This window comes from Capricornis sumatraensis, chromosome 4, assembly GCF_032405125.1.
Source record: "Capricornis sumatraensis isolate serow.1 chromosome 4, serow.2, whole genome shotgun sequence".
Lineage (NCBI taxonomy): Eukaryota > Metazoa > Chordata > Mammalia > Artiodactyla > Bovidae > Capricornis > Capricornis sumatraensis.
Window position 1 is genome coordinate 71,598,363 of NC_091072.1, and position 69,197 is coordinate 71,667,559.

General features: G+C 47.7%; 4 protein-coding genes across 8 annotated transcripts in view; 2 read left to right on the forward strand and 2 right to left on the reverse strand.

Annotated features, from left to right (window-relative positions):
- Positions 1-868: 868 nt before the first annotated feature.
- ITGB7 (integrin subunit beta 7) lies at positions 869-9,731 on the forward strand. 4 transcript variants are annotated; one of them, XM_068970979.1, is made up of 14 exons: positions 869-1,069; positions 2,806-3,007; positions 3,092-3,262; positions 4,386-4,627; positions 4,990-5,148; positions 5,400-5,495; positions 5,664-5,753; positions 6,769-6,918; positions 7,216-7,409; positions 7,738-7,961; positions 8,198-8,417; positions 8,541-8,749; positions 9,073-9,233; positions 9,511-9,731. In XM_068970979.1, exons 1-14 carry the CDS (start codon positions 869-871, stop codon positions 9,589-9,591), a joined length of 2,400 nt encoding a protein of 799 aa, XP_068827080.1. In that variant the 3' UTR covers positions 9,592-9,731. The 4 variants fall into 4 exon arrangements, with proteins under 4 accessions (XP_068827080.1, XP_068827081.1, XP_068827082.1 ...); XM_068970980.1 differs by having other exon boundaries at positions 9,411-9,528; XM_068970981.1 differs by lacking the exon at positions 5,400-5,495.
- A 2,480-nt stretch (positions 9,732-12,211) lies between these two features.
- ZNF740 (zinc finger protein 740) lies at positions 12,212-20,053 on the reverse strand. 2 transcript variants are annotated; one of them, XM_068971757.1, is made up of 7 exons: positions 19,899-20,053; positions 18,733-19,045; positions 16,221-16,370; positions 15,794-15,883; positions 14,898-15,021; positions 14,483-14,601; positions 12,212-13,502 (listed from the first exon to the last, which is right to left on the reverse strand). In XM_068971757.1, exons 2-7 carry the CDS (start codon positions 18,739-18,741, stop codon positions 13,413-13,415), a joined length of 582 nt encoding a protein of 193 aa, XP_068827858.1. In that variant the 5' UTR covers positions 18,742-19,045; positions 19,899-20,053; the 3' UTR covers positions 12,212-13,412. The 2 variants fall into 2 exon arrangements, with proteins under 2 accessions (XP_068827858.1, XP_068827859.1); XM_068971758.1 differs by lacking the exon at positions 12,212-13,502 and adding an exon at positions 13,887-14,000.
- Positions 19,604-44,840, forward strand: CSAD (cysteine sulfinic acid decarboxylase). Its single transcript, XM_068971756.1, has 15 exons — positions 19,604-19,666; positions 35,260-35,396; positions 35,683-35,809; positions 35,887-35,977; positions 36,305-36,411; positions 36,838-36,953; positions 37,621-37,700; positions 38,014-38,068; positions 41,341-41,457; positions 41,533-41,597; positions 41,885-41,966; positions 42,396-42,595; positions 42,727-42,778; positions 42,928-43,017; positions 44,090-44,840. Exons 2-15 carry the CDS (start codon positions 35,271-35,273, stop codon positions 44,261-44,263), a joined length of 1,482 nt encoding a protein of 493 aa, XP_068827857.1. The 5' UTR covers positions 19,604-19,666; positions 35,260-35,270; the 3' UTR covers positions 44,264-44,840.
- Positions 44,841-62,614: 17,774 nt separating this feature from the next.
- SOAT2 (sterol O-acyltransferase 2) overlaps positions 62,615-69,197 on the reverse strand; it is a 10,067-nt gene continuing 3,484 nt past the window's right edge. Inside the window, exons 6-15 of the mRNA XM_068970613.1 lie at positions 68,575-68,851; positions 68,091-68,160; positions 67,423-67,507; positions 66,889-66,934; positions 66,552-66,681; positions 65,857-65,954; positions 64,661-64,759; positions 64,011-64,146; positions 63,388-63,533; positions 62,615-63,171 (exon numbers count right to left, since the gene is read on the reverse strand). Of these exons, the coding sequence (XP_068826714.1) occupies positions 63,121-63,171; positions 63,388-63,533; positions 64,011-64,146; positions 64,661-64,759; positions 65,857-65,954; positions 66,552-66,681; positions 66,889-66,934; positions 67,423-67,507; positions 68,091-68,160; positions 68,575-68,851 (1,138 nt within the window). The 3' untranslated portion in view covers positions 62,615-63,120. The remainder of the gene's footprint in view (positions 63,172-63,387; positions 63,534-64,010; positions 64,147-64,660; positions 64,760-65,856; positions 65,955-66,551; positions 66,682-66,888; positions 66,935-67,422; positions 67,508-68,090; positions 68,161-68,574; positions 68,852-69,197) is intronic.

Below are 69,197 nucleotides of genomic sequence, written 5' to 3' on the forward strand. Positions count from 1 at the left end.
CCCAATTAATAAATTTTTAAAATTCTCAAATTTGCCTGGTCTTCCATACAGGTCATTCCAGGAATTACCCTGACTTCAAGCTCTTTCTCCAAAACTCTAGATCCCCTTTGTGCAATGTACAATAAAGAGAAAAATTTACCAACTCTGGCCTTCCTTTCTTCATTATCTCAGACTTTTAGACAGCTCTTCTTAAGGTCTAATTATGATTCCTCTTGCTGTCATGTTAGTTAATTACAGCTGATTTCCCTGCCTTTTTCACATACTCCCTCATCTGCTCCAGCATTCTTTCCTCTCATTCCTAATCCCTGACTTCCCACCCTCCCTTATTTACAGCCCCTGGCCCTCTTCCTTTAGAATCCATGGTTATGAAAGCTACAAGGAATGTCAGATTATTTTTTTTTCAGCTCACTTACTTTAAGTTATGGAAACTAAGGCTCAGAGAGAAAGTTTGACTTGACACCAGCCAGTGAGTGACTGAGACTGGACCAGACCTGGTCCATTTCCTCTCTGTTTTGTTCTCTTTCCACTATAGCTTGGAACTGGTGAAGAGCCCTGTGTGCAGACCTTCTTGCACCCATGTCCCCTCTCCAGACTCTTGCTTAGACCATTTTGCCCACTCTGGCCTCATAAAGTCTGCACACAGGAGGGACAGGTCTTTTCCAAGGCTCCTACCCCAGCCTGGAACGTGCCCTTTCCTGCCATTTTGAAGAAACTGCTGAATCCACAGGGGGAAGTGAAACTATGGGGGGAGATAAAGAGTTGGGGTAGAGTTTTGAGAGGGACAACCACAGGCTAAGTTTAGAGGACCAAGAGTTTGGGGGCCCTTCCTGAGGACCCACGTGACCCCCTTTATATCCTATTACAGACCATGGTGGCTTTGTCAATGGTCCTTGTTTTCCTGCTGGCCCTGAGCAGAGGTGAAAGTGAGTTGGACGCCAAGAGCTCATCCCCACAGGAGGCCACAGAGTGGAGGGATCCCAATCTGTTCCAGCCAGGGTCCTGCCAGCCAGCTCCCTCCTGCCAAAAGTGCATCCTCTCACACCCGAGCTGTGCCTGGTGCAAGCAACTGGTAAAGATGGGCCTTTGACCTCTGAACTGTGTGTGTGTGTGCAACCTGGATATACAAGTATGATTGTGTGGGTACACGTGTGGCTTTCTGGGTACGCTCTAGTCCTGTATATGACTGAGTTTGTGCACATATGACTTCTGTCTATGATTGTATGTGTGTGGGCACACACATGCATGCAAGAGTCCTCTGCATACATGTCTGTCTGCATCCGTGTATCTGTGTATATATGGAGAAGACTTGTGACTTAAACTTGGAGGAAGCATGTTCTCACCGAACTCTTGCTTGTGTATAGCGAGAGGGATCTTTTGTGGGTATATCCATGAGAAAGTGTATTTGTCAGCTTGGGGTTGTCAAAATACCATAGACTGGGGGGGCTTAAGTGACAGGAATTTATTTCACAAACAAATTGATTGAGGATGTGAAATCCCAGATCAAGGTGGTAGCTGATTCAGTTCCTAGTGAGAGCTCTCTTCCTGGCTTGCCGATGGGCTGCAGACAAGCTCTCTGGTGTTTCTTCTTATAGGGATCTAATCAATAGATCATGAGGGCTCTACTCGCATGACCTCATCTAACCTTAATTTATTCTCTAAGGCCCTAACTCCACATACTATCATGTTGGGGGTCAGTCCACTGCAAAAAGTGTGTGATTGGGTTTCTGGATCTGGGTTGGGGGTGGAGGTGTGTTCCTGGGTATGCAGCAGCCTATGACTGGGAGGGTAGGCTGGAAGGAGCTGGAAGCCTATGGGCTTTGGGGCAAAGGCTTGAACTACCTAAGTGGCAAGAAGGATGTGGGGGGTGGGGGAGAGGGTGTCTCCCTGGCTGGTCAAACAAAGCTGTTCTTTGTTCATGCCTTAAAGAGACAGGGCTCTGGTGTAGCAGAGCACAAAGGGTGCCTGAGCTGGGGGGATGGGGCAGAACTGTCTCACAGAAAATGGAGAGTTAGATGAGATAAGAAATGCGGGCACACTCATGGGAAGACAGAGCTCCAGAGCTGAGTGGGTCCAGGAGAAAAGCACGTAGTGAATCTGGGAGGCCTGGAAGGGGAAGACAGAGTCAGCAGGAGGCAGAGAGGAGAGGTGCCAGGCCAGAGGAGCCAGGCAGGGACGCTTGGGCCAGCTGGGTACGTGTCAGTCTCCTCCAGTCCCCAGACCAGACCCTGGCTGGCACCTGGGCCAGCTGAGAAGCTGCTCTAACCATTTCCTTCCCCTGTGGCTCCCCAGCCAGTCCCAGGGTACCAGACACGCTGAGGGGAAGCGGGTATTCTCTTCTGTCGCTATCGTTTCCCTTCCCAGGGACTGTCTTAATCTGACCCCCTTCCCATTTTGGCCTGAGTTTGCCGGGGGATGGGGGGGGACTCCGGTGGGGGTGGGGTGGGGGGCGGTGGGGGGTGGACTAGGAAGACAGATTCTTCCTTTTTTAATGGTAGTGAGGTCCCTAAGATCTCTGTCCTGCTGGGGGAGGTGAGAGGTAGGTATCTGGCGGAAAGGGGGTGTCGAGATAAGGGTAGGAAAAGGGGGATGCTGTAGGAAGTGGGCTCTGGACAAGGAAGTAAGTACGAGGTTCGAGGGTAGCTGTGGAAGGAAGGGAGGGGAGGGAATTGGGGGTGGGTGCAGGGCTCAGGGAGTTGCCTGACAGGGGAGGGCTTGGAAGTGGCCAGGATGGCAGGGTGGTTCTGGGATCCGGGCTGAGGGTTTCGGGGGATCAGGGTTCCACACGCGCCTCCCCTTACCGCGCAGAACTTCACGGCGTCCGGGGAGGCGGAGGCACGGCGCTGTGCTCGGCGAGAAGAGCTGCTGGCCCGGGGCTGCCTCCCGGGGGAGCTGGAGGAGCCCCGCGGCCGGCAGGAGATGCTGCAGGACGACCCGCTCAGCCAGGGCACCCGCGGCGAGGGGGCCACCCAGCTGGCGCCGCAGCGGGTCCGGGTCACGCTGCGGCCGGGTGAGTTAGGGGGTGGGGGGCAGTCAGGCCGGGGGCTGGGATTCCACCGCGCCCGGCTGACCTCCCCCCCACCTCCACCCGCAGGAGAGCCCCAGCAGCTCCGGGTACGCTTCCTTCGAGCGGAGGGATACCCCGTGGACCTGTACTACCTTATGGACCTGAGCTACTCCATGAAGGACGACCTGGAGCGCGTGCGACAGCTCGGGCACGCGCTGCTGGTGCGGTTGCAGGAGGTCACTGACTCCGTGCGCATCGGTAAGCCCCGCGGAGCCCTGCCCGCTCCTGCCTGCCCTCTGCCTCTAACCAGCCGCACCCCAGCCTCTGCCAATGCCTAGGAAACACAAGGGCCTCACCTGCCCTCTCCTGCCCCCCCCCCCCAAGAAAGTAATCGAGAAGATTCCCTGGAGATGGGATAGGCTACCCACTCCAGTAGTCCTGGGCTTCCGTATGGCTCAGACAAAAAGAATCCACCTGCAATGAGGAAGACCTGGGTTCGATCCCTGGATTGGGAAGATTCCCTGGAGGAGGGCATGGCCACCCACTTGTTATTCTTGCCTGGAGAATCCCATGGACAGAGGAGCCTGGCAGGCTCCAGTCTATAGGGTCGCAAGGAGTCGGACACCACTGAGTGACTAAACATAGGACAAGAAAGTAAAGCGAGGGTTTATTTACGTGAAAGCGTGCTCTCAAGGGGAGAGAGAGCAGGCAGACTCAGGTGAGAGGCTGCCCTGAGTTGCTTTTTTCCTGCAAGCCGGTTCCCCGGGGCATAGAAATGAAGCCTCGGAACACTCGTGGCCTCTCCTGGTTTCTAACAGACCTGGCCAGGCCACGGGTTCCTGATATCTATCCCCAGAGACATCTTCTAGGTCAGAGCTAGGGGAGCTTTAAGAGTCGGTCCTGTAGGACTTCTCATTTTACTGGAAGGGTAACTGAAGCCCCAAATCTGGAGAGACTGTGTTCCGACAGCTCCCAGCATCAGATGTACCACCTGGACACTCCTGATGCCTCGTCTCCTGGCCAAGGTCTAAATGCACCATCCCTGCTACACCCACTGCTCACATCCCTCTGTTCACCATCCCCTGGGTCGTCTTCTGCTGCTGCTGCCGTTACTACACTGCACACTCGAGCCTTCTTTAGCTTCCACCAAACCCCTGCCACCATCATGTCCTCCTCCTCATATCCATTCCCCACTTCCCTGAGCCTGTGCACTCGCCCCTTTGCCCCTGCTGGGTCCTGGGTCCCTGGCCCTTTAGGAGCACCCTCTCCCATGAGCTCCTCTGTGACTGCCCCCACCCCAGTTCTTGGGGACTCCCTTCCTGAGTCCTCAGCAGCAGCCCCCATCCAGTGATGTCTGCCACTGCCTTCATGACTCTCCCAGGCTTTGGCTCCTTCGTGGACAAAACGGTGCTGCCCTTCGTGAGCACAGTGCCCTCCAAGCTTCGCCACCCCTGCCCCTCCCGGCTGGAGAGCTGCCAGTCACCCTTCAGTTTTCACCATGTGCTGTCCCTCACTGGGGATGCAAAGGCCTTCGAGCGGGAGGTGGGACGCCAGAACGTGTCCGGCAACCTGGACTCGCCCGAAGGTGGCTTTGATGCCATTCTGCAGGCTGCCCTCTGCCAGGTGAGGGGGTGGGGAGGGTCTTTGAGTCGGATGAGCTGGTTGGAGCCAAGATGGGCACCTGTGGTTAGTCAGTGCACAGTTCTAGGGGGTGCCCTTTGTACTATAGTCCCTATAGTTTGCACATTTGACAATTTCCTGGTGGATTGGAGTGAAATGTCTAGAGGAAGAGGCATGCTTTTCTAATTTACAAGGCCTCCACTAGCAGCAACCCTATTTGGGGAGAAGCAAGGAGCTGGAGACAGGAGGATGGACAAACTGAGTCAGAATGAGGCCGGCCAAATCCTTGGCTAGTAGAGCTGGTGGGTGTAGCTCAAGGGCCCTCCATGGCTCAGGTGCACAGCCTACCACCCACCCCACTCCAGAAGCAGATTGGCTGGAGAAATGTGTCCCGTCTGCTGGTGTTCACGTCAGATGACACATTCCACACAGCTGGGGATGGCAAGCTGGGCGGCATCTTCATGCCCAGCGACGGGCACTGCCACTTGGACAGCAATGGCCTCTACAGCCGCAGCCCAGAGTTTGTGAGTCACTACCCTTCCCCGCCCTCCCTGTGGGACCCACACCTCTGCTCCTCCCAGGACCTCTCCCTGTAGCCTCACTGTCCTTACGATGGCCACCCCGCCATCCTCCCCAGCAGCTCCTCCTCTCCACGTCCCTCCACTCCCCAGCCCCTCCCCTCCTTCTAGCTGGTGGAACTCTGGAGTTTCAGGGCACCCCCTGCATTCTGTGAGGGGGCCTGGGGTACTCACCTTGTCCCTACTCCTTGCTCCAGGACTACCCCTCCGTGGGTCAAGTAGCCCAGGCCCTCTCTGCAGCAAACATTCAGCCCATTTTTGCTGTCACCAGCGCCACACTGCCTGTCTACCGGGTAAGAGCTGTGTGAATGCCAAACCCTCCCATGCCCAGCCTTTCTCAGCTCCCTCAAAGGCCCATTTTCCTCTCCCGATATGCCCTTCTTCCAGAGTCCCTCCTCCATCCGCAAGCTTATTTCCTGAGAGTTGTGACCCACCATTTCCTTCAACTCCCCCCATCACAGGAGCTGAGTAAGCTGATTCCCAAGTCTGCAGTAGGGGAGCTGAGTGAGGACTCCAGCAATGTGGTGCAGCTCATCATGGATGCTTATAATGTGAGGGGCTGGGTGGGTGGGGGGCACTGGGGAAAATGGAAAGGGACCCCCAGGTAGGATGGCAGAACCAAGAGGACAATCACCTGTTGGTATCACACCCCACAGCTCCTGCCTACAGTCTGTGTGTGTGGCCGTCATTAACAGCTCAGTCACTCAGTCTTGCACTCATTCATAAACCTTAAGTGCCTGATTTGTACAGAGCATGAAGCACAGCTCTGGGCAAGAAAGGGAATTAATATTGATTGAGTTTTTATTTCATGCCAAGCACCATCCCAAGTATACACTGTTTGATGTCTCTTTTACTCCACTAAAACCCCTCCCTGCTTGGAAACTATTTTTCTAGTTTTATCCATGGGGATACAGACGCAGGGAGGAGGCTAAGTGACTTGCCCAAGATCACATAGATAACAGACGCAAGGGCTGGCACTTGTCTATACATAAAGAATGTCATATCTGGAGATTGCCTTCACTATAAGCTTATCAATAATTCAGAGATATTCTTCACAGGAACCATAGAATTTTACAGGTAGACAGAACCATAAAAATTCATGTTTCTTGGGGTTAGGTCTTATCTCTGCAACTCGACTGTAGGCTTCTTGATAACAGAGACTGTGTTCTAAACCCATGGTGAAAAAAATGGGAGACAAGATCAAATTTCCCAGGACAAACTCAATTGAAAGAATCTGCTCTTTAGACCTTGTATGCTCACAGATTACATGTCCAGACATGAGGTTTGAAAAAGCTAGCTACTACGTTTACAGTGCTGGCTAGCCCCTGAGCCCCACCAGGTCTTTGCCACAGCGGCACTGAGATGCCGTGTTGGAAACTTCTGGACCCTGTGTTCTCGCTCAAGGTCATCCCAGGTCCTTCCTGCAGAAACTCCTCCTGACTGGGCAGAGCAGAAAGAGCCCCCAGGTGGGCTGAGGGCGGGGTTCCGGCAGGATGCGGAACAGCTGGAGAGGGCCTGAGCTGTAACCGGCCTTCACATGGTCACTCTCTCTCGCTCTTTCCCCAGAGCCTGTCATCCACTGTGACCCTCGAACACGACTCTCTTCTCCCTCCGGGGGTCCACATCTCTTATGAATCTCAGTGTGGGGATTCTGAGAAGAGACACGGTGAAGCTGCCGACTGGGGCCAGTGCAACCACGTCCGAATCAACCAGACGGTGAGAAGGAAGGGTGTGGGGTGGGATGGGGGGGGAAATTGAGCAGGCAGGAGGGGATGGGGGGACAGGCCTGGGAAACAATGTAAAAAGCCTGGGGTATCCTCCACCCATCCTTTCTGAGACACTTTAATGAGCAGCTTCCTCAAATGGTTCTAGGAGATGGGTGTTAGCATGACCCTGTCCCTTCATTCGCTAAGCAAGGTTCTGGATGACCAATGGGTTTGCGGTGTGTGTACACGCACAGGAGTGTGTATGCACACAGGATCTTAGTATGAATCCCCCCTGCCCTGTCCTCAGGTGAATTTTTGGGTTACTTTCCAAGCTACCCGCTGCCTCCCAGAGCCTCATCTGCTGAGGTTCCGAGCCCGTGGCTTCTCTGAGGAGCTGACTGTGGAGTTGCACACACTGTGTGACTGTAACTGCAGTGACGCCCAGCTCCAGGCTCCTCACTGCAGTGATGGCCAGGGGCACCTCCAGTGTGGGGTGTGCAGGTGAGAGCCCTCTTCCCTCACCCATATGGCTCCCGCGTACTCCTCCCACCTCACCCTCCATCCCTCCACCCGCGGCTGTCTCTAGGTATCTTTTTCGTAGACCTTCCAAGCCTCCACCCTGACTTTCACCTCCTGAAGCTTCTTCCCTCCACTCCAGCTCCCCCTGCTCTTCTGCTCCTCAGAACTCCGTTATAGTCCATGCTCCTCTCAGCCTCTGCTCTCTCTCCAGCTATCTTGAGATCTTAGGTTTAGAGTTTGGGGAAAGGCAGGTCAAGACATGGTCAAATTCTCTGATCCCTCCTTTCCCTCTCTTCCCTTCCCCTCCCAGCTGTGTCCCCGGCCGCCTGGGTCAACTCTGTGAGTGTTCGGAGGCTGAGCTATCCTCCCCAGATCTGGAGTCTGGGTGCCGGGCCCCCAATGGCACAGGACCCCTGTGCAGCGGGAGGGGACAGTGCCAGTGTGGACGCTGCACCTGCAGCGGGCAGAGCTCCGGACATCTGTGCGAGTGTGACGATGCCAGCTGTGAGCGACACGAGGGCATCCTCTGCGGAGGTACCTGGAGACTTGGGGAGAGGGCTGGGGTCAGAGTGGCCCCCCAAGGGCATTGAGGCTCTGGGAACTTCTTAAGGGCAGGAATCAGGCTGTGATGTAGGGGTTGGAGGTGGTCTGACACACTCGAGGGAAATGGATGCACAGGAGCAGATCAGCTCTAGGCAGCCTGTGATGGCATGTGGTGCTCAGTGGCTGTGGGGAGGATGGTTGTCACCCTCCGTGTGGCCCTACCTCAGGCTTTGGCCGTTGCCAATGTGGAGTGTGCCACTGTCACGCCAACCGCACGGGCAGAGCATGTGAATGCAGCGGCGACATGGACAAGTGTGTCAGTCCTGACGGAGGGCTCTGCAGTGGGCACGGACACTGCAATTGCAACCGCTGCCAGTGCAACGACGGCTACTATGGTGCCCTCTGTGATCAGTGCTCAGGCTGCAAGACACCATGCGAGACACACAGGTGAGCCCTCAGGCCTTGACCTTGGGAACTGGGCTCACTGAGCCCCTCCCGCCCACCTGCTCTTTCTGTGGGTCATCTGGTGACAGCTGTCCAGCTGGTAACTTACTGGCACCCACTGGACAGGGACTGCGCAGAGTGCAAAGCCTTTGGGACTGGTCCCCTGGCCATGAACTGCAGCACAGCGTGTGCCCATGCCAACATGACTCTGGTATTGACCCCTACCCTGGATGACAGCTGGTGTAAAGAGAGGACCCAGGACAACCAGCTCTTCTTCTTTCTGGCAGAGGATGTAGCTGGAGGCAGAGTTGTGCTCACAGTGAGACCTCCAGAGGGTAAGTGGGGAGGGATACTGTGGACATGCCACATGAAGCTCTGCAAGTTTAATGGGTAGGGGGCCAGAACTCTGGAGGTGAAGACGCCAGGCAATCAGGCTGGGGACTGAAGCAGAGCTGTGAAGCAAGCGGAGTACAGATGCTGGATCAAGTGGACCTGGCTGAGGCCCTGAGTGCTGGGATAAGCCTGATCCTGTGGAAGTTCCCTTTGTTTTCAATGACAGGCAGGACGAGGGAGGTTGATGGGGCTGGACACATTGTGGGTGACGGGTGATCAATTCCTAGGCCCTGGCCCCCAGAAGTCCACTGTTTCTTCCCCATAGAGGGAGCAGACCACACCCAAATCATTGTGCTGGGCTGCGTGGGGGGCATCGTGGCAGTGGGACTGGGACTGGTCCTCGCTTACCGGCTCTCGGTGGAGATCTACGACCGCCGAGAATTCCACCGTTTTGAAAAGGAGCGGCAGCATCTCAACTGGAAGCAGGTGAGGAGGCTGCCTCCTCCCCGACTGGGTGGGGTCTTCCATGCTTCCCCTGGTTACAGGGGTTTTGCTTTCTGCTTCACCATCCCCAACTCTGCCCCATTCCTTCTACACACCCCACACCCCAGGCCTGTGCCGCCTCTGCAGGCTTACCCTGGTTCCTCTGCTCATTTCCATCAGTTCCTGGGGTTCCTGCTCAAGTTTCTAGGCTGGCCTCTTACACCTAGATAAAAGAGGAGTCCTGGGAGTTTTCCTCATCACTGGCAACTTCTTTCTGCAGGACCACAATCCTCTCTACCAAAGCGCCATCACGACCACTGTCAACCCCCGCTTTCAAGAGGCAGACAGCCCCCTTCTCTGAAGTGGGGAGAGAAAATCACTGCAGGGCTCTTCTCTGGGACAGGAGTTGAGGCGTGGGGTGGATCAGGCTACAGCTTGGCAGGGGCATTGAAAGGGCTGCCTCCTGCTGCAACCTTGCTTCCCTAGCTACCTCACAAGGAGTGGGGGCTATCCCACCCAGGTCTACAATAAAGTCTTGACTGAGAGCACACCTGTCAGCTTGTTTTACCTCAGGCCAGGAAATGTTGTGGAGCCTGGGCCTCAGGGAAGCTCACATGCATTCCTCCCCCTACCACCTGAGGGCAGGGTGAGGGAGAGTTTATCAAGCGTAACAGTGCGCAAGAGTGACATGGGCTGCATGGGGAGCAGCAGCACCGGGCTGGGTGGGCGAGTGAACCCTCAGCTAAGCTGACCAAGGAGCGCAACAGGCCACACTTGGAGAAACGCTGCCTCGGCTGGTGTCTAGCCTCATTCTGTCCTGCTACATTTATTTTCTTTCCTTATTCAGAACTGATAGCCTGTTTTTACTGCTGCTTGTTGTGCCTCTGCAAAGGGGAGCTCGTAGGGTGCTGTAAGCTGTGGGGTGGTTGGTTACATTTGGTGGGAAAAAATAAAACTACTTTGGCCCCAGTGAAAAAACTTCTCCCAAGGATGTTCCTCCCAAAGAGGAGATAGTATGTACAAAAGCCCCGTTTTATTTAAATATCCTAAATATATCACGAAGGAACATATACTGCACTTTAATGGTAAAAAGATACAAGTTTATAACATCTTATAAAAACTACCATTTAAAAGTGATCTTGTTCATTTGATATTCCCCTCCCCTAATAGCAAAATAAGTATATTAAAAAAAAAAAAGAAGTGGAGAGGAAGGGTGGGGTGGGAGGGATTAAGATAAAAGCCCCAGGGCCACATAGAGGCAGAGAACATCTGGGGAGAGGGTTAAAAGTTGTGGTGGGACCCCACACCTCATTTAACCCTCCAACGTCAAGCCATGGGGCACAATCAGTAGCTAAGTGATGACAAGAGGTTGTTGGAGGCAGGGTGGACGGAAAAGACTTGAGGTGCTGGGAAGGGCAGGGCTGGTGGGGTCCGGTCCAGCAGCCCACCCAGGAACTGGCGCTACTCTTTCCCAGGTCCCTGAATCCCATGTCCTGGTCTCTTAAGAGCTGGCCCCACCGCCGTTCCCTTCACTCCAGACACACCTGAGGCATCTTTCCAGTGCTAGACCCCACCCAGCAGAGGGGTGGAATGTTGGGCCCAGGAGCCTTTGCAGCGGTCTGTGATCTCCCTGGGGTGTAAGTGGGACTCTTGGGCACTAAGTCACTCCTTCTGCCTCTCTGTTCCCCTCTCCTCACAAATCCATGGCCTCATGAACATCAGCACCTGGACAACTGAGCTAACCACCTGCTCCTGAGTTTCCACTCACCCAGTCCTCGGCAGGGGTGGTTCTGGTATGGCTCTCTGCACATATGCTTAGAAGTTCCCTCTCCCCCACACATCCAAGCAGGAAGCCGACGCCTGTAGGGGGCTAGGGCACATTCGGACCTAAACACACATTCGCACATGCAGGGGCACACCTCACTAATGTGATTCTCTCCACACACACCCCCAATCCTAAGCTGACTAGCTATAGGCGGCAGGGAGCGAAGTCTTCCACTTTTTAAAAGCATCGTCCGGAAGGAGTTTTCTAAGTGCGTCCGAGACAAACACTAGCCCCCAGCAGAGCTCTCTAACAGAGAGGGCCTGGCTCACATGCAGAAAGAGGCCCTACTTGCAGGGACCAAGAAGGGCTGGTTTCAGGACTCACCGTCTAGTTTCTGGACCATGTCAAACATGCCAACACAAAACCAGGCGAGAGCAGGCTGCAGGCACGTTCCCCAGCGTTTCCCCATAGGATCTCAGATGCTGTCAGGGAAGAGCTAAAGGGTGCCACGCTTCTTTTCCCCAAATCCTCACACCTCAGAGGAATGGAGAGCCCCCCATCTCCTTCAGAACAGGCAACAGGAGTGTGCTGCTGCCTACCTTTTCTGTGAAAGGAAATCACTTCCTGCAGACTGCCATCTCAGACCCACTCCTGACAGCCCAGTCAGGTTCACCAAATTTCCATGATTCTTCTGTAATTACTCACCACACCCTCATACGTCAGGACAACCCACAACCTGGGAGTCAACCAAACCCCCAGAACCTCCCATAAGGATCCTTTCCTTAGCAGGAAGAAAGAGGGTTTTTATTTCACTTTAGAAAATTCATATTCACAAGCCCTGGCTTGGGTTAGCAACATCCTAACCAGCAGTCTGTTGAATCAATCTTAAAAAAAAAACCCTCCAAAACGAAGCCCTCCAGTCCCCTCAAGCTGAGTTCTTCAGCTCCTCTTGAACCTCAAGGTTCAGGCCTTCAGGTTTCGGGGGAGGGGCAGTCAGGAGAAGCTGTTTCATGCTCATCCTCCCGAGCTGGGGCTAGAGAAGGGTTTGGCTCAATATGCCATCTCCAAGCATACAAACACGAACACTCACATACCACACACACACTCACTCATACACCCCTGATCACTTCTGGGGAGGGTGTAGATAAGGTGGTGGTGTTGGAGCAGAGAAGAGCAAAGAATATAGTTAACAGTAAAACCTACATTAGGTTCCTCCTTCGGTGTTTTCTCTGCAGACCCCCCCACCCCCCCACAGTTCTTTGTTGTGTAGGGACGGCCATCAAGAAGGAAGCCAAGATCTTTTCCTTTGGGACCAAAAGCTAGACCCCTATCTCCTCTACCTGAATACAGTGATAGGACGTGAGCGAGAAGATCAGCTCAACGCTGCTCAACAGTCACGTCAGGGGACACCAAATTTCTCTGTTTCTTGAACAGCTGTCACCGAACTTGGGGTTAGTCTTGGGTGGTTCCTAAGAGGGCACAAGGAGAAAGAACCCACTGTGACATCCACAACTCCTTGCTCAACACCTCTGTCTGGCTTAGGAGTCAGTCAGTATCAGCGAGGTAGCCAAAATCTATCTCCAAAATCAACTACCCAGAGAGAGAAAGGGAAGGGGCTTCAAGGGCCACGCTCACCCAAGTTTCCTCCAAAAGGCACTTGAGCTGACCCCATTAGGTACCAGTGTGGCACCGGCCACTGCAATAGCCCGGGCCACAACTCCTGCTCTTCCCTGAAGGAAATGAGAGGTACCTGCCCAGTCTTCCTGGATCCAGCCCTTGTCTGGTCCCCTCACTGCTCTTCCTTTTGTCCCTACAGTGGATAAGGAGGCCAAAGTAAGCACAGCTGCCATCCCTGATCCTATTCTCCTTCAAACAGGAGGTGAGGTACAGGGCTGTGGAACATCAAGGATCAACTGCAACTAAAAACTCAAATTTGGGGGAGGGCTGGACCAGCCATAGTCCCTGCTTTGACCAGGACTCTACACCTCCATATTACCTATTTCCACAGTGTGCCTGTTGAAACTGCTTTTGGATAAACAAGAACAGAACCAACCAAGCCCTCTCCCCAGTCTCCTCCGTTTCAGCTGCCAGCAGGAGTCCAGGGCTGTGGGAGCCACACTTCAGTCTTGGTCCTGCGCCTTGAGTCCCCACCTGTGACCTCAGCCGAGGGTCTGGGGACTAGCTTCCCCACCCAGGAATGCTGAAGGAACTTTCCCAAGATACTCAGAGTCTCAGATTATTTACAGAGCTGAAGCTCTGGGGCCTGCCGTCCCCTGATGCACTCTTCCGGTCTCCTGGGTCCACTCCTCCAGGAGGGAGACAGATACAGACGGGGCGGCGGTGGGACCATCCGACCAGAGGGGGTGCACTCTTCGGTGGATTCTTCTGATCACTCCCACCACCCGGGGCCCCTGCGCCTAGAGAGAAAACTGCCCGTCGGAAGTCTTGGACTGGCACCCTTGGCACATCCGTTTGTGTCTGAGTAATCGATCTGTCCGAGAAAAACACTGAGAAGAAACGGAGGGTTAAGTGCCTGAGAGAAGAAACGTGGTTACCTATTGGCTAGAGCTGTCCTTCCCAAATGAGAGAGGCGCAGGTCCCATTCTACGTTCCCTTGGCATGTACAGACAGCATGAGTGCACAGTGGTTAGGAACACAACGCTGAAGTCTCAATCCTGGCCTAGCGCACAGGAGCCATGCAACCTTGGGCAATCTATCTCAGCTCTGAATGTGTCCACGCATCTGTAAAATGGGACTAAAGGTGCCTACTCACAGAGCGGCTGCTTCATTTGTCATGTATTTATTCAGTATCTCAAGGCAGGTACAGTTCCTGGGGCTGAGGACAGAGGGGAGAACCAGAGGGACAAAGTCTCTGCCCCACAGAGCTTTCATTCTAGTGTTCTGCAGATACAACCTGAGAGTGCGGAGCAAAGCTTGAGACCCAGCAAAGCATCCAGTGTTCACTGTTATCACTTCTCCTCTCTTGTTCTTGTCTCGTTTTGGTCCTGGATTTTACAGTCACAATACATCAGATATTGACCGCTCCCCCAGGGCAGGAATTTTTCTCTCTTCCTCCTAAGTGCACCTGTCCTGAAGTTCCATTCAATGCGTCTCTATCCCTGATCTGCTGTGTCCTTGGGAAACCCAACCTCTCTAAACCTCAATTTTCCCATGGGCAAAATGAAGGCAACAAAGCTACCTCACAGAGTTAATGTGAAGTTAACGTCATACATGGTCTCACTGTGCCTGGTGCACAGTAAGCACTCAAGAAACGCTATTATTAACAATTATTCTAATGGTTCCTCCCCAAGGGACCAGAAAGGTATATCTATATAAGGCCAGAAAGATATACCTCACCCCGATGTACTAACACCATCATGGCCAGGAATGCGAGATGGCCCCTTGTCAAGCAGGGAGTGGAGGCGAGCCCTGGCTATTGGGGAAGAAAGTTTGTGTGTGGGTGTGAATGCATGACACGTGAGCTTACCTGGTGACACCGTTCACACTGGTAGGGCTTTTCCCCACTGTGTACACGCTTGTGACGCTCCAGGTGGTACTTCTGGATGAAACGCATATCACATATGTCACACTCAAATGGCTTCTCACCTGGCCCAATCAGAGAGAAGGGAGCATCAGGAGGTATACATGGCAGGGACCTCACTCCAGTTATTTTCCCAGAAATCTTTACCTTTTAGTAATGTGTAAACAGCTAATGGGGAAAGGTTCCCAAAGCTGCTGGTCTCAGCAACACCAGATACATACAATCTCTTCCGCTTCATTCACTTACCTTCCTCCCCTATTTCTAATACTTACTCCTTAAAATAAACCCAACAGAAGCTACACACAAACATAACAGAAACTACGGACTACGCTCCCCCTCTGAACGTGCGCAAAACACTTACCGGTATGAATAAGGATGTGCCTCTTGAGGTGATAACTGCTCCTAAAGGCTCCAAAGCAGTGTTCACAAACAAAATTTTTGGGAATCTTTACTTGAAAAGAACCATTTTGTTCCACTACCACCACCTGGGGGCAAGAGTCAGGCACGTCATGAGGCTATCCTATCCCTCTGCCCCCTTCTTGCCTCCATTCTGCCCTGGCCCTATTTTCAACTGCTGGACAAAGTAACTTCTCTGATGCTGTCATCTCCCATATCCCTCAGAGTTAAGAGACCCTTGGAGGAAGAAGGTAGGGTGAGCAAGCTGTCTGCTTGGTCAAACCTCGCACTCTGAACTGACCTTAGAGGGAGACTGCCTGCCCCTCTGCCACAGGACCTCATGCTCCCCCGACCCTCCCCTTACCAAGGATGTTTCACAGAGGGCAGAGATCAATTGCCAAAGTGGTCTCTGGATGGGGTCAGGGTGGCTCACTCACCAGCCCTCAGGGCTGAGCCAGAGACACGCTCAGTCGTGTCCGACTCTTTGCGACCCCGTGGACTATAACCTACTAGGCTTCTCCGTCCATGGGATTCTCCAGGCAAGAATACTGGAGTGGATTGCCATTTCCTTCTCCAGGGGATCTTCCTGACCCAAGGATCGAACCCGGGTCTCCCGCATTGGAGGCAGACGCTTTAACCTCTGAGCCACCAGGGCAGTGTGTAAGAAAGAAGAGGGCTGCCTTATTCCCAAACTGAATCAGTTTGGGGGTTTCCCCATTACCTGCCTTCTTCTTCTTTTTTTTGCCACTCTGCGTGACTTGTGGGATCTCAGTTCCCTGGCCAGGGAATGAACCCGAGCATTCGACAATGAAAGCGTGGAGTCCTAATCATTGGACTGCCAAGGAATTCCCCATTACCTGCCTTTTTAACAGTCTTTTTTGAATGAGAGGCCTCAGCCAAGCTGTCATCGTCTTTGCGGCTCCGGGATTTATCACTGTCTTTTCGGTGGCCCTTTAAATACAAATCAAATCTAAATGCACAGTCAATCTCAGAACACAAGACAGGAGGCCAAAAAAGGTGCTTTGAGACAACTTGTGAATCACCTGCCCCAGAGGTTTAGAGAAAGTACACATCCATCTCCTCTCCAAGTACCTTGGTTTTAACAAGCTGTTGTACAGGAAAGACCTTCCTTTCCTGTACCCTCTAAAATACCCATACTCATGGCCCAGCTGTATCCCCTTTCCCACTTCCCTAAACAGAAGCACTGAGAACTCAAAGCTGGGCACCTCCTGGCAGAGAGCTTGGGCCACCCGACCCCCAGGTGCCGCAATGGACTCAAGTGCTGTACCTGACTCGAGCACCTCAGCACATCAGGGCTACCTGCCCGCTCTCCATTCTCGGCCTGCTTGCTGGCAATCTGGCTCAGCATCATCTTCTTGCTGGCTGCAGTGGGAACCAAACTCACACCTGCTAGGCCTTCACAAGCCAGGAGACTTGCCTAAGTTGAAAGGAGATGAGGTGTCAGGTCACCTGGCAGGGCAGGGCAAAAACAGACTGCCAATTTCCAAAGAACTACCTTAAACACCCAGCTACTAATGTGCGGCTTCTCTCCAAGGAGCGTCCCTCCTCACCACAAAACCCTGCTTCCTTCGAGAGTCCTCCCTAACTCATCTCACCAGGACTAGTTATTCATTTTGTCAGCTGTCAGCATTCAGACACGGACCAAGAGAATAATCAGATGCTACTGACACTTTTATCATTAGCACTGTGCTGGGTAAAATGTGTATCTATATACTACTTTGAAGCTACACGAGGCTTAGAAATACCAAGAGTCTGTCCTGCTGACCCACTGACATGGGAGATTTCTAGGGGAACTTCCTTCTTTCTTTCTTGACGACACTTAGCTACACAGAACCCGCTTCTGACTGGCAGATCTCACTGGTGCCAAATGTACAGTCTCAAGCTCTACAAACGCATATCAGTAAAATCAGGTCATTTCTCCCCTTAGATTTAAAATTCTCTAAGTGTTGTCAAATATAAAAATTTTATATTTTATAACAAAGATAAAAATTAAACCACTTGGGAAGACTTTCGAGTTGCATATACAATTTCTCCTCCTCCTCCCTGTCCTCACCATTTACGTATGCATATTCATATTTCTCACAGTCCTTGCCATACATAGTTTAAAAACTACTTAAGTAAGGGATATTTAGGAAAATTGCTACATTCTTCAAACTGACTTTATTTAGCCAGCACTAGACAATATCCTTTTCTTACTGAAGAAACACTTTTAAGAAACAGGTGGTCAGCAAATTTCCGCACGAAATTGAAAAAGAAATTCCTTTCAGGTGATCAGCACATCCCAGGAACCCCCTCTCTCATCTTCAAGGACTTCGGAGGGAAAGGTTTGGAGGCGAGACTTAACTCTGCTGTTTGCACTATACAATCTCAGGCAGATTACTCCACCTCTTTAAGCCTCAGTTTCCTTAAATGCAAAATGTTTACCATGGTATCTACCCTCACAGGGTTGATGAGTTAACATACAAAAGCAGCACCCCAGTACAAAGTTAGCAGTTAGGGAAAAGCAGTCTTCTCAGAGCTAGAGTGAACAGGATGCTGTGAAGTGGGTTGCAAACAAAGGAAGAAGAAACTGCACGGCTCCTCCTCTGCATGGAAAAGAAGGAAGCTATGCATGCAGCTGGAAGAAAGCCAGTGATTTCTTCCTGGTGAGGCTGGTAGGAGGGTCCCTGGAAGGAAGCTGGCAAAAGCTGCGGGGATGCTACAGACAGCTTTTCTCCCCAGATAACTACAATAACCTGTTGAGCCATCCTGTCTCTCCAATCCATCTTGTGTCCCCACAAAGGGGATTTGGAAGGACAAGTACCTTCCAAATACAATGATCTGACATCACTCTCCTGCTTAACACTCTTCAGAGAGTCCCCATTCCTTATGGAATAAAGTTTAATTCCTCAGCAAGGGATAAAAAGCCCTTCAGTCACACTCAGCTTACTTCTCCAGGAAACAACTCCCTCACCCTAACGTGGCTGTCTAGCACTATCTCCTGTCTTTAACCATCCACCCCCCCACCCCAATCCTTTCCTCCGTAACTAGCAAACTACCCGCGGTACTCCCCACCTCACCACACCCTCCCAGGACTCTAAGTCTCTGCCCAGGCAATTGTCCTTGTCTGAATGCCCTGTTCTACTTGTTTATCTAGCAAAATCCTATCCATCCTTCCAGCTTCAACTTCTTTTTTCAACCAGGCAGAAGGCTCATTCCCTCCTCTATGGTGTACATACCTCTATTATTGCATATTCCTTCAATCAACAGACTCATTGAGTCTGTACTACTAGCCAGCCACCAGGCAGTGTTGTGTATATAAAGATAAATAACAGACTGTCTCTTCATCTCCCCCAACCCCAAACCAACTAGCCTGGAAGCCTGCTGGGGTCAGGGTCAATTTTATTCATCTTTGTATCCCCAGCACAATGCCTTGCATGTAACAGGAGCTCAATAAATTCCTGTTGAAAAAAAACAAATGAACCATTCACCAGACTGTTTACTCCCTCATGCCCCTCAAAAGTTGCTGTACCAAGTGTAAACTGAGTACATGTTGCTTTGTAAATGTCCCATCAAGGCCTGTGATGCAGTATAGCCTACCTCCTTCATTTGACTGGAAGCTCCCTGAAGGCAGGGGCTGTGGCCTGTCTCCTTTCCTTCCTCTAGATCTCCCCCTGGTGTTTAATACAGAGCTTGGCTCACTGGGTTGGTCAGTATGTTGACTAAGGCAGCATTCAAGAGTGAAACTGCAAACATGCTTCCCAGTGATCTTGAAGGAGGAGGACTCTAGAGCTTTTTACCTGAGCCATGCTGATTTCTCACTTTATGCAACTCAAAAGTTCGAGTTTCTTGCTCCACCTTTCCTTAAGACACTGTTGTCTGAAGAACTGTCACCAAATCACTGTAACAACTCTTTCGTGTCCCTTCAGTCCTGCTGCCATACTGAAATGCCTTTGTCTTCAAACAGAATTTAGTGTCCTCCAAAGTAAAAATAGATATTCCAAGAATCCCTGGTCTCTGCTTGGCTCCTGCCTACTGTCTGAAGAAAAAGTCTGCCAGTCTTGGTTTTCCAGCTGAATTCTCTGAATGAAATTCACGATTTGTTTCAGAAACCTGAAACCAGAAAGGGAAATGGAGCTGTTAGGTGCAACATTCTCAGGCCATACAACCTTCAGTGGGCTGAACTATTTTGCCAGGCGCTCTGTGTGCGACTCTCAACGAAGACATCAGAGTTCTCTTTCTAGGTCATGAGAAGAAACTGGTCTCCAGGCCATCGACAGGAGCAAAAGTAACTTCGGCCTCTAGTGGAAGCACTGCAGCAGGCCAACTGCTAGGATTTGCCAACTTAGGACTGGAAGAAGGGGGCGGAGGCCCTCTAGGGCTTTTGTGTCCAGTGGGCCGGCCCGCGAAGCTCGCACTCTATCAAGGCGACCCGAAGTGGAGTGGAGAAAAGCTCAGGGGTTAACGCTGGGCGCTTGAGCAGCAGGCAGAAACTGGACCAGCAGTACAAGCCCAGGCCGGCCCACACGTGTGCATTCTCCGAGACCGCCCCAAGGTACGTAAACTCGCTGCGGAGGTGGAAGACAAGGAGGCGAAGCCCAACGCTGCGCGTTCCCTCCCATCTTCCCTCCCTCCCTCCCTCCAGCCAGCCAGCCAGCCAGCCAGCCAACCATCCGCCAGCCAGCCAGCCGCTGCGCCCGCCGCACGAACCCGGAGAGCCCAGGAGCGCGCAAGGTGCGTGCTCGCGTCCGCGTCCGTTCCGAGCAAGCCCCCTCAGTCCGGCCGGTGACGCGACCGCACGGCGGTGTGCGCGCAGCCCCTACCTCTCCTCGGGAGCGCCCTCCCTTCGCCCCGGGCCCCTCCTTCCCTCCCCTCCCCCTTCCCGCGCGGTGCCCCACGGCCTGCGAGCTGCTGGAGCGCTGCCGCCTGCCTCCACAACGCTGCGCTCCCTGGGGCGTGCTCTTACCTGCCAGGCGCGGCCTCCCGTTGTCTCCCCCGCTGCGCGGCGCCTCCTCCAGGCCGCAGCACTCCGTGCCAACCCCGTGGCCGCCGCTGCCCCCGCCGGGACCGAGGCAAGTTTACAAACACCAACCCGGGGCCCGTTTCCCCGGAAGCACTTCCCCTCCCCCTCTGTCCTCTCCTCTCTACAACACTATCCACTTCCGGGCGGGGGCCGACAGAAAGGGGGTGAGGCTGAGGGCGCACCGAGGGAGTGCAGCTGGTGAGTGGGCAGTGCCGACAGCGCGCAGATGGACGGGAAGAGGGCGGACCGGCGGTACGGCGCGTGCGCCGTGTTGCGGGCGCGCCCTCGCGGCCATCTTGATTCAGGGCAGGAAAGAAGGCCCCGAAATGTTGGGGTGCCGAGTGTTTGTTGAGGGTTTTGCTAGGTGAGTTGCTAAGGACTCCTTGAAGAAGCGTCATCACTCTCCCTTCCTCGCAGATGTTCTCCCTTCGCTTATGAGTCTGGAGCTCCAAATACTGCCAGAATAGTTCGTACCAGGCCTTTCACGTAGCTCTGTCGAGATTATCTTTACCCGAGCTTTCCATCAGGAGCAGATCTGCAGATTCCGAGGGCCGCCCGTCAGCCGGGAGGGAAGTTTTTTGCACGCTCTTGCTGAGTACACTCAGGTCTAGTCTGAGAAAGGATTCCCTGGCATGTTCAGCGCACTCCGAAGCCTTTGATTTCCTCATACCACTTCCGCCTTTATTTCTAGACGGTCCAGTATGTCATAATGGCTTCCTCACCTCCGAAAATGCATAGGACTCTCCTGTTGTTCGGTCGCTCCGTCGTGTCCGACTCTTTGGGACCCCCCCGGACTTAAGCACGCCAGGCTTCCTGTCCTTCACCATCTCGCAGAGCTTGCTCAGACTCATGTCTGTTGAGTCCGTGATACCGTCCAACCATCTCATCTGTCGTCCCTTTCTGCCTTCAGTCCTTCCCAGCATCAGGGTCTTTTCTAGAGTCGGCTCTTCACCTCAGGTGGCCAAAGTACTGGAGCTTCAGCTTCAGCATTCAGTCCCTGCAATGAATATTCAGGATTGATATCCTTTAGAGTTGACTGGTTGGATCCCCTTGCAGTCCAAGGGACTCTCAAGAGTCTTCTCCAACACTACAGTTCAAAAGCATCAATTCTTCAGCGCTCAGCCTTCTTTATGGTTCAACTCTTACATCCGTACATGACTACTGGAAAAACCATAGCTTTGACTAGACGGATCTTTGTTGGCAAAGTAATGTCTCTGCTTTTTAATACCAGATTGGTCATAACTTTTCTTCCAGGGAGCAAACATCTTTTAATTTCATGGCTGCAGTCACCATCTGCAGTGATTTTGGAGCCCAAGAAAATAAAGTCTGTCACTATTTCCATTGTTTCCCCATCTGTTGGCCATGAAGTAATCGGACCGGTGCCATGATCTTAGTTTTTTGAATGTTAAGTTTTTGATTTCCTCATAGCGCTTCCGCCTTTATTTCTAGACCATCCAGCATCTAACTTTGGCTTCCTCCCCGAAAAGGCATAAGCTCTCCTCAGTAGGAAACTGTGGTCTCGTTGGAGATTTGGCAATGCAGGGTGGCCCGTTGGCCCGGCTACATTAGGAAAACTCCTGAGCCTTTCTTTAAATTCTGTTCCCAACTTTCCTGCTAAAGATGGGCTTCCCCAGAGACTCTGAGGGTAAAAAAGTTCTGCCTGCAACGCAGAAGACCTGGGTTCGATCCCTGGCTTGGGAAGATCGACTGAAGAAGGAAATGGCAACCCACTCCAGTATTCTTACCTGGATGATTCCATGGATGGAGGAGCCTGGCGGGCCACAGTCCATGGGGTTGCAGAGAGTTGGGTGCGACTGAGGGACTAACACTTTCAGTTTCTGCTAGAGATGGACTATGCATTAATGCACTTGATGGAAGGAAATGTTCATTTTATTTAGGTGCTGTCAGGTTGTGAGTGTAGGGGAATTAATGGAGATGCCTAAATAAAAAAAAACTTTATGAATGAAGACAATTTCCAGCCACTTTATGTACATAGATTTCATGTCTGTGAGCACTCCATTTTTTTTTTTTTTACCAATTGACAGCAAATCTTTGTGGTCTTAAGGTCATCATAGAACAGATAAAATTGAGTGAGATTATCAGAAGTAAATCTTTAATTAAGAAAAAAAAAGGCTCAGGGACTTCCCTGGTGGTCTGGTGATTAAGAATGGCCTGTAATGGGAGGGGGTAGGATGTGAGTTCCATACTTGGTGGAGGAACTAAGATCCCGCATGCCATTGGGCAGTTAAGCCGTGTGCTGCACTTCCCTAGCAGGCTGCTGAGCTAACACCTGATTCAGCCAATAAACACTTAAAAAAATAGCTCATGCTTATTTTAATAAATCCATACAGCACAAAAAATTAAAAGGCAAAAAACATATTGCCATCTGTATGCTACTCCATGCTCCTGAAGGTCGTGACTTTTATCAGTTTGTTGTATATACCACCAGGCTTTTTTCTGTGTTCATAAAAACTTTTTTATTTCATCCAGAATTTGTTTTTGAGCACCACAGTGGACCAGACAAAAGTGTTTTACACATCTTCTAAGTAGTTTCACATTTTAAAAATTGTTTCAGTATTCCAGCAATTTGTATTTTAGTTTGTCTAGGCCCATCCTCAATGAACATTCAGGTTAGTTCCAGTTTTTTTGTTTTTTATAAACCATGCTGTATGAACATCCTTATAGTGATCCTTTTGTTTTTATAGATAGATTTATAGGTAGGAAATGGGGATTTAAAATTTAATAGGTCCTGTGAAATTGAATTTCAGGGGTTTGTAACAGTTTACACATTCAGAGCCATGTGTATAAGTCCCCAGTTCCTGCAAACTAGATGCTATGAATTTTTTATACAGTTGCCAACTTGATAGGTAAAAAATAGTAATTTCATTATTTTAATTTGCATATCATTAATAGTGAAGTTGAGCATCTCTTGTTGCTTTTTGACCATTTTAATTGTTTTTGTAAACTCCCTGTTCACATCTCTTGCCTGTTAAGGAAAAAGTAGATCGTTTGTCTATTATTGGTAGAAATCTTCTCCATGTTACACTAACTTTTCATTTGTCATATGCTTTTAACATTTTTTCTCTTATTTTTCATTTATCTTTGAACTTTTTTTAAGAGTGGAAGTTGTGTTTTGTGGGAAAATATTTGAAACATTTCTATGACAATAGTTATAAGAAAAGAATGTTTACAATCAAAACTAATATTCTATTAGAGCTGCTGGCCACCCAGAGTCATTATTATTATTTATTTATTTTTGGCTGTGCTGGGTCTTCGTTTCTGCAGGTGGGCTTTCTTTAGTTGCAGTGCATGGGTTTCTCATTGCGATGGCTTCTTATTTCAGGGTGTGGACTCTAGGGCGTGTGGGCTTCAGTAGTTGCAGTGTACAGGCTTAATTGCTCCACAGTGTGTGGAATCTTCCTGGACCAGGGATAGGACTCCTGCCCCCTGCATTGGCAGGTGATTCTTAACCACTGGACCACCAGGAAATGCCAATTTTCATATTTTTATATTCAGTATTTTCACATGATATATCCATTCACAAAGAGAATCAAATTGACAAAATACTAAAGCCAGTGAGTTCAGCTGCATTGCCAGATGTATAATTCACAAACAACTTATATAAATAAAATGAGAACAATAATCAACCATAAAAATATTGTAGGAAGATACCATTCACAATAAAAAAAGTTTACATTTATAGATGTAAATTTAAGGAAATTGCAAGTTATATATTAAAATCAGGTTATTTTAGTGGAAGACAAAAAGGGCTTGATTATTATGATTTTTGACTGTGCTGCATGGCTTGTGGGATCTTAGTTACCGGACCAGGGATTGAACCTGGACCAGGGCAGTGAAAGCACCATGTCCTAAGCACTCACTGGTCTACCAGGAACTTCCCCAAATGCTTGATTAGGTGGAGTTTTATCATGTCTATGAATAGGAAGACTTAATATTGTAGAGACAAAGTTTTTGCTTTAGATTAAGTTAAATTCTTATTAAAACAGGACTTTGCATGGAATTTAAAGTGACTTTTACATTTGCAAGGAAAGGAATAATTGCAAGAGAGCAAAGACCATTTTGGAAAACAGTGAGTAGGTAAAATGATGATGGGGCAGGGGAAGTAAAGCCATGAATCATCTTTAGTCACTTTGATGCATCTTTCTTTAAACAGAATTGTTCAAGTTTTATGTAGTCAAATCTGCCTGTGGTTTTGGGTTTTTGTGAAATGCTGCCTCAGTGTTATAAAAATATTTCCCTGTATTTCCTTTTGGTGTTCTTAGAGTTGTATATTTTCAGTTTTATGCCTTTACCTCAGCTGCAGTTGATTTTTGTGTGGTGAGAAGTAGTGAGAAATGCCAGACTTAAAAGGGACCAGAGATGTAGTCTTAGCCTAGATGTCACCTTTGTAATCTTGGACAAATTAATTTCGCTCTGTCTGGTACAAGAGTCCTTGACTTGAAGATGAGAGTCAGGCTAATTTCTAGCACTACTGTGAAGCCCAAGTGAGATCATAGGTGAAAAGTTTTTAAGAAGGAAGAAAAAACCCTTTGCATATCTTCTAAAGTATCATTAACACTGATTTTTGGTTTATACACATCATATGTAAGTGAAGTGAAACATCATTTTTCAGAACCTGGAAACAGTTCATTCAAGTTTGTGCAAAAGACATCTGTGCTGCTGTCTACCTATTCCCTCACCGGCTCAACACCCACATTAGTAATGGCTCCAGTTCTTATGTGTAGTGTTTTCTCCCCTTCTAGATTGTAAATTCCTGGGTGAGGGAGAGAGGTCTAAGTCTTATCGTTAAGTAAAGCACCAAATAGAAAATAGGCATTCAGAAAAAGTATTAATTTTCATCTTTTCCACTACTACTACTACTTGGCAGAAGGAAGAGAAGAGTGGGAAAGATGAAGACGAATATTTTCCTGAACGCTTATGTTGTATTTGGTGCTTTATTTAAAGGGCATCCCAGGTGGCACAGTGGTAAAGAATTTGCCTGGGTTGGGAAGAGCCCCTGGAGAAGGAAATGGCAACCCCCTCCAATAGTCTTGCCTGGAGAACTCTGTGGACAGAGGAGCCTGGTGGGCTACAGTCCTTGGGGTTGCAAAGAGTTGGACACTACTAAACTTGCATGCACGCATGGTTTACTTAAAGAAGCATAAGACATAGACCTCTCCCCATCCAGGAATTTACAGTCTTTCAGAAGGGCAGAAGACACTACACACAGGAACTGGAACCACTATTAACGTGGGGGTTGAGTCTGGAGTGATAGGTAGACAGCGCAGAGGTCAGTGTTTTCACTTTCTAACAGTAAATAAACCTGACTGAAAGTGCTTTAAGAAGCACGTGCCCTAATCCCTTTGCCCTCATGCAGGCTTCCTCCTGGGCAGCCTTCCTCAGCTTCCTTGGTACACCCTCCCTTCAGGCCCACCCCATCACTTTTTCAAGTTGTGTTTTAATGATTACCCATTAGATTGGTCTTTTCAAATTAGTCTTTTCCTCCACCAGCTCTCTATCACCTTCAGGAGGGTCGGAGTGTTTTCTCTTTGAAGGCTGCCCTGGGCCAATTGAGTGGAGTTAACCAGCCTTCCCTTTCTCCAGGGAGCGAGCATGCCTTAATTTTCGGCACTGGCCTCCTTCGTGACTTGTTAGCTGAAGTGAGCAAAGCAGACACCCAGCACCTGGGGCAGTGCCAGGCAACAGATACTCAGTCACTGTTGAACTAGCTGAACCCGTTCCTCTCTCAGAGCCAGTTGGGCTGCATAGTAGAAATGAGCGGTATTGGCTACCTTGGTCACCTGGTAGACCTTTTAGATGGGAGTGAATTTTAGGAGTTAGGAAACCACACGATGTAATGGGGTCATTCCTTGAACCTGGTATACAGTTTGGAATTTTTGTTGCCCCTTCATTCCTTCTTTTATGTTGCTTAAAAATAATCTTTATTTTAATTACATAAGTCAATGGAATTATCACAGAAAATTATAAAAATATAGAAGTACATAAATAAGAAAATGAAAATCGTCTATAATCCCAATACCTAGAAATAACCACAGTTAGTATTTTGAAGACTTTTCCAGTTTTTTAAAAAAATGCATGGGGAGTGACTGTTAATAGATATGGGGTTTCTTTTGGCGATGATGACAATGTTCTTGATAGTGTGATCCATGTGCAACTTTGTAACTATACTAAAAAGTACTGAATTGTACATTTGAAAAGGGTGAACTTTGTGGTATGTGAATCATATCTCAATAAAGCTCTTATATTAAAAAAAAAACCTTGTAGGTGCGTACACATAGTATTGTTTTCTAAACTGAGAGAAAGTGCATATACTACGCTCCTTTGCTGCTAAATGTTTCAGCATATGTTTCCAAAGAATAAGAACATTCTCTTCCATAACTGCAATGCAGTGATCAGGCCATTCACAGATTCCACCAGTTCTTCCAGTGACTTTCTTTACAGCAGTTTTTTTTCTTCCTTATCCAGGAACCCATTTAAGATCACGTGGTCCTTTTGGTTGCAATGTCTCCAGTTTCCTTCAATCTGGAGCAGCTCCTTAGTTTTTCTTTGATTTTCATGATACTGACATTTTTGAAGATTACAGGCTACGTTGTTTTGTAGAATGATCCTCAATTTAGATACGTTTCCTCATAGTTAAATTCAGGTGGTACGTTTTTGGCAGCAGTGAGGCTGAGAGCTTTTCCATCCCTCGCGTCAGGAGACCCACAATGACTGTCTGCCCCACCATTGGTGATGTAATTCCTCAATTACTTGGATAAGGTGGTGTCCATCAGGTTTCTCTGCTGTAAAGTTACCACTGCTTTTTTAAAGTGCTTTTAAGGAAAAGAATTTTACAACATCACCCAGAAGAAAAAGCTTTATCCAGGTTTTAGTGTTGTGTTGATGTTTTGAATGAGAGAGAAAGACAAAGTAACCTTTGAAGATTTTTAAATAAAAAGGAAAAAAAAAAGTCAAGCAGTGGGGAGGGAGGTGGGAGGGGGGTTCATGTTTGGGAACGCATGTACACCCGTGGTGGATTCATGTCAATGTATTGCAAAACCAATACAGTATTGTAAAGTAAAATAAACTAAAAATAAAAATTAAAAAAAAAGTCAAGCAAGGAGGAGGAGGGAGGCACTCAGTTAGTGTTTAGGGTTCAGAAGATGGTACGTACCATTCATGTAACCAGGGAACTCGACAAGAGATTTGAGAAGGCTGATAATGAGCCCACTTTTGGACCATTTGAGTGTGAAGTCCTATGAGACTTCCAAATTAGGCAGGTGGCATCATGGATCGGGGCTGGTGAGAGAGCTCTGGGATGGAGGAGTCACCAGCCTGTAGCCCTGGGAGCGGATGAGTGTCCAGGGAGAGGTGCAGAACACAAATGAAAGAGGCCCTGGAATAGAACCCTGAGCAGCTCTCGAGGGAGGGCCAGAGGAAGGTGAAGAGGCAAAGAGAATTAAGGAAGTGGTCAGGGGTAGTCATATGGAAGCCGGTGAAAGAAAATATTTCAAGATGGAATGCAAACTGTATCCAATGGCCCCAGAGGGGTCAAGTAGGATAAAGATGATATGTATCTGTTAGATTTGGATGCAGGGACATTCTCGTTGGCCTTGAAGGTGGAAGCTGCATGGTAGTGGGCTCAGGAAAGTATGAGAGGAAAGAAATGGAGTGGAGCTAACTGTTTTAAGGTTGGCTGAGAAGAGGAGGTAGCTGGAGGTGGGAACATGTGAAAGGTTTAGACAATGTAAAATGCTATGATAAAGGGGTAGTGGGAAAGAGAGTTGAAGAAATGGGAGGGGTAATCAAGAGGGTATCCATGAAGGAAGAGGAGAGAAAGTCTTTAGATCAGTGGTTCCAACTCAGCCGTCTACAGGGCCAGGTTGGTAAAGCAGATGAGTGAGGTGGGCTATGTGGGCTAAGGGGAAACAATGCAAAATCCTAAGGGCCTGTGGCCAGTTGTGAGGATTGTCATCCAGTTGTCAACCATCGCCTCGCGCTTTGCAGTGCCTACTTCTGGGAGGATTATACATCCTTACCCCACTCACCCCAGGGCTTGTTTTGGTCAACTGGATTTGACCAGATGTGCCACGTGCTAGGTCTGAGCTGAAGTTTTAGGATTGGTGCATGGTGTTCTCTGCCTTTTGCTTTTTTTCCTCTCTGCAGTGAGAACGTTGTGTCCCCAGTAGGGGCTGTTCCTTCAGCCTGGATGTTGGAATAAAGGTACATGAATCAGAGCTATAGCTAATCCAGTGTAAGCCATGAAAGAGAAATAAATCTCTGTTGTAAAGCAATGTTTGTTTGTTCTTTTTGCTCTGCCATGAGGCCTGGGGGATTTTAGTTCCCCAACTAGGGCACCCCTGCGGTGGAAGCACCAAGTCTTAACCCCTGGACTGCCAAGGAAGTCTCAAGGCAATGGAGTTTTGAATCCATTATTTATCACAGCAAAACTAATACAGGAGTTCCACTAAAACTATATTAAGGTAATTTTTACTCCTACAGTTTAAAAAATTCAGAAGTTTGACAGCACACTCTTACTGAGGCTGAGAACACAGGCTCTTTCATACATTTGGTATCACTTCTATGGATGTTGGCAATGCTTACTGAGCTTACAAATGCAGGTGGCTGTAATTGAAAAGACAGACAATAACAAGTCTGGCAAGGATGCGGAGAAATGCAAATTCTCATGGCAATATAAAACAGTGTAGCCACTTTAGAAAACATTTCAGCAGTTCCTCAAAAAGTTAAATGTAAAGTTACTGTGTGTGTGTGTGTTCAGTCGCTCAGTCACGTCTGACTCTGTGTGACTCTATGGACTGTAGCCCGCCAGGCTCCTCTGTCCATGGGATTTTCCCAGGCAAGCATACTGGAGTGACTTGCCATTTCCTTCTCCAGGGGATCTTCCCGACCCAGGGATCAAACCCACATCTCCTGCGGCTCCTGCATTGGCAGGGAGATTCTTTACTGCTGAGCCACCAGGGAAGCCTGGAATGTATATACCAGGCACTGAATAAGGGAGGGCTCCAGAGTGCAGGTGACAGAAAGAGTGAGTTTGGATGGCTTTTTATTTGCTATGAGAAATTTGAAGTGAGAGGGAAACAGGGACAAGATTGATGGGTCAGTCATTTGAGAGGTGTGGAAAATTTTGAAATCATAGCTCCAGAGACTTGGAGGTAGAGCTGTCAATAGCAGAATAGTGATTTTGCCAGGCAGTGTTGTGTGTTCAGTCAAGGAGAGTCACTGCTGCTTTTTGCCTCTGAAGATGGTTACTGCCCTCATCATAGTCCTGGGGATTCCCTTCACCTCTCTCCTGCATTGGGCAAAGTTTGCTGTGTTCTGATTCTCTGTCCTTTGTCCACGACCTGCTTTGCTGTGTTTGTTTAGTCTTGTCTCTGGAAGTCTTTGGATCCTCCATTGTTCTGAAACAGTATTATAATCTGTCTTTCTGTTGGTCATTCAGTGGATCCTTTTGGTCTATCCTTCGGTTCTATAAAGTTTTTCTTTTTAAAAATTTTTAGTATTTTCCTCCTCCCCCTCCCCGCCCCTTCTCTTCCTGTAACTTCTGTTAGTTGACTCTTGAGACTTTTGGATTGATCTTCTAAAGTTCTTTTCTCTTTTACTGTCCATCTCTTTATATTTTATCTTCTGTGTGATTTTCTTGACTTTGTCATTTCAGTTGTCATAGTTTTAAAACTCTAGAGCTTCTGCTTCTCTGAGTACATATGACAGCAAGCTGTTTGTTCTTAATGGATTCAATATCTTCCATTTTCTTCTGCTTCCTGGGTTTCTCCTCTTCTACCAAATGCCTTTGTTTCCCATTTGTCTGTTTTTGCCTCTGTGGTTCACATTAGGGGCTTTGCTCAAATGTCCTGTAGCTCTGGGCTGTGTCTGCTCTCATTTAAGAGTAGGCACTAAGGCGTATTGGAAGGCCCAAGTGCATAGAGGATGTATTTATTAACGTGTGGGCGTCATTGACTAGGTGGTTGGTCAAGGACTGAAAGAAGAGTCTCACTGAGGTCAGTGTCTAGTCTCCTGGAAGCTTTACCTCTGGCCGCTGACTCTGAACATTGGTTGGGAGAAAGGAGTTGGCCATAGGTTACTTCCTCCTAATCTTCCCCGTATTCATTACAGCTTCATCCTCACCTCCTGCTGTCCTTGACATCCTGAAGTCCCAGACTTTCAGTTTCTCTGCTTCCTGCCTCTTGAGTCACTTGGCTGAATGGGCAGGGGAGGAAAGTGGGGGTCTAAATGTTCCTTTTAGAAATTTTCATCTAATTTTCATATTTTCAGTTGTGCTTCTCCATCCTGTCTTCCAGGATACCTAGCGTTGTAAATTCCTGAGCCTTTCTGGGCCTTTGCCCTAATAATCAGTTTATATCCCTCTGGCATAGCCCCCTACAGACAGACTGACTTTGACTTTCTGCTATTTGCTGAACCAGTTACCACTTCTCATCTGCGTTCTCTCCTCTAGTTATTGACATCTCTCACCTCCTGTCTCTCATTTGTTTTATTCTTCAGGATTTAAAATTCCACTGATGTAATTTTAGTGGGGTTTCAGGAAGGAGTAGTGGTAAACATACGTGTTTAATCTGCCACGTTTAATTGGAATGAGCACAGAGACCATGAATTTATAGCAAAACCAATTTGAATGTTTAGGTGGTTTTTCACTAGCAGAATCCACAGTCCAGGTGGATTTGGTAAGAGAAGGACCGGCCAGCTGGAGTGGGATCCTGCCAGGTGAGTTTGGTGGAAGGACATTAGGGCTAGGGAGTTGAGGATTTTGGACAAAGGGTGGTTGAAGCAGCAGACTGTGCACCCCGGGCTGTGTAAATAAAGGAAAGAAAGATACAAAGGAGTCGGTGGTTGGAGGAATTTATGAACTGGAGATCCCGTGAAGTCAGAAAAACGTGGCAGTTTTCAAATGAACCCTGCTCGGCCCTTGCAGCATCTTCTCAGCCAGGGGTGAAAGCGCCCTCCCTAAGTTTATTCTTGTTTCTTGGCTTTGTTATTCTATTTTAGGGGTTAATGTCCCTCTTGCTTCGCCACTCCTCCCCACCGTTGCTTTTTAAAAAGAAGACTGCGTGTGTGCAAGGGCTGTTCCCTTCCTCGGATCCCCAAGACAGGATTCTGTATGGAGTGTGAGGGTACGGATGCCTCATCTCCCCATTACCCCTGGAGGAGACTGAGTGTTCAGAGCCCTCACCTCAACCTTTCATTTCTTTTTTAAAACCTTTTTTAAATTTATTTTTTATTTTTGACTGTGCTGGGTCTTCATTGTGGTGCAGGCTTTTGTCTAGTTGCAGCAAGTGAGGGCTGGTCTCTAGTTGCAGCGCTCGGCTGCTCATTGCAGTGGCTTCTCTTGTTGCCACAGGCTCTTCTAGCACATGGGGCTTCCTCAGTTGCAGTTCTGGGCTCTAAAGCACAGGCTCAGTGGTTGCGGCACATGGGCTTAGTTGCTCTGAGGCATGTGGGATCTTCCTGGATCAGGGATCAAACCAGTGTCTCCTGCAGTGGCAGGCAGATTCTTTACCACTGAATTACCAGGGAAGCACCCACCTTTCATTTCTGAGCAGTGACTTTGGTCAGATGGATACAGAAGGGGCCGGGTGGACACAGCCACATCTTCCATGCAGACCTCTCTTCAGAGCTTTGGAAAGAGCCCCCGTCCAGGCTGGGGTCTCCCTTTCTTCACCAGTTGTTCCCTCCTGTTTTTTGCCCTACTGGCCTGCTTGTCGTATCCAATGACTCGAGCTGATCAACACCAGCAGATGTCTTGGCGGTTCTCTCTTTGAAGCCCTTATTTCATAGAAACAGGCCGTGAGGTGTCCTCACTCCTGGCCCAGAGGTGTTTGCACGACAGCAAGCTCTGGCCAAGGGAGCCCTGTGTGAGGCTGTGGAACGTGGTAAATTAGGATGGGGGCTTCAAAGTCCAGACCCAACTCAAGACACATGCTGGCTGTGTGATCTAGACAGGTTATATCCATACTGTCTCTGAAATCTGTTACCTCATTTTTTAATAAAAAATTTTTTATTGGCGTGTAGTTTGTTTATAATGTTGTGTTAATTTCAGGTGTTCAGTTCATTTGCTCAGTCGTGTCTGACTCTTTGCGACCCCATGGACTGCAGCACACCAGGCTTCCGTGTCCGTCACCAGCTCCCAGAGCTTGCTCAAACTCATGTCCCTCGGTGATGCCATCCAATCATCTCATCCTCTGTCGTCCCCTTCTCCTCCTGCCTTCAATCTTTCCCAGAATCGGGGTCTTTTTCAATAAGTCAGTTCTTCACATCAGGTGGCCAAAGTACTAGAGCTTCAGCTTCAGCATCAGTCCTTCCAACGAATATTCAGGACTGATTTCCTTTAGGATGGACTGGTTGGATCTCCTGGCTATCCAAGGGACTCTCAAGAGTCTTCTCCAACACCACAGTTCAAAAGCATCAATTTTTCAGCACTCAGCTTTCTGTATGGTCCAGTTCTCACATCCATACATGACTCCTGGAAAAATCATAGCTTTAACTAGATGGACCTTTATTGATAAAGTAATGTCTTTGCTTTTCAATATGCGCTCTAGGTTTGTCATAGCTTTTCTTCCAGTTTTTCAAGCAAGAATACTGGAGTAGGTTGCCATTCCCTTCTCTAAGGGATATTCCCCACCCAGGGATTAAACCTGGGACTCCTGCATTGCAGGCAGATTCTTTACCATCTGAGCCACCAGGGAAGCCCTAGCTTCAGGTGTACAGTGAAGTGAATCTTATACATATACATATATCACTCTTTTTTAAAAAAATAGGATTATTTTTCCCATGTAGGCTGTTAGAGAGTATGAATAGAGTTCTCTGTGCTATAGAGAAGGTAATTGTTAGTCATCTATTTTGTATATAGTAGTGTGTATATGTCAGTCCCAACCTCACAATTTATCCCTCCCCTGCCTCATTTCCTCATCTTTAAATGTGGGTCATAAACTTACCCTCGATGATTGTGAAGATTAGACTAATGCATGTTATGTTCAGAGTGAGGCATGTAGTGAATACTTCTATGGTGCCGATTTTTACTAGCCTCTGCACCTAAAATGCCCCATCGGGGGAACCAGAGTGAGCGCTGATGAAGGATCGGGTGTCTCGTTCTCAAGGCTGGCCAGCTCCTCTGGTTTCCCCAAACCCAATCTACTGGGGAGAAGTCTAAGCGTAGGACCACTGGTTCATTGGGGTCCAGTGGCTTCTGACAGTGGATTATGTCAGATCAGTCCACTTTGAGGTTGATTCCTCCTTTCCATGTTTTCTGGATCCTCTTGCCTCCTCATTTGGGGGTTCCCTAGGCCTTGGTTTTGCCCTTCTCTTCTTGGCCATGTCTCTGAGCATTCTCTCCCCAGGCGGAATGGAGCCCATCACCAGGCTTCGGTTATACCCCAGCTCCCAAGGGTGCTTTTCTCTCACATCTCATCAGAGCACTGAACCGGACTTCCTCCCAAATGAGTGTTTGTAGCCCCTGTCCCCTCCACTTGGATGAGTATTTCCAAGAAATAACAATTTTGCTTTCTATCTAGCTTCCGCTTTGTGCATCCCTGTTTTTTTTAGGGGCACTGTTCTTTTTCCTGGGGCTTGAAGCCCCAGGGTCATTTTTGACTCTTCCCTCCCCTCCAATGTAGATTCCATAAGTGTTGAATTGAGCGTAAACCGGCAAGTGGTTAAGCCTGCATGCTCCTCCACCTGTCTTTTCCTACGCTCACCTCCCCTGTTCACACGTGGGTCACCTCTTTCCTGGCTTGCACCAATGGCCATTTCATTCTTCCGCATCCAGCTGCTATACGCTGGTCTTCTGAGCGCATCGTTTTCATCACGGAATCTTTCAATGGCTTTCCATTTTCTGCAGATAAAATCTAGATTCCTGGCCTGGCTGGCACTCAAGGCTGTCCGTAATGCGTACAGCCCTGCCCTCCTCGCCTTTCTCCCCATGATGTCCCTGCAGATCTTTCCAGTGGCCAGGTGCCTTCACGGACCCAAGAATCAGCACACTCACCCCCAGTGTCGGCTCGTGGCCTGCCTCCCCTGGCCCTGCGTGCCTCCTGTCCTCCTTCAAGACACAGCCCCAGTTCCCCTGCAGATCTTCCCCTGTCTTCAGCCTTCATCCGTCTCCTCTTCTCCTGAGGGGCGCTGGGGATCAGCATCTAGACGGTGCCCCCTCCCCCCTCACCCTGGTGTGAACACAGTTGGCGCTCACTTTAGACAGCCACTCCCTGTTTCTTGAGCGGCTCAGCCTGCAAGGTACAGGACTCTACTTGTTTATCGAACTGCTACCCTCAGTGTGACTTTCTTTCTTCCTTCTCTTCAAAGGAGAGGGCTTTAGAAATCAGGACAGTTCTGAGATGACTCCAGGGGTTGGGATGCAAAGAGATTGGCCTCTGAAAGTGAAAATCGCTCAGTCGTGTCTGACTCTTGGCGACCTCATGGACTCTACAGTCCATGGAATTCTCCAGGCCAAAATACTGGAGTGGGTAGGCGTTCCCTTCTCCATGGGATCTTCCCAACCCAGGGATTGAACCCAGGTCTTCAGCACTACAGGTGGATTCTTTACTGGTTGAGCCACCTCTGAGGCCTGCCTAAACCATTTTGCCTCCCTAGTCTTGCTCCAGGTCTCTCCCCACCTCAGCCTCTAGGGTCAGCAGGTGCAGTTTCCTGCCTCTGCCCCACTCCCTGCTCTTATCTCTTAGCTGAGCAGCCCTCTCTCTTATCCCCTCTTCAGGCCCTTTGGTTCTCGGTGGGAAGTCCGATGTCCTGCTGGTTCTCCTCTCTGCTCCCCTCCAGCCTGAAGTGGAGGTGTTTCTGCCTTATATCTTCTCTCCTCCCTTCATCGTGTCAGCTAACGATTATTCAGGAAACTTATCTCAACCTGCTGGCCCTGTCCCAAATCTTTAGGGCAAAGGTCATGAGAGTGATGTCACGGTCATGTGACTGCTGCCTATACCTTGCCCCCTCTGCTGCCCTGGTCCCAACACTATAAAAAGCCAACTGTGTCCCCTGCCTCCAGTTTATCTGGACAGAGACCTGAGCAGAAAGGTAAGCTTCCCACCTTTGCCTTCGGTGAGCAGGGGCCACTGGATTCTACCTGCTTAGCACTAACTTCCTTTTTCTTTCCCGCCCATCTCTGCTGACTTTCTCCCTGGATGCTCTCACTTGTCCTTATCTGTACAGTGAAGGCTGGGCCTTAGGCCCATTCCGGAGTTGAGGAATGGGTTAGGTTAGGTCTCACTGGTTAGGTCTGGGTGGGGTCCACAGGCTGAGTAGGGAATAACTCCTGCTCTGCTCACAGATTTTCTCCTGATGGCTGACTCTCAACCGCTCCTCTCCCTTGATGGGGACCCTGTGGCTGCAGAAGCCTTGCTCCAGGATGTGTTTGGGATTGTGGTGGATGAGGTTATTCGAAAAGGGACCAATGCCTCCGAGAAGGTGGGTCTTTTCTCCCTCCTCTTCCTGTCCATCAAACCTGACTCAGAGCTTTCCTCCTCTGTCCAGGCTTCTCCCCAGAACCCATTACCGCCTGACTGTGTACCTCAGAGATTGCATACTGGATCAGATACTGTTTATTTACCTTTGTTCATGTGCTGCTTGAAAAACATTCCAAACTGGTGTTGAGTGCCAGTTTGTGGTGTCTGTTGTCTGTTGAGATGTGGTTTAGGCAGCCAGTCAGTTGGGTGCCTCGGTGGCCCCGGAGTCTCCTGTGGTGCTCTCCTAGGTCTGTGAGTGGAAGGAGCCCGAGGAGCTGAAGCAGCTGCTGGACTTGGAGCTGCGGCACGAGGGCGAGTCACAGGAGCAGATCCTGGAGCACTGCCGGGCCGTGATCCGATACAGCGTGAAGACCTGTGCGTCTGGGGCTTGGGGGAGGTGTATCTGGAATTTGTGCCCAGCTCCACTCTGAGCCTGCGTCCCCCTTCTCCAGGTCACCCTCGTTTCTTCAACCAGCTCTTCTCAGGGTTGGATCCCCATGCCCTGGCCGGGCGCATTGTCACAGAGAGCCTCAACACCAGCCAGTGAGCCATCCCAGGACCCCCACCCTCTACCCCACAAAGCATTTGGGTTTGCGGGAGACAGACCCCGGGAACAGGATAGGAGAATGGTGTCTGCCCCCTCTTTTCGGGGAATCTCTGCTGGCAGAGTCTTTCCCCTCCTACGCTTTGGGTTTCCTTTCCCAAACTTTCTTTTGTATCCCGGGTCCAGTGTTTTCTCATTCTTTCTTTCCTGGTTCTTTGTCACCAAGCCAGTTGTCTCTTCTGCCCCTCCTTTCACTCACACTCTCCACCTCCTCTGAGGGTCCCCCCCAGTCTCTTTCCCATTCTCATCATTCCCTCCCCTGGCAGGTACACGTACGAAATCGCCCCTGTGTTTGTCCTCATGGAGGAGGAGGTGCTGAAGAAACTCCGGGCCCTGGTGGGCTGGAGCTCTGGGGACGGGGTCTTCTGCCCTGGTATGTGAAGAGGAGGGGGCCTTTTCGAGAGTTCCTCCTGCCCCGCCATCCTCTTTCTCTGGGCTGGCCAGGAGGGGTGATTCTCCTTTGTTTCTTCTCCAACTGGGCTTGGGCCAAACCAGAGAGAAGCTGCCCAGTCTCCTGTATCCTTGTGTTTGCCAAACAGTCCACGGGATTGGTTCTTGCCGTCCTGGCGGGGGGTGGAGGGAGGCTCCTGGATCGGCCCAGGGTGAGGAGCGGGGTGATCAGGAGATCTGCAGATGCTGCCATTCTGGGTCACTAGCATGCCATTTGTCAAATCCTCAGAACCCATGGCCAGGTAGCCAGTCACTTGTGCTTCTGGGTGGAGAGTTCAGGAGAGCCAAGCTCCAGTTTTGACCCACTGCCACTCCCTCTTGCCACCACCCCCTTCCTTCCCTGTGACAGGTGGCTCCATCTCCAACATGTATGCTGTGAACCTGGCCCGCTATCAGCGATACCCAGACTGCAAACAGAGGGGCCTCCGGGCACTGCCGCCCCTGGCCCTCTTCACATCGAAAGAGGTGGGAAGAGGCACAGGCCTACCCTGGGCTCCCGGTTCTAATCTCCAGCCAACTGAGTCCGGGACCCGCAACTCAGCCTGCCCAGACCCTTCTCCTCTGAGGCTGGCCTCCCCTGTAGGTGGATGTGCTTCCTTCCAACCAAAGGGGCTGTGTGAGGGCCCTGTTCACCTTGCCTGCTGTCTGGGGTAGCGGAGCGGCGTCCAGTGCCGTGCACACAGTCTGAGAGTGTGGTCCATGGACCAGTGGCATCACTGTCACTTCTGGTTGTTTAGTCACTAAGTCGTGTCTGACTCTTCGCAGCCCTGCGGACTGTAGCCCGCCAGGCTCCTCTGTCCGTGGGATTTTTCAGGCAAGAATACTGGACTGGGTTGCCATTTCCTTCTCCAGGGGAGCTTTCCCACGCAGGGGTCGAACCCGTGTCTCCTGCACTGCAGGCATATTCTTTGCCACTGAGCCACCAGGGAAATCAGTATCACTTGGGAGCTTGTTAGAAATGCCGAGCCTTTGGCCCCTGTGCAGACCTACTGAATGTGAATCTGCCTCTTTACCAGACACACTGGTGATTTGCAGGCACGTGAGTGTTTGAGAAGCCCTGGTCTACAGGGTCCCAGCCATTTAACCAGTCCCTTTCCTCCCCACCCTCCCTGCCCTCTTCCCTCCCCCACAGTGTCATTACTCCATCAAGAAAGGAGCCGCTTTTCTGGGACTTGGCACCGACAGTGTCCGAGTGGTCGAGGCAGATGAGAGGTGAAGGTCCTTCTGTCTGCGTGGCTCAGGCCCAGCCTGGCACAACATGTCTTCCCCTTGCCAGAGGCTCTGGCCTTGGGCCCACGCCTCGGCGGACTTCTCTCCCTGCTCTCTTCCCTCCGAGTTGCCTCTTCTGTCTGCCAGTGCCTGCTAGAGTCTCCGCCCTGTCCCCTGAGATCTGTTTACCCCTCTTAGGGAAAAATCAACATTGTGGCCTCCCCATTGCTAACCACATGTTACCCTGCTCTTGAAAGTTCTGCCGCCTAGCCTAGAGAATCTATTACTTCTCTACCCACTCGGTTTTCTCTTCCAGAGGGAAAATGATCCCTGAGGATCTGGAGAGGCAGATCAGCTTGGCCAAGGCCGAGGTGAGTGAGTGAGAGGCGCTGGGCCAGTGGAGCGGGGCCCCTCTGCTCCTTTCTCGGAGGGTCTTTGACTGGCCCTACTCAAGGCGCCCCTCCCCATCCCCCTGCACTCTATGCCTGTCTTCCCCGGCGGGCTGAAGTGACCCCTCCCTCCCGGGTGATCCCAGTCCTGCCGAGACCCACGAGCAGGATCAGACCCTGGGACAAGGGCAGAACTGAGTCCCTGAGTAGAATCGCAGGGAGCACTGCAGGGGGGATGCTGGGGACCTGGAGGGTAGCACAGAAGGTTTCTGTGAGCTGGGAGGGTCTGTGCAGGGCGAGCAGCGTGGACTTGGAGTGATGGGAGATGTGGAGGCCCCTTCACCTGGGGGACACAGAGATACTGCAGCCATCTTAGAGGGCATTTCAGCACTGTCTGTACCATTTTTAAATGTATCTATCCACTGACTCAGAGGCCTACTACTAGGATTAGCCCATAAATTTTCATTACAAAGTGCTTAGAATTGTGTGCACTGGGACGAAGTGTAAAATTTTAAGAAACATTTTAGTATTCATCAATAGATAAATTATGGTGTATCTGTGTCAGTTTCTTCCTTTGCAAAATGAGCATGATATAGAACTGATCACGGAGTTGTTATAAGGCTGAAATTAATGGTATGTAAAGCACATGAAAATGCCTCAACTATGTACTTAAGTATAAATTTTAAAAATATGTTTATATCAGCACATGCAAATAGTTGCAGCACCATTTTTTCTTAAACTTTATTTTGTGTTGGGGTATAGCCAGTTAACAATGCTGTGATAGTTTCAGGTGAATAGCAAAGGGATTTAGCCTTACAGATACATGTATCCATTCTCCCCCAAACTCCTCCCGTGTCCATGCTGCCACTTAGCATTAAGCAGAGTTCAGTTGGTCCTTGTTGGTTATCCGTTTTAAATATAGCTGTGTGCACATGTCCATCCCAAACTCTCTCATCCTCCTTTCCCCACCCCCAGCAGCCATAAGTGTGTTCTCCAAGTCTGTGAGTCTCTTTCTGTTCTGTAAGTTTATTTGTATCATCTCTTTTTAGATTCCTCATAGAAGGGATGTCATAGGGTATTTCTTCTTCTCTGACTGACTTCATTCCGTATGACAGTCTCTGGGTCCATCCATGTTGTTGCCAGTGGCATTATTTCATTCTTTTTATGGCTGAGTAATATTCCACTGTATATGTGCACCACATCTTCTTTATCCTTTCCTCTGTCGATGGACATTTAGGTTGCTTCCGTGTCTTGGCTATTGTAAACAGTATGCAGCACCAGGTTTTGAAAATGTCTGTTTTTCCCCAGCGACTTGTCTTGGGATCCTTGTTAAAACCCAAAGAGTGTTTAAGTGTGAGGATTTATTTCTCGATTCTCAGTCTACTCCATTGATCTGCATGGCTATCCTATTGACCACACTGTCTTAATGTGGCTCTGTAGTAAATTTTGAAATCAGCGTTTGTGAGTCCTCCAACTTTGTTCTTTTCCAGGATGGTTTTGGCTTTCTAGGTCCCTTAAATTTCCACTTGAATTTTAGGCTCAGCTGTCAATTTCTGCAAAGAAACCAGTTGGGATTTTGATAGGGATGTGTTCAATTTGTGGATCCATGAACATGGAATGCCTCTGTTTATTTAGGTCTTCTTTGATTTCTTTTCAACAATGCTTTGTGGTTTTCACAGTATCTGTTTTGCATTTCTTTTGTTGAATTTATTCCTAAGTATTTTATTATTTTCAGTGTTCTTATAAATGAAATTTTCTTGTTTCTATTTTTGATTGTTCGTTTCTCATGTGTAAAAATACAACTGATTTTTGAATATTGATTTTGTACTCTGCAAATCTGTTAAACTCATTTATTAATTCTCAGGTCTTTTTAATGGGTTCCTTAGGATTATCTAGATATCTGTAAATACAGATAATTTGCTTTTTTCTTTTTTAATATGGATGCCTCTTATTAAAAAAAAACAACTTAATTTTCTCTTTAATCACAAACTAGACAAGATTGGCATTAACACTCGTTTATTTTTCGGCTGTGTCAGGTCCTTGTTGCCATTCGAGGGTTCCCCCTAGTTGTGGCACAGGAGCTGTAGAGCATGTGGGCTCAGCGGGTCAGTAGTTACAGTGCACTGACTTCGGTGCCTGTGGCATCTGGGATCTTAGTTCCTGGGCCAGGGATTGAACCCATGTCCCCTGCATTGGAAGGCAGATTCTTACCCACTGGAATACCGGGAAAGTCCCTGGATGCCTCTTATTTTTAAATTTTTTTAAACCTAATTGCCCTGCTAGAACCTCAGCACAGTGTTGAATAGAAATGAGGAGAGTGAACATCCTTATCTTGTTCCTGGTCTTAGGGGGAAGGCTTTCAGTCTTTCACCACTGAGTATGATGTTAGCTGTGGGTTTTTTGTAGTTGCCCTTTATCAGGTTAAGAACATTCCCTTCAGATCCTTTTTTATTTTTCTGAATGTTTTTATCGTGAGGATTTTGTCAAATGTGTTTGTATGTCTACTGAAATGATCACTATACCACATTGAGATATGGTTTTTTTTTTTCCTTTATTGTATTGATAGGATATATTATATTAATTGATTTTGGGATGTTAAACCAAACTTGCACTCTTGGGACAAATCCCACTTTGTCATGGTGCTTGATTCTTTTTCTGTGTTGCTGATTTGGGCTTGCTGGTGTTTGTAGATTTTTATGTCTTTATTTAGAAGAGATATATTCTATATTTTTCTAGTGATATTTTGTTGGTTTTGGTATCAGGGTAAAACCCATTTCATAGGATGAATTCAGAAGTGTTCCCTCCTCTTCTGTTTTTTTGTAAGTTAATGAAGAGCTCGTATCAGTTCCTTCTTAAATGTTTTGTGGAACTCATCAGTGGAGCCATCCGGGCCTGCACTTTTCTTTGTAGCAGTTTTTTTAATACTAATTCAATTTCCACATAAATGTTATCCTATTAGAATATTTAAAATAGTATTTTGATCTTCCTGTAAGACATTCAACTTTTTTGAAAAAGTATAAGCTTTGGAGATAGACTATTAGACAGACCTCGGTTTGAATTCCATCTCTGGAGTTGCGGGGGAGGGGGGGGCGGGGGCAAGTTTCTTAACACCTCTGAACCCTAGCGTCCTCACTTGCAAATTAAAAGGGGGCGGTAACACATAGTAAGGTTGCCAGGGCCCAGGTCAGGCCTGTGAAGAGTTCCTAGAGCTCGGTGCCAGGCTCTGGGTGGCTCCCTCTTCATTTTTGCCACAGGGCGCCGTGCCATTCCTGGTCAGTGCCACCTCTGGTACCACAGTGCTGGGGGCCTTTGACCCCCTGGAGGCGATCGCGGATGTGTGCCAGCATCATGGGCTGTGGCTGCATGTGGACGTGAGTTGGGACGGGGCTGAGAATGGGGTGGGCTGAGCCAAGGCCAAGGCCCATATTGTTCCTTCCGCTCCACAGGCTGCCTGGGGTGGGAGCGTCCTGCTGTCACAGACACATAGACATCTCCTGGCTGGCATCCAGAGGTGCATATGGCCCCCTACACCCTGACTCTCACCCTTCAAATCCTTGGTCCAGTGAACACTCTTGGGCTGGGGAGCTCAGATGGGAATAGGGGAAGGAGGCTGGTGGGAGGGAAGTGGGAGAGATGATTGATTGGGGCTGGGATGTTAGACATCAGATTTGGGAATTCTCCTCTGGGCTGAGGTGAGACTAAAGTCCCTTTTACTGGAGATCTGGAAAGGGTGGGGAGGCTCTAGTTGGGCAGCTTAACTGGGAGCTGGCTGACCCCGCTTTGCTCTGCCCACCCCAGGGCTGACTCCGTGGCCTGGAATCCCCACAAGCTCCTCTCCACAGGCCTGCAGTGCTCAGCTCTTCTTCTCCGGGACACCTCGGTGGGTCTGCCCCGCCCCTGCTCTGGCCCCGCCTCCCGCCCTGAACCTCTGTTTCCTCTTCTGTCTCACCTGAGGGGAGCTCCAGGCCTTCCATGTTCTCCTTACCATCCCATCTGAAGCTGGTTATCTGTGACCACCCTAATCCCCGGTAGTGGGCTCTCTCACTCCCCCAGTCTTCAGGCAAAGGAAAAACTTCCCAACAAAAGTTTTAATCAGAGGGATTCTGGGTCATTTGGGAAGAACTCATGAGTGTTGGAAGAAAACCAAGAGAAAGGGTTTCAGTAAGCCGGCAGCTATCCCATCAGTGCTGCCTGGTTTCAGGGAAAGAAACATGTGGACTGAGCTAAGAAGTCACCCAGTGCAGCCCTGGAGGGAAGCTCGGTGGCGGGGGGAAGTCTGACTGTTCCCCCCCACCCCCACCCTCCGCAGAACCTGCTCAAGCGCTGTCACGGGTCCCAGGCCAGCTACCTCTTCCAGCAGGACAAGTTCTACGACGTGGCTCTGGACACGGGAGACAAGGTGGTGCAGTGTGGCCGGCGTGTGGACTGTCTGAAGCTGTGGCTCATGTGGAAGGCACAGGGCGGGCAGGGGCTGCAGCACCGTGTGGACCAGGCCTTTGCCCTTGCCCGGTAGGAGTGGGCGCTACAGCCCTGCACCCCTTTGCTGGGCTGCACCCCTTTGGTTCACTCTCTGGGTCGCTTCTGTTTCTGTATCTCTGCCTCTCCTCCTCCCCCCATGATTTCTCACTCTCTGATCACAGGTACCTGGTGGAGGAGCTGAAGAAGCGGGAGGGATTTGAGTTGGTCATGGAGGTACGACCCACCTTGTGCTCTTCTGCATCCTCCGGCTCCCTGCCCCCAGCCGGTGTCTCACGCAAAACCCTGATGTGAGAAGAGGGGTGGTGAGAGGGGAACGGCCCCTCTTCCTCTGCTCACACCTTCCCCCTGTTTATTCCTCCCAGCCTGAATTTGTCAACGTGTGTTTCTGGTTCGTGCCCCCCAGCCTGCGGGGGAAGAAGGAGAGTCCAGATTACAGTGAAAGGCTGTCTAAGGTAGGCTTTCTCCCTGCTCTGGTTAACCAGTGCAGCTGGTGCTTTTCCGCCCCCTGCTGGCTGTGAGCGGCATGGCAGCTACCTTTGCTAGTCTCGCTCTGATGTGGGGACAGTGAACCAGAAGATGACACCCGCTTGTCCCCACTTCGGTGAGCCTGGGGGATGGAGGATAAGGTATGCTTCTATAAAGTAAGAAGAAGACAGAGAGGGACATTACAGAAGTCACCAGTGAGCAGTACATAGATTGGCTCTGTGGGGTGTTCTGGGAGCTGAGTGAGGCAGAAAGGTCTCAGAAGTTCTACTCACTGATGCTGGGTACAGAACAACCCTGTCAGGCCAGGAGATATGTCCTGGCCCCTAGGGTTAGACTGGTACTAGGGCTGGCAGATGGTCCAAAAGGACAAGAATATTCTCGCCCTTAAAGTGAAGTTGCTCAGTCGTGTCTGACTCTCTACCACCCTATGGACTGTAGCCCTGCAGGCTCCTCCATCCATGGGATTTTCCAGGCAAGAATGCTGGAGTGGGTTGCCGTTCCAGGGGATCTTCCTGACACAGGGATTGAACTCGGGCCTCCCGCATTGCGGGCAGACTCTTTACCATCTGAGCCACCAGGGAATCTCGCCCTTAAGGAGTCATTTATTTAGAAAGCAAGCATTACCTATTTGAAACCGGTGTGTTCAAGGCAATCTTGGAAATTATATATTAGATCACAGGGTGCAGATAAAAAAATGTTACAGGAATTCAGAGAGGGGAGAAGAAGGTGTCAAGCATGACGAAGGCTTGACGTTAGACTGAAAAAGCAGTTGTTGAGATTCAGCGAAAAGTCAGGATTTAGCAGAAAATGGCCTGTGTGACAACTTGGAGACTGGTGAGTTGGAGGAGAAGGCAGGAGGTAGAGAAGGTCCAGTGGGCCAGGTGTGGTGGGAAAGGTAAACTGGGGCCACGGTCAGAATCCAAGCAGTGAGTTGCTCTCTCTGGAAGGCAGCTAGGTGGAGAGGGATGCGAGTCAGGGAACCCATCCCTTCCCCTGACCCCAGGCTGCAGCTAGAGGGTCCCTCCACTCCTCCCGCAGGTAGCCCCAATCCTCAAGGAACGCATGGTGAGGAAGGGTTCCATGATGATTGGCTACCAGCCCCATGGTACCCGGAGCAACTTCTTCCGCATGGTCGTGGCCAACCCTGCGCTGACACGGGCTGATATGGACTTCCTGCTGAACGAGCTGGAACGGCTGGGCCAGGATCTCTGAGTCGCTCCATCTCGCTGCTGGCCTGGACCCCTCCCCCCACCCTCGCCATCTCCCTGTATCTCCTCCCTGCGTTCTCCAAGAAGAAACTCTAGGAGACAAAGCGTCTTCATTTCTCTGTGCTTACCCACTAGCTCGCCTGTAAATTTCGGGCTGGCCAAAAAGTTGGTTCTGGTTTTTCCTCGTAACATCTTACGGAAACACCCAAATGAACTTTTTGGCCAACCCAATATTTGATATTAAGAGGATGTTTAAATAAATGGTAGGAAATCTATATGGTAGAATATTGCTCTGCCATTTAAATTGTGTTTACAAAGAGGACTTTTATAGATAGGAGAAAAATAATTTTAATACAATGTTATGTTGAAAAAGCTGGATATGACTGTATATATGGTAATATCTGACCTGTATTCAAAAATACATAGGAAAAGTGATGAGATGGAATATGCCAGAATATTAATAGTTTTACCTGGGATGGGATTGTAAGCAGTTTGAAAATGAACTTCTTTATGCTTTTTGTGCTCCCTGGTTTTATAATATAATGAATATCTATTGCATTTATTAAAAATAGGAAAATAATAAAAGTTAAATTTTCAGCCATATTATTTAGGTATATTGTAAAGTTTGTTACCTTTCAAGAAAATAGCGGGGAATGCAAATTCATTAAAAAGGTATAATAGGGGCTAAAAATAGGGGGAAAGTTTCCCAGAAATCTTGAGTGGGAGGAGAAAGACCAAAAGTGGCATTGCTCTGAAGTTAATTGTACCTTAACGACACTGGAAACAAAATGGGCACTGATTGTATCTTGAGACCAGAACTTTGTCCACTAATCACTCCTGAAAGAAATCTTCACATACACCAGAAAGGTAAGAATCTTCCTTTTCTAATTTAAACAACAGAAACCAAGCTGGAAAAAAAAAAAAAAGCCCAGCGACGAAACCAGCCACTGTTATGTCTTCTATCATTGCTATTTTCTTACATAAAAATGTCCATTTAACACGTAAAATCCTAGGCTGGTGTCGCTCCTCAGTCACTTTTTTGGAAAGCGGCATTTAGCTACACAAGTTATTCAGGACGAGTGGCAAGTCTTCCAGAACTTTCTGTTATTTCCAATTCCTAAAAATACTGTTTATGAAAACAATAACGTGGTCATGTAAAAGTCATCCAAAATTATTTGAAGAGGCAAATACAGCCTGTACAAACCATTGTAAAAGAACATCCAAATCTCAAACCCAATTCTCTTGACCATTTGGGGGAAAAAAGATTTTCTGTTCATAAATTACTAATAATTTCCCTATAAACTTGTTATTTTTATTATAAGTGATATCTAATTTCTTCCAAATAATAAATTTGTTTTAAGAGTGCTAGTAATCTGAGCTCCAAGCCCTAATCTTAAAGAGTTATTTATCTGAAAAATGTCTTAAAACACTGTAAAAGCAAACTAAAACAAAAATCCCTGTTTTTCAACTCAAAGCAAAACCAGAAAGCAAACAAAAAAAAAGAAATCTTAAAATTTCTTGAGTCACCTCCATCAGCAAAGTATCTTTTAAGGCTAGAAAAACAGGACATAAAATCAATCACATATTTTTCTCCAGCTTTATGAAACTGATTCTTATTTCCTCCATCCCCAAAATTCAACCTCAAAATCTCTGGATGCAATATGATAACCTCTTTCTTTCTTCTTCTCCCATCCACAGTTACTGAGCTCCTGCTGTGTTGTAGTTCTTTTCCCTGCCTTCCAAGAGCCTACCTAAGGTTGAAGCAGTTATTCCCCAACTGAGGCCTGTCCCCGCTCCAGAGCCTTTCCGCTGCTGTCCCCTTTGGCCTCAGTGTTCACCCGTCTACATGGTTCTCGCTCCCTCACTGCCTTTAGATTTTTGTTCAGATGTTCTATCCTTAGTGAAGCCTTCCTTGAATTCTTTATTTGAAATTACATTTTCACCCTCTATTCTTTTATCTGCCCTGTTTTTCTCTATAGCATGTATAAGCATCTGGCATACCCTAACTAATTAATTGACTTATTTACTTACTTCCCCTGACCCGGCAACACCTCCGTCCCTGTGGGTCTCACCCAACTGCTCTGGGAGCAGAGATTTTGTATCACTGCCTCCCAAACTGGAGTCTGGTACTTCCTAGGTGGGAAATGTTGAGTGAGTGTTTAATGAACTCCAGGTACTAGTTGACTGGCTGTCAGTCACATAACTTTTTTAAAAAATTTGTTTGACTGTGTGGGGTATTAGTTGTGGTGTGTGGGATCTAGTTCCCTGACCAGGGATTGAACCCAGGCCCCCTACATTGGGAGCTCGGACCTTACCTACTGGACCACGAGAGAAGTCCCCAGGCACGTCACTCTTAAGTGGTGGGTCAAAGCTGAATTCAGACCGTCTTCCTCTAGGTCTGAACCGTGCGTCTAGTCTGCTTCCGATGACAGGTTTATTTAATTCATAGGTGTGTGCATGTCAAGGCTGTTTTGTTAACCCTGTGCCATGGACCTACTGCTTCTGGGGAAGGATGAAGGCATGCGCAGGTTTGGTCCCTCACCTTGCCCTTGGCCTCAAGAAATCATGTTTCTATCAAACAGGAAATGAACTTTTTGGGAATACCTGGGTGAATTGCAATATTGCAATGGGTATTTTTTTGTTTTTGTTTAAAGGGGTCAAGTATTAAAGAGGCTAGCCTCCCCATGGCTCAAGAAGGAAGATGATGACTTTAGAGGGTGGCAGGCCAAGATCTGGGGAACTAAAAGCTGGATGGGGCACATTGGATGTGGCAGCTCTTGAGACTGGGGTGAGAGTCTTTTTAGGAGAGTGGATGAAAGGGAATAGACTACAGTAACTTAGTATTTGGATACTTGGAACTGTTCCAATGCATCCTAGGTCCTCAGTTGGCTATTTCTCTTCTGTTTATATACTTTTAAGAATCTTTTTATTTTGAAATAATTTGAAACTGCAAGTACTTCAGTATACTCTTTACCTGAATGTATAATTTTCACAAATTTTCTTTATCATTATATATGTACTAGAACCTATTTTTTTCAGAACCATTGGAGAGTCATAAACAATACAACTCTTTATCTCTTAATATTATAGTTTATATTTCCCAAGAACAGTGTCTTAACCATGGTATAATGATCAAATTCAGGAAATTTAACATGACATTATACTTTCGTCTGAAGTCTATATTCTGAAGTTGTGGATTGTCCCAACAATGCATTTTTTTCCCCTTCCAGTATGAGAGTCTAGTCCAAGATCATGTATTACAGTTTGTTGTCATGTCTTTTTGTCTCCTTTATTCTCAGATAACTCCAAGACTTCCCTGGTGGTCCAGTAGTTAAGACTCTGAGCTTCTAACGCAGGAGTTTGATTCCTGGCTGGAGAACTGAGATCCCACATGCCGTGTGGCATGGTCGAAGACTAAATTAATTAATTAATTAAAATAGTTCCTCAGCCTTTCTTTGTCATTAGCTCTGACGTTTTAAAAAAATACAGGCCAGTTGCATTATAGAAGGCTCATCGACTTGTTTTTTCCTGCTGCTTCCTCGCAGCTGGATTCAGGTTATGCGTTCTAAGCTGTAATATAATTTGCCACGTGTGTCCTTTTCAGAGAAGCACATCACAGGGTCTGTAACGTCCATCTGCTCCTTATTGGTGATGTAATTTTCAGCAAGGTCAAAAGTGGTCAAGGTGGTATCTGGTTTCTCCATGGCATGGTTACTGTTATTCCCTTTGCATCTAATAATCTGAGGAGACATTCTGAGATTTTGCAAATAGCCTGTTCCTCTTCATATTTTCCCCACCTAGACTTAGCATCCTCTCATATATCTTGCCAAGCCACCTTTTAGTATAATGGTTGCCAAATGGTACTTTTGTAACTCCAACACTCCCTCCACTTTTACAATTTGGGATTTGTATGGGACTATAAAGAAGAGCCCTCCCTTCTCCTTACTCATTTAGTCGTCTATATTTTTTCAACATGGAGCCTTGTTTTATTCAGTAATTTCTAATCCATTTATATATTTACTTATTTTTTAATGCTCAAATTGTCCCAGTTTGACCACAGAGAGCTCCTTTTATCTGGCTCCCATGTCCTTTAGACATGTCTTAAAAACACACAGCTTTTGTTTCTGGCACAGCAAAAACCTTGTCCTTTCTCTGCCCAGTCTTGCAATCTGCAAGGAGCCCTGATTAGTGGAGCCTTTTAGTGGAGAGTGGCATTTAGAAACCACAACCTAGGCACAGGTGTGTTCATTGATACTGGATGTATTCATGTACCCTTAAAATGTATACTAACATCCTTGGGAGCTCCTAACCCATCTTAACTGTGCCAAGGGAAACAAAGGACCAGAGCTTTAAAGGAGGAAGTGATGTACCCCTGGGAGCTGGCACGGGAATAGCAGAGAGAATGGATTGATAACCTAGGATGGTAGTGGGGGAGGTGAGGTACAGAGTTGGTGTGCTTAGCTTATTCATCTCTTTTTTTCTTTTTGCATTAAAAAAAATAAATTATTTATTTGGCTACGCCAGGTCTTATTTGCAGCATTCAGAATCTTTAGCTGTGGCATATGGGATCTAGTTCCCCAACCAGGGATTGAACCTAGGACCCCTGCATTGGGAGCATGGAGTCTTAGCCACCAGACCACCAGGGAAGACCCTTGCATTTTTTAAATCTTTAAAAATTTTTTTCAAAAATTAGAGTGTAATTGCTTTACAGTGTTTCTGTTAGTTTTTGCTGTACAACAACGTGAATCAGCTATATGTATACATATATCCCCTCTCTCTTGAGCCTCCCTCCCATTCCCCACATCTCACCATGATTCATCTCTTTTTTAGAGGTTTTCTTTTCTTTTTTTTTTTTTAATGTTGAGTGAAGAACCTTGCCGATTGGGTTTTGTATAAGGTGGCAATTCTCTTACAGACCCTGGTTTAGCATTAGCATTCCAAGTGTCATAGAATTTTCCTTCTTAGAGTTGAGAGGCCAGCGCAGGAACTTGTCTGGTACAACCTCGGTCTGTAGGTAGATTTTTAAAACCCTTATTTTACAAATAAGGCAGCTGAGGCTGGGCAAAGTTCAGATTCTTAACAAGGTCATGAAAGTGTCCCTTAAGCAGAGGATGTATTTAGTTCTAAAGAGGAATATCATTTGTTTGTATAAACCACCATCTCTTTAATTTTATCCCCCCAATGCAATAGTTCTGAGCTTTCTTTTCTACACTGATAATCTTTTAGTTCTTGAGATCCAGTTTCCGCCTGTTAGAAGAATCTGGTAGTCTGATGGCCTAGTTTTGAAATTTTCCTGAAGTTCACCAGAGAATTTGCTAAAAATTCTCTGGTGCCAACATAATGAGCTTGCACATTCCTTAGTTTGTAGCCTGTTATTTTTAGCTCTTTCTTGTTACCATATACATTTTAAAGTTGGCTCAGAGGTTTAAGTGTTTTTACTGTCAACTGGACTTTACTGTCAACTGGAGGTGTTGTGGTGCTGTTCCCTTTTGCTACATACTGTCATACATCAATGCTGAGACAGGGCCATGTCCTGAACGGAACTTCAGTTACAATGGAAGCTTTGATGACTACAAAGCTCCAGTAATCAAGACAGTGCGGGCTGCAGAATAGACATGCAGGTCAATGGAACAGACTGAGAATCTAGAAATAAACCCTCACATTTGCACTTAATTGGTTTTCAGCAACGATGCCAAGACAATTCATTAGCGGAAAGAATAGTCTTTTTCAATAAACGATGCTGGGACAACTGGATATCCACGTGCAGAGTTTAACCCCTTTGTCACATTATACACAAAAGTTAACTCAGATCATAGAACTAAATGTAAGAGCTGTGCTGTGCTTAGTCGTGTCCGACTTTTTGTGACCTCATAGACTGTAGCCCGCCAGGCTTCTCTGTCCCTGGGGATTCTCCAGGCAAGAATACGGGAGCCTTGCCCACCTCCAGGGGATCTTCCCAGTCCTGGGATCAAACCCACGTCTCCCACATTGCAGCCGGATTTTTTTACTCTCTGAGCCACCACAGAAGCCAAAGAATACTGGAGTGGGTAGCCTGTCCCTTCTCCAGGGGATCTTCCCAACCCTGGAAATCAAACCGAGGTTTCCTGCATGTAGGGCGGATTCCTTACCACCTGAGCTACGAAATGTAAGAGCTAAAACTGTGAAACTCTGGGAAGAAAGTAGAGGAGTAAATCTTTGTGAGCTTGGGGTAGGCAAAGACTTCTTAGGCATGACACCAAAGCACAAGCAACCAAAGAAAAAATAGATAATTTTTCTTTTTCTTAGCAAAATTTTAAAATTTTATACTTCAAAGTTTGTGGATCAAGGAGGTGAAAAGACAGCCTAAAGAACGGAAGAAGACATTTGCAGTCATATATCTGAGAGGGGCTTACGTCTAGAGTAGGCAAAAAATTCTTACAACTCAGTAATAAAAGACAAATAACTCACTTTAAAAATGGGCGAGAATTGGGACTTCCCTAGTGGTCCAGTGGCTAAGACTTTGCGTTCCCAATGCAAAAGGCCTGGGTTAGATCCCTGGCCAGGGAACTAGATCCGACACACTGCAACTAAAGATCCTGCGTGCCACAACCAAGAATGAAGATTCTGCTTGCTTCAACTAAGACATGGTGCAGCCAAAAAAAAGGACAAGGGATCTGAACAAACATTTCTCCCAGGAAGATACATACATGGCTAGTAAGCCCATGACGAAATGCTCAACATCATCAGTTATCAGGGAGCAAGATAACACTTCATACCCACTAAGATGGCTATAATTAAAAAGAGAAATAGCAAGTGTTCCTGAGGATGTGGAGAAATTAGAGCCTCCTTCACTTCTGGTGGGATTATAACCTGGTGCAGCCACTTTAGAAAAAAACTGCCCAAAAAGGGAATGGGTACAAGATTTTTTGAGACAGTGATGAAAATGTACTAAAATTAATGAATTCTGGTGATGGTTGCACAAATCTGTGAATGTACTAAAACTATTAATTTCTACCCTTTTAAAGTAGATAAACTAAATGGTATGTGAATTATATTTGAATAAAACTGATGAAAAACTCATCTACGCATATCCTTCTCTCTAAATCAGGGGCAAGGCAAAGATGTCCACATTCACTCATTCTATTTAAAGTTGTGCTAGAGGTTCTACCCAGGCAATTAGGCGAGAAAAATAGAGGACATAGCAATTGGAAAGGAAAAAGAAAAATCGTCTTTATTTTCAGGTAATAGAATCATCTACGTAGAACATTCTGATGAAGCTGCAAAATGCTGCTGTTAATAGACCTAGTTTAGCAAGATTATAAGGCACAAGATACCAAATTCAGAAATTAATTTCCTATATACTGCTGCTAGCAACAGACTATTGGAAGTTGGAGTGAAAAGACAGTATCATTTACAATATCACTCAAAATGAAATACTTAGGGACAACTCTGACAAAAGATGTGGGACTTCTATACACCAAAAACTACATTGCTAAGAGAAATGAAGCAAGATTAAATGGAGAGGTATACCATGTTTATGGATTGAAAGACACAGTATTGCTGAGGTATCAGTTCTCCTCAAACTGGTCTAGAAAGTCAGTGTAATCTCAATCAAAATCCTAGCATAATTTTTGTAGAAATTAACAGTTGATTCAAAAATTCATGTGGGGGGACTTCCCTGGTGGCCCAGTGGTTAAGAATCTGCCTGACAATGCAGAGGACATGGGTTTGATCTAGGAAGATCCCACATGCTTCGGAGTAGCTAGGCCTGTGCAACACAACTAGTGAGCCCACGCGCCGCAACTACTGAAGCCTGCATGCCTGGAGCTCGTGTTCTGCAACAAGAGGAGCCACCGCAGCTAGAGAGTAACCCCTGCTGGCTGCAACTAGAGAAAGCCAGAAAGACAGTACGGTATTAGCATGATAATAGATCAATGGGACAGAAATCAGAGTCCAGAAATAGATCCATACATATAGGATCAGTTGGTTTTTGACAAAGTTGCAAAGGCAATACAGTGGAGAAATTAGTCTTTTTCAACAAATGGAACAACTGGCTGTTTATATACAAAGTTAAGTTAAATATCTCCTGCTCTTAATATGTGAGAAAATCTCAGGCACTAATGGTAAACATGTAAATGACTCCAAGTCTAGCTATCCCGGAGAACTTCTGGCTGCTCTTAGTAAATTTAGTAAAATCAAATATGTCTTAAGAACTAGTTCCTAGGAAATCCCAAAGAGAACCCCAGGCTCCTCAGGCCCATACTAAATGTCCCTGCAGGGACTTCCCTGGTGCTCCAGTGGCTGGCTTTGCCTTCCAGGGCAAGGGTTGTAGGTTTGATCCCTGCTCGGGGAGCTAAGATCCCACGTGCCTTGCAGCTGGAAAACCAAATCATAGAGCAGAAGCAATATTGTAACAAATTTAATAAAGGCTTTAAAATGGTCCACATTCCAAAATAAATGTCCAAGGAGGGCTTCTCTGGTGGCTCAGATGGTAAAGCGTCTTGTCTGCAGTGCGGGAGACCCGGGTTTGATCCCTGGATTGGGAAGATCCCCTGGAGAAGGAAATGGCAGCCCACTCCAGTACTCTTGCCTGGAAAATCCCATGGATGGAGGAGGCTGGTAGGCTAGAGTCCATGGGGTCGTGAAGGGTAGGACACTACTGAGCGACTTCATTTCACTTCAAATGTCCAAGAGATATATAAAATGCAGTGCATAAATATGATGGAAGGAACTGTCAGTAGAAATTAACTAAATTTACTTGTAACCTTGGTGGAGGAGGTGGCCTGGATAGAGCCCAGCTGTGTACAAGTGTTGGTATTAAGAACAAATGGGAGAACCCAATATAAGAGGAGGGGATGATACCTCCCTGGAACTGGATTACTTTCTGTGCCCCCCAAAACAGTATCATTTTGAAGAAGATGAAGGAGGAGGGCTTGGATTGGTATATTCTAACACAGTGGTTGTCACTTTGTGGTTCCTGGATCAGCAGTAATAGCGTTCTCTGGGAACTGGTTAGTAATGCAAATTCTTAAGCCCCACCCCAGACCACATGAATCAGAAATTCCTGGGATAAGATTCAACCATCCATATTTCAAGCCCTGAAGATGATTCTAATGCATGCTTGAATTTGAGAACCACCGTTCTAAAGGGAATTTTTTACTCCCATCTCTGAACACTTTGCTCTCTTTAGCAATATTGCTGCTGGGGCTAGTGGGCAGGGTATGCAAGTGTAGGCTTGGACCTGGCATTAGTCTGAAGGCCTGGTGTGGAGACAGGTGGGGAGTTTCCCCATTCTCACCACGCAGGAGCCTGGAGAGCAGCTTTGGAGAGCCCTGGAGCAGAGGTCAGGTCGGTGGGCATACTGTAAGAGATGACTCAGAAGGCTTTGGCCCTGCAGGAATGAGATCATTACAGCCGGTCTTGCCCACCAGACAGTGCAGGAACCACTGAAGAGGTATGTGACAACTCAAGGAAATATTAGGAGCAGCTAAAAAGATTCAAGGAGTGTACTAAAAATGTAGTTTCTGAAACTAAAACTATTATTTTCAACAACAACAACAAGAATCAGCATATTTATTGAAAGAAAGAAGTCTGTTCACCGCTGGGACTCAGATTAGTGGCTTGGCAGAACAAGTGGAAAAATATTTCAAAGCACAGAGCAAATAATACAAAGAAATGGAAATAATGAGGAAAATATGAGACTTGGAGAACAGACCCAGTAATCCTAACATTCAAGTATATTAGTTCCAAAGAAAAAAGGCATAAAAGAAGGAGAGGCAATAATTTAAAAATAGGATATTTTGCTGACCCGAAGAAAGTTGTGACTTACGGACTGAAAGGGCACCCAGGAAGATACAAAAAGAGAAGGGAGACATCTACGCTTGGAACTCCTGAATTCCAAGATTAAAGGAAGACATTTTCAAGTATCTAGACAGAAAGAACAAGTTACCTACAAAGCAAAAAGAATCAGATTGATACAGGACTTTTCATCTGCAGCACTGACATCTAACAGTGCATATATACTGAGAGAAAGGAATGGCTACCCTGGAATCTCATACCGCAGCTGAGGAAGCATCCAACTGTTAGTGCAAAAGAAAGATACATGGAGATGCAAAGGATTCAGAGGGCATATCAATTCCATTTCTCACCTGAGGAAAATACTCAAGAAAATTTTGGTTAGAGAACAGAGAAGTCAAGATTGGGTAAGATGAAAAGGAGAAAGCATACAGAGTGGGCAACAAGTCTGGTGAGATATTATACTGATAGGCATCTAATTATATCTAGAACCATAAACATACTATTTCAGCAAAACCTAGGAACCAGAAGCAGAGTGAAAGAGGAAAGTAAAAGAATTCTAAAGGTCTCTTTTATTGAGGTGAAAGTGACAGGAAATAAAACACATTAATGAAAGAAATAATTGGCATATTTTCAAAGAATGGTAAAGAAATACATATTTGATTATCAGTGCTGGAAAGGAAGATTACTATCAAAGGAATGGAGAAGTATAGTATTAACAGAACTTTCAAAATAGCAAGGAAGGAGAGGAAATGGAATGAGTAACGACTTGCTCAAAACAGCAAAAACACAGAAAGATTGAAGAACAATAAAACATAATAAAATCTGGGACTTCCCTGGTGGTCCAGTGGCCAGAACGTCACGCTTGCACCGCAGGGGGCGCAGGTTCGATTACTGGTAGGAGAATGAAGACTCTGAATGAGGCCTGCTTGCTGCTGCCGCTAAGTCGTTTCAGTCGTGTCCGACTCTGTGGGACCCCGTATACGGCAGCCCACCAGGCTCCCCCGTCCCTGGGATTCTCCAGGCAAGAACACTGGAGTGGGTTGCCATTTCCTTCTCCAATGCATGAAAGTGAAAAGTGAAAGTGAAGTCGCTCAGTCGTGTCCGCCTCTTCGCGACCCCATGGACTGCAGCCCACCAGCCTCCTCCATCCGTGGGATTTTCCAGGCAAGAGTACTGGAGTGGGGTGCCATCGCCTTCTCCGAAGAACAGATGGGACAGATAGAAAACAATAGAAAGATGGTAATCATATTAAGTGTAAATTGTTTAAGGACTTCCCTGATGGTACAGTGGGTAGGAATTAGCCTGCCAATGAGGGAACATAGGTTCAGTGCCTAGTCTGGGAAGATTCCACCTGCTGTAAAGCAAGTAAAGCCCGTATGCCACAATGACTAAGCTCATGCTCACGAAAGCCTGTGCACTGCAACTGCAGAAAGCCCACAGGCAGCAGCAAAGACCCAGTGCAACCATAAATAAGTAGATAGTAATAAAATGAATGTAAATGGTTTAAACATTGCAATTTAAAGGCAAATATTATTACATGTGATTAAAAAAGCAAGACCCAACTATATTCTACTTACAAGAAACTCGTTTTAAAGAAACAAATACATTAAAAATAGAACGATGGAAGAAGATATAGCATGCTAACACTAATTGGAAGAAAGGCAGTGTGATTAGAATAATATTAGATGAAATAGATTTCAAAGCCAAGTATTTTACAAGGGATAAAAACGGCTATTTTATAATAATAAAGAGGTCAGTTCATTAAAAGGGCATAACCTAATGTTTATGCACTTTCAAAAAGAGCTTCTCAGACTCACAGGTACAACAGTTAGAAGCAGTTACCAGTGAAGGTGGAGGGTCAGGGTAGGGGTGGGGGCGTGGGAGGCACAGACTCTCGGGTGTAAGGTATGCTCCAGGATGGATTGTACAACATGAGGAATACAGCCAATGTTTCGTAATAACTGTAAATGGAAAGTAACCTTTAAAAATTGTGTAACAATTTAAAAATTACTTTTTAAAGAGCTTCAAAAATATGTGAAACTAAAGCCAAATATAAAAACCCACAATTGTTTTCTTGCCTGGAGAATCCCAGGGACAGGGGAGCCTGGTGGGCCGCTGTCTACGGGGTCGCACAGAGTCGGACACGACTGAAGAGACTTAGCAAGCACAATTGTTTTATCATCTCTCTTTTAGTAATTGATAGAACATTTAAAAAGTCAGTAAGGGCATAGAAAATTGAACAATACCAATAAATAATTTGACCTAATTGATATTTATAGATACTCCACCCAACAACATATTGTTTCCAAGTGCCCACTAGACATTTACAAGGTAGGCCACATTCTGGACAGTAGAACAAGTCTCAGTAAGTTTAAAACAATGCCAATCAAACAAAGCATGTTCTCTGATCAAAATGATTTAAATTAGAAATATAAAACAGAGGGACTCCCCCGGTGGTACAGTGGTTAAGAATCTGCCTTGCAATGTGGGGGAAATGGATTTGATCCCTGGTCTGGGAAGATTCCACATGCCACGGAATGACTAAGCCTGTACACCAGGGCTGCTGAGCCCATGAGCCACAACTACTGAGGCCTGCACACCCTGGAGCCTGTGCTGAGAAGCCAGTGCAAAGAGAAGGCCCTGCGCCGCAGCTAGACATAGCCTGCAAGCAGCAACAAAGACCCAGCACAGCCGGAATAAACAAACATTAAGATACACTAAAAAAAAAACAAACAGATATCTGGAAAGTCCCCTAAATATTAGGAAACGAAGGCACATACTTCAAAACCACCCACAGACCAAAGATGAAAAGTGAAAATATGAAGTATCAATAATTTTGAACTGAATGAAACATATCCAGATTTGTGGGAGGCACTTAAAGCACTGCTTGGAGAGAAATTTACACACCAAACACCTATATTTTAAAGAAAAAAAGATTTCGAAGACCTCAGCTTTTGCCTTAAGATAATTGGAAAGAAGAAGAGAAAATTAACCCCAAAGTAAGAAACAAGGGAGTTAAAAAGATCATAGCAGAAATCAGTGAAGCTGGAAACAGAAAAACAATGGAGAAACTCAATGCACCCAGAAAGTGGTTTTTTTGTGTGAAGATGAATAAAATTGATAAACTGAAGTCATACATTATCAAGGAAAAAAAAAGAGAGGACACCCAATTACCAATATCAGAAATGAAAGAACTTCCCTGGTGGTCCACTGGTCAAGGCTCCATGCTCCTAATGCAGGGGGCATGGGTTCGATCCCTGGTGGGGAGATCCTGCATGCCTGCATGCCCCTTGGCTTGGCCAAAAAAAAAAAAAAACGATAATAAGTGCGAGAACAGACGTAACCATAAATGTTACAGACATGGAAAAGGATGAAGGAATATTATGAATAAAATTTTGCTCATAAATTTAGTTGCAGCACTTGGGACCTTCCTTGTGGCCCACAGGCTCTCTAGTTGTAGTGTGCGGGCTTGGAGCACGCAGGCTCAGTAGTTTCGGCATGCTGGCGTAGTTGCCCTGCAGCACCTGAGATCTTTGTTTCCTGACCAGGGATCGAACCGGTGTCCTCTGAATTGCATGGCAGATTCTTAACCACTGGACCACCAGGAAAGTCCTGAATCATACCCATAAATTTGACAATACAGATGAAATGGACAATTTCCTTGGAAGTCACAAACTACTAGAACTCAGGTAAGAGGAAATAGGTAGCCTGAAAAACCCTAAATATATTTAAGAACTTGAATTTTGAAAACCTTTTTCCAAAGAATACTCTGGTCTCAGGTGGCTTTACTGCTGAATTCTACCATACATTTAATTTTTTTAAATCGCACTTCTACACAAACTCAGAAAATCAGTGAAGGGAGTATTTCCCAACTAATTCTGAGGCCAGAATTGCACTCATATCAAAATAATGGAGTTACAAGAAAATTACAGATCAATAGCTACAAAAAAGCTAGTGGAGGTGATGGAATTTCAGTTGAACTATTTCAAATCCTGAAAGATGATGCTGTGAAAGTGCTGCACTCAATATGCCAGCCAATTTGGAAAACTCAGCAGTGGCCACAGGACTGGAAAAGGTCAGTTTTCATTCCAATCCCAAAGAAAGGCAGTGCAAAGAATGCTCAAAATACCACACAATTGCATTCATCTCACAAAGTAATGCTTGAAATTCTCCAAGCCAGGCTTCAGCAATACATGAACCATGAACTTCCAGATGTTCAAACTGGTTTTAGAAAAGGCAGAGGAACCAGAGATCAAATTGCCAACATCCGCTGGATCATCGAAAAAGAAATAGAGTTCCAGAAAAACGTCCATTTCTGTTTTATTGACTACGCCAAAGCCTTTGACTGTGTGGATCACAATAAACTGTGGAAAATTCTGTAAGAGATGGGAATACCAGACCACCTGACCTGCCTCTTGAGAAACCTGTATGCAGGTCAGGAAGCAACAGTTAGAACTGGACATGGAACACCAGCCTGGTTCCAAATAGGAAAAGGAATATGTCAAGGCTGTATATTGTCACCCTGCTTATTTAACTTCTATGCAGAGTACATCATGAGAAACACTGGGCTGGAAGAAGCACAAGCTGGAATCAAGATTGCCGGGAGAAATATCAGTAACCTCAGATATGCAGATGACACCACCCTTATGGCAGAAAGTGAAGAAGAACTAAAAAGCCTCTTGATGAAAGTGAAAGAGGAGAGTGAAAAAGTTGGCTTAAAGCTCAACATTCAGAAAATGAAGATCATGGCATCTGGTCCCATCACTTCATGGGAAATAGATGGGGAAACAGTGGAAACAATGGCTGACTTTTTTTACTGGGCTCCAGAATCACTGCAGATGGTGATTCAGTTCAGTTCAGTTCAGTTCAGTCACTCAGTCGTGTCTGACTCTGTGACCCCATGAATCACAGCATGCCAGGCTTCCCTGTCCATCATCAACTCCCGGAGTTCACCCAAACTCATGTCCATCGAGTCGGTGATGCCATCCAGCCATCTCATCCTCTGTCATCCCCTTCTCCTCCTGCCCTCAATCCCTCCCAGCATCAGGGTCTTTTCCAATGAGTCAACTCTTCGCATGAGGTGGCCAAAGTATTGGAGTTTCAGCTTTAGCATCAGTCCTTCCAATGAACACCCAGGGCTGATCTCCTTCAGAATGGACTGGTTGGATCTCCTTGCAGTCCAAGGGACTCTCAAGAGTCTTCTCCAACACCACAGTTCAAAAGCATCAATTCTTGCAGCCATGAAATTAAAAGACGCTTACTCCTTGGAAGGAAAGTTATGACCAACCTAGACAGCCTATTAAAAAGCAGAGACATTACTTTGCCAACAAAGGTCTGTCTAGTCAAGGCTATGGTTTTTCCAGTGGTCATGTATGGATGTGAGAGCTGGACTGTGAAGAAAGCTGAGCACCAAAGAATTGATGCTTTTGAACTGTGGTGTTGGAGAAGACTCTTGAGAGTCCCTTGGACTGCAAGGAGATCCAACCAGTCCATTCTGAAGGAGATCAGCCCTGGGTGTTCGTTGGAAGGACTGATGCTAAAGCTGAAACTCCAATACTTTGGCCACCTCATGCGAAGAGTTGACTCATTGGAAAAGACCCTGATGCTGGGAGGGATTGAGGGCAGGAGGAGAAGGGGATGACAGAGGATGAGATGGCTGGATGGCATCACCGACTCGATGGACATGAGTTTGGGTGAACTCCGGGAGTTGGTGATGGACAGGGAGGCGTGGCATGCTGTGATTCATGGGGTTGCAAAGAGTCGAACACGACTGAGTGACTGAACTGAACTGAACTGAGCCCCTGAGAACAGAGATGCAAAAATTATTTTTAAAATTTAGTAAATAGAAACAAATGACACATTTTAAAATGTAACATCACTAAGTAGGATTTATTCCAGAATGTTAACTCAATGTAATTTACATACTGAAAGTTTTAAAAAGGAAAAAATATAATCATCTCAGTAGATGCAGAAAAAGCATTTGCCAAAATTAAACATCCATTTATTTTTATTTTATATTTTGGCCATGCCACATGGCTTGCAGAATCCTGGTTCCCTGACCAGGGATTGAACCCGAGCCCACAGTAGTGAAAGCACTGAATCCTAACTACTGGACTGCCGAGGAATTTCCTAAATATCCATTTCTGGTAAGAAAAACAGGAAAAAGAAAAACTCTTAGCAAACTAGAAACAGAAAGGAACTTTCTAAACTTCATAAAGGGCATCCATGAAAAACCTACAGCTAACATTAATGTGAAAATCTGAGTGCTTCTCCCTGAGATCAAGGCAAAGATGTCTACTATCATTACTTCTTTCCAACACTGGAGGGTGTAGGTAGTGCAATAAGGCAAGAAAAAGAAATAAAAGGCATTAACATTGGAAAGGAAGAAATAAAATTATCTTTATTTGCTGATGACATGACCATCTCTATTGAAAATCCTTTGGAGTCTTCAAAAGTAAGCAACTCCTAGAAATAATTAGTACATTTAACAAGGTTTAAAGATACAAGGACAATACACAAAAATCAGTTGATTGGGACTTCCCTGGTGGTCCACTGGTTAAGAATCCACCTGCCAAGACAGGGGACACAGATTTGACCTCTAGTTGGGGAGCTTAGAGTCCCACACCTGGGGGGCAACTAAGCCCCTGTGCCACAGCTACTGAGCCTGCACGCCCTAAAGCCTGTGCTCCACAAGAGAAGCCACTGCAACGAGAAGCACGTGTGCCACAATTGGAGAGTAGCCCCTGCTTACTGAAACTAGAGAAAGCCCACGCTCAACAGTGAAGACCCAGGGCAGCCAAAAAAGAGGGCTGACTTCACTATACTAGCAATTAACAATCAGAAATTTTAATTAAAAATATCATTAAAACATATGAAATACTTAGGGGAGATTCTGACAAAATGTGCAAATCCTGTGCACCAAAAGCTACAAAATGTTACTGCCATAAACTAGAGAAGACCTCAATAAATGGAGAGCTATAGTATATCAATGGATGGGAAGACTTAATTTTGTTACGATGTCAATTTTATCCAAACTGGTCTCAGCTATAATGTGTAATTCCAATCAAAATCCCAGCAGACTTTTCTTTCTTTTTTAAAAGAAACTTACAAGCCGATTCTAAAGTTTATAATGATAATTCAAAGGACTTCAAATAGGCAAAATGACTGAAAAAGAAGAAGGTTGAATGACTTACACTACCTGTTTTCAAGACATTATAAAGCTACAGCAATCGTGAAAGTGTGGTGCTGGTGTAAAGAAAGACCAAATAAATAAATGGAACACAATAGAAAGTTAAGAAATTGAATTACAATTGCAAAGTCAAATGCAATGAAAATCACAGCAGTGAAAGCATCAAACCCTAACCATTAGACTACCAAGGAACTCCCTAAATGTCCATTTTATAGGTGTGGAAGCTGAAGCTCATGAACTTAAAAGATCTGGCTAAGGTCTGTATAGGAGGGTCTTCTCCTGGGTCCTCTGAAGGAAAGGAGGCCCCCTATGTGCTCTCTGAAAACGTGCTGGAGATTGCCAGGATTAGCAGGATTAAAGGGTTGTGGAAATGTGATCTGAAGGAGTAGAGGTAGAAGGAGGAGTGACTTGAGTTTTGGGCAGATTGGGGTGGCAGAGAAAAGATAAGGGCGGATGTCACTCAGCCCCTCAGCCCCTCCCATCACAAAAGTCCACACTCTTCAGTCATGCCTGTCAAAAGCGGGTCGTCAACATGCTGTTCAGTTGCTAAGTCGTGTGTGACTCTTTCTGACCCCACGGACTGCAGCGCTCCAGGCTTCCCTGTCTTTCACTGTCTCCTGGAGTTTGCTCAGACTCATGTCCATTGAGTTGATGATGCCATCCAACCATCTCATCCTCTGTTACCTCTTTCTTCTGCCCTCAATTTTTCCCAGCATCAGGGTCTTTTCCAGTGAGTTGGCTCTTCACATCAGGTGACCAAAGTATTGGAGCTTCAGCTTTAGCATCAGTCCATCCAATGCATATTCAGGGTTGATTTCCTTTAGAATTGACTGGTTTGGTCACCATGTACACAATGCTATATTTAAGATGGATAACCAACAAGAACCTATTACAGAGAACTCTGCTCAATGCTATACAGCAACCTTAGATGGGAGGGGAGTTGGATACATGTACATGGATAGCTGAGTTGCTTTGTTGTCCACCTGAAACTATCACAATAGGCTATACTCCAGTATAAAAGAAAAGTTTTTTTAAAAAAAATGGGTCTTCACATAGAGAACAGACTTGTGATTGCCAAGAGGTGGGTGGGTTGGGGAGGGATGGACTGGGAGTTTGGGATTAGGAGATGTGAACTATGATATTTAGAATGAATAAGCAACAAGTCACTGCTATATAACACAGGGAACTATACTCAAAGTCCTGGGATAAACCCCAATGGAAAAGAATATAATTTGAGTTTGGGGCACACACACACACACACACACATATAAAAAGAAGTCACTTTGTTGTACAGCAAACACAATATTGTAAATCAACTTATACTTCAATTGTAGAAAGTTTTTAAAAGTGGGTCTTCAAGGGACTTCCTCGGTGGTCCAGTGGTTAAGACTCTGTGCTTCCAACGCAAGGAGGATGGGTTGGATCCCCGGTCGGGGAACTAAGAACCCACATGCTGTGTGGCATGGCCAAAAGAGTGGGTCTTCAACAAATGAATGAATGAATAAAAAGTGATACATACAGTTTATTATTGTATTGGAAAGAGTACAAAGAAACGAATCCTTCTCAGACCTTGATACTTCAGCTTGCTTTAAGTCAAGCCACATTCACCAAATCTGAAAGATCCTTCGTGTCTCTGCCAGTCTGAACAGCCATGGAGTGAGAGGGGGCCCTCTGCCCAGTCCACAGGGAGGGGGGCTCAAGAGTCATCACCATTCTGAGTGTATGCTCACAGGTCCACAGATCTCAGTCCCTGGAGTTCCTTGGTGGGGTCAGGCATGGCAGGCCCCCTTGACTCAGAGCTCGGTCTGAGAATGCAGAGAGGAGCCCTGGTCCCAGACTTTGCAGGCAGAGAAGAACTTGGTGGTGTCATCTGCGCAGTGACAGTATCCTGGCATTTAGGTATGGCAGGACCAAGATCGAGGTGTCACCAGCCCCCAGAAGGTTGTCTGTGCCAGAGAAAAGTGAGTTGTGAATAAGATCCCTCCCAGGGCTTACCCTGTGCATCTAAGACACAGGAACCCATCATCCCCAACCCAGGCCCTGGCCCCTGACCATGGCTGTTGAACAGGGCAGCAATAGGGGGCTGGCTGTTGGGGAGAGGAGGCGTGTCCTCCTGGGTGAGGAGCTGAGCGGGCGGGGAGGGGGGTGTCATGGCCACTTACCTGGGGCAGGGGGCAGTGGCGCCGTGCATACCACTCCTGGCAGTACAGGCTGACTTGGATGCCCTGGCCCAGGAAGAGCAAGGTCCACATGAGCACGTTCCACGCTGGGCCCGTGCGCCGGTCGTGCATCGTGAAGTTCAGTGGCCCTGATGCAGGAGGAGAGGTGGTCACCTCAGCTCCAGACACCTGTAATTTATCTTCCTGGCTGCCTTCTTATCTCAGGGCACAGGGGAGAGTTGGAACAGGAAGACTGAGGAAGATCTTGAGGCCAACTCCAGGCACCCACGGAGGTCTCAGGCATTCCTCAGGCCCTGGCTCCCGTGCTGAGCCTGCCAGCCCGCACCAGTTTTCTCCCCTTTGCCTCCCACTATGTGTGCCCTGCCAGAAGTGTTTTCCCACTGTACCCCCCTCCAGGATACCCCTGTGCTGCCTCCCGATGCGGCCCCCTTCCCAGCTTCCAAGTCCCCTGCTCCCCCAGTGCTCACAGACAGCACTATGCCTTCCCCCAGGAGGCATGCACACCCCCCTTCTGTCTTGGCTACGTGGCCTCTCCCATCAGTCTGGAATCTCCAGGACTCTTCCCTCGGGATGTCTCTACAGGGGCATACAGAGGCCAAGCTCACCTCCAAAGACAAGGAAGAGCAACAGCATGACGGGGTAGAAGAATCCCAGGACGAAGCAGAAGATGTACTCATGGACCACTGCTGAGACCAGGAACACGCCCAGCATGGCCGCGCCTCGGGCCCGGCCACCAAGGAGCTGGCAGGGTTCGGGGGAGGGGGGTAGAGTGAGTCTCCCTAAGCAACCCCTGCAAAGAACACCCTCTTTAAGGAAGCCAGAGGGTATCTAGTACGGTGGAAAGAATATGGGCTTTGGGATCAGAAAGGTTGACATGTCTTGCTTAAAAGCATTATATTAGTCTATTGGGCCTTAGAGGCCACTTTCAAAAGGGGGATATGATAATACTTACTTCTCAGGCTTCCAGTGCAGATTACATAGTGTGGGAAAATTCTTGGTAACTGAAAATTGCTATATGCATGTTCCTTAGAAGGCTAAGGAGGGGAGACATGCCCTGTGGAGGATATAGTTGAGGACAAGGAAGGAAGGAAGTCAGATCATAAGAAAGACTTTCTTTCTGCCCACTGGGTTAGGTAGAATGAGGAAGGTGAAAGTCAAAGGGGCCCTTAGGTCTAGAAAAAATGGAATGTGCAGAGAAAGGGAAAGAGAGGCTGTCCCAGAGAGGTTCTATTAACCGTGGGAGCTGAGCCCGTACCCAAAGCCCATCTTGATACACGTAGCTGTACAGCCAGTCATGGACCACCACGTTCCATGTGCGGTAGTAGTTGGAGAAGGATGTTGAGTTCCACCAGTCCTGGGGGCGGGGTGGGATGGGGTCAGGGCGGGGGAGGTGAGCGTCAGGGCCCCGGCTCTGCCCCGTTCCCAGCTGCCCCTACCTGCTCCCCACTCCCGTCTGTGCTCTCTGCAAGGGCTGGCCCCCGGCAGGAGAGAGACAGCAACCATCCGCCTAACTCCCTCTTCAGGCCCTGGGGCCCCTGCCCTCCCTCTCTACTCTCAGGAGAAGAAGATTCCAAAGTACCATCCCCACAAAAGCAATGAGCCCTGGCTGGTCAGGAGGTGGACGGGTGACATTATAAGCATACCCAGAGGAGCACATTTCTCACTGTGGGAGACTGCCAAGCACAGCTGAGATGGAATCGTGCCCCTTGGGATTAACAGAAACTGGTGACTAACGGAAATTCTTGAGCTTGTCTTACAGAATAGCAGGTAAGGGAACAGTTTGTTAAAAATTCTTCTGCTGTAACCTGCCTTCACTGACAAAGCCTTTTTTTTTTTTTTGATTCCTTAACCATCCCTGTACAGATAACACCTCTGATGTATGGGTCACTATGGCAACAGGAGGCATACATTTTCCAGGAACTTGAAGTTGGCTCCTGTCTAGTTCAAGTGGGCTAAGACTGGCTAGGACTACCGACCCTAAAACTGGGCCTGTAAAGCTGTTGGATGAAAGACTTTTTGACATCAGAGAGCCAAAAACTCCACTCTCCAATCTTGCCAAGTGCCTCCATTCTTTAACATGCATCCCATGAAGAAGCATGTAACTCAGATACGCCTGTGCAGAACACTGATTACCTCACCTTTTCTCTACCTCCAATCACTTTTCCCAGGCCTAGGATCTCCTTGATTCTTTATCCTGTAAATATCTCAAGCCCTTGGCCTTTGGGGAAGCAAATCTGAGCTTGTTCTCACTTCTCCTTACTTGGCTGCCTTGTTGAAGAAACCGTTTCTCTGCTGTAAATCTCGGTATCTCAGTGTTTGACTTAGTGAGAATTGGGCAAATGCACCTGGTTTGGTAACAAGGTGAGAACCAACATAGCCACCATCCTCCCCTACATCCTTCCCTAGCTCTCCTTGCATCCAGCTCCCAGGTAGCCCAGGTCCAGGCCCCACCCGATAGAACATTCTGTCTCCAAATCGTAGCATCTCCGCGAAGGCGTTGAGCCAACAGTGAAGGAAGGCAAAGAAGATGAGCAGCAGCATAAAAATGCCTGGGAAGTGAAGACAAGGTGCTGCAAGTCAGACTGGTCTCCCTGGTCCCCCATGAACCTCTAGGGTCCTCCCAGGAAGCCCTCACCCAGCAACCTACCAATCACTTATTAACCATTCACTAATTTATGCATTCATTCATTCAATCCATTTGCTTATGAAGCCCATGCCTGATGTTGGAACATCGAGATGAATGTTAAACCCTCTGCTTGTTGGGAGAGGTTGGGGAGAGGACGGCAATTTGAAGTGCCACTGCTTTTAGTTGCTAAGTTGTGTTCAACTCTTTGCGACAACATGGACTGTAGCCCGCCAGGCTCCTCTATCCATGGAATTCTCCAGGCAAGAATACTGGAGTAGGTTGCTATGTCCTTCTCCAGGGGATCTTTTCGACCCAGGGATCGAACCTGTGTCTGCTGCACTGGCAGGCAGCCACCGGGGAAGCCCGAATCTGCAGTGAGACTCTGACAATGAGCAACCATGGCAGCGGGCAGATATCAGAGGGAGAAGGTATTGAAACTGAGAGTGAGAGGAGAGGGGAGCTCCCTGCTAAGCCTCCTCCAGGGTGCAGCCTTCCGCAGCTCTGCCTCCAGTGGGGATACCTGGCAAGGTGGCATGCATGATGGAGAGCACCAGGGCACGGGTGCTGAAAGGCTCCTGGCTCATGTTGGCAAAGACAGGAACACAGAGGCGGCCCAGGATGAAACAGGCGTAGAGCACACAGCCCAGGGCCTGGAGAGGGGCAGAGGACACATAACTTTGAGAGGGGTCACTGACAACTGCCCTCTTCCTCTAGAATTGGACTCTGGCCCAGCATCTGCTTCCCTTCTCTTTGCACAACCCTTTGACCTCTTCCCGGGCCTCCCCTACTTCGTGCCCAGAAATGCCGCCTCAGCCACCATGAGTCACAGGTAGTCCACGCTTCGACTGTCTGCTGACCTGGGCAAAGTTCTTGGCCACATAACTCCACCTGACGTTGGGTGTCCTGTTGCAGCAATGGAATGGAGACGGTGTGTTTCCCATCGTTTTGTCTTGTTCCTCCCCTGCAGGCATAGCACCCGGGGCCCACTATCCACAGCTCCCTCAGTTGCTCAGGCCGGGGAGGATTACCTGGGGAGGTGGGGATCTAGAACACTTTGGATCTTCCTTAACAAAGATGACAAGTGGAATTTTAGCTTACGCGTCCACTAAGTTTGCTCCAGACAGAGGGGTTTCCCAGGACATAGGAATTTCAGTGCTAAAACTGGGGCAGTCCTGGGCAAACCAGGACAGTCAGTCACCCTGGCATCACCATGCGCTGGGGCAAGAAGAAGGGGTAATGTATCTGTCCCTTATTCCCATCTTTATTGTGAGGTGCTTCCTGAGAAAGTGGCCAATGTGTGGATTGAGACTAAACACCTCAGGGAGAGGAGAGTAGAAGGGTTGGGTCCCCGGTGGGCCTGGGCATGTGGGGAAGAGGGTGCAGGCTCTTACCTGGGGTAAGTTTCCCTATAGATGAGTGTGGGGCAGAAGAGGAAATAGAGGTAGCTGGAGAAACTAGGGGCCCGGATCCCCTCACCTGAGGAGGAGTAAGAGGGGGCTGTCAGTGAAGAGGGAGGGGAGAGAGGACACAGGTGGCTGGGGTGCCAGGGAAGGGCAGCGGAACTGGTGAATAGAGCTGGAGAGTACAGAAGTGCGGGGTGGGTCAGCACCTGGATACGGGATCCGAAGGTGGGGGGAGAAGGTGAAGCTGGGCAGGAGTTAACCTGCTTTCTAACAGCCCCCTTTTGCTTCTGTTCCAGGTACCTCCCCCCTTTCCTGGCACAAGACCGACGGGGGCCAGAGCTTCGTTTGGCAACCACAGGTCCCACCATCCGATTCTCTCTCTTTCTGGTTTGACTTTCTCATATAAGGCTCTCATACCCTGGGTCTAAATAAGGATGAGCCAGAAGTCCTGGGCAGTAGAGCAGCCTTCTCAGAAGTGGGACCTAAGAGAACGCCGATTGGCTAAGGCCCAGAGAGCCCAGTTGGCGGCCGGAGGTGTGCCCTGTGGGCAAGATGGGCTTAGAAAGTTGGAGCTTTTATGAGGCTCTTGCACCTGCTGGCTTCATTCAACCAACCAAGAGGACTGAGTTCACAGCAGCGCCCGCTGAAGGCCTCACCTCCTCTGGCCCTAAGTGTCCCAGGTACTGTCTCTCTCAGGAAGGAGTAGCTTTTCATCAGGAGCCTGACCTGAGGTGGAATAGGAAAGAGGTTAAGATGCTGTGGGACTTTGCACAGATCACTTAACCTCTCTGTGCTCACGTTTACACAGGGAGAAGGGCAGGCAGACTGTGAACTTTGTATAGTCAAAGCCACACTTTTATCTTTTTGTTGGACACTCTTATAGCCTAACACAGACGGCTGCTGTGATGAATCTAGGGTAAAGGATTACCAGAAAGGGCAGAGCCTCTAGCCAGCCAACTCTCTGCGATTATATGATTATATTTGCATAGCAGTGTCCATTTGTTTACATTTCTTTGGAGACTGTTGGTTGGCTCACAAAGGACTCTGCCCCTGATAATTAGCTCCACCCCCACCAATATAGTATGCAAAGCCCTCTCTCCCAGGGGCTCCACCCCACCTTTGGTCCCACCCATCACCTACCTGCTCAAAGACTAGGACACAGCGGGAGGCTGGCGGGAGCTGATACTCCACTGCCACGTGGACAGGGAGGATGCCGAGCACCATGGTGTGGGCAGCCAGCAGCAAGCAGCCCAGGCCCACCCCCAGGGTCCAGGCCCCTCCAGACTGGGGCCTCTCCCACAGCCGCAGGGCCTGGTAGGGCACCAGAAGAGTGGACAGGAACATGGGGACCCACGTCACCAGAGCCAAGGGCAGCTGTCCGAAGCTGAAGGTCAGTAGATCAAACTCCATCATCAGCCTGGGAGTGGAGAAGGCGACAAAGTAGACAAGCGTGAGGCCCATCCCTGTTCCCTTCCTCTGCAGTCAGAGCTCTTGGAAGATAAACTCCTGAGCCCACCTGCCGCAACTACTGAAGCTCTCGGGCCCCTGAGCCCATGCTCTGCAGCAAGAGAAGCCACCGCAATGAGAAGCCCTTGCACCACAACCAGAGTAGCCCCTGCCCTCCACATCTAGAGGCAGCAAAGAAGACCCAGCACAGCCTAAAGTAAATAAATAAAATTATCAATATTATATATAGGTATACAATTATATAAGATATATATTATGTATATAGTTTGGGAAATCCCTGGAGATCCAGTGGTCAG

Coding starts and splice junctions, on each gene's coding strand:
- ZNF740 (XM_068971757.1), bottom strand. Junction 15,884..16,220: donor TGCTGAGGTGCTCGAGTCAG/GTACAGCACTTG, acceptor TTGTATTTAAAG/GGCCACCGAAAAGACAGTGA. Junction 15,022..15,793: donor CAAAAAAGACTGTTAAAAAG/GCAGGTAATGGG, acceptor TCTTGCCCCCAG/GTGGTGGTAGTGGAACAAAA.
- CSAD (XM_068971756.1), top strand. CDS start 35,271: ATGGCTGACTCTCAACCGCTCCTCTCCCTTGATGGGGACCCTGTGGCT. Junction 36,412..36,837: donor GGACGGGGTCTTCTGCCCTG/GTATGTGAAGAG, acceptor TCCCTGTGACAG/GTGGCTCCATCTCCAACATG. Junction 41,458..41,532: donor GGCTGTGGCTGCATGTGGAC/GTGAGTTGGGAC, acceptor TCCGCTCCACAG/GCTGCCTGGGGTGGGAGCGT.
- ITGB7 (XM_068970979.1), top strand. CDS start 869: ATGGTGGCTTTGTCAATGGTCCTTGTTTTCCTGCTGGCCCTGAGCAGA. Junction 3,263..4,385: donor CACTGACTCCGTGCGCATCG/GTAAGCCCCGCG, acceptor TGACTCTCCCAG/GCTTTGGCTCCTTCGTGGAC. Junction 9,234..9,510: donor AGCATCTCAACTGGAAGCAG/GTGAGGAGGCTG, acceptor TTCTTTCTGCAG/GACCACAATCCTCTCTACCA.